Here is a 72,089-nt window from a genome sequence, read left to right as displayed (position 1 = left end):
GGCCAACTGCTCATTGCCTGGTGGTGCCCTCCTGGGCAGCGGGGATGGTGCTCCTTCAATGCCCACCTGGGCTGTGGGTGGTGGGGCCCTCCTGGCCAGCTGGGCTGGGTCCTCCCTGGGCAGCGGCTATGGGGGTGATGGGCTCTCCCGGGGCAGCTGTGCCGGTTCCTCCCGGGGCAGCGGCTATGGGGGTTGTGGGCTCCTCCTGGGCAGCAGGCCTGCTGCCTGACCTCTCCGACTTGCTGCCCTTGCCCTCCTTAGTCGTGGGCCTGTGGCCCTTTCCTCCCATTGGAGCTGTGGCTGGTGACTGTCTCTGGGTGGTGTCCGGGGGGGATGTAGAAGGCGGGCTCCTGCTGCGCCCCTTCCGCCTTCTGCTCCTCTTCCCAGGGGGTGGGCTGGCTGTCCCCTTGCTGCTGGGCGAAGATCCAGACATGCTGGCTGGCGGGCTCCAATACCCCTGCACCCTTGTCAAGGGGGCTGCAGGGCTGGTGGTGGCTGAGGTGCTCTTCTTACCCCGACGAGAAGGAGGGGGGGGCTCAGGGTCAGGAAAGAAGTTAGTAGTGGCGAGGAAGAGTTTCTTGGGACAATGGAGAGTGGTAGGTACAGTGGGAATGGGAGTGGAGGGAGAGGATGTGGTTGTAGGTGAGTCACGTTTGCTGTCTTTGGTGCAGGTGCAGGAGGGATAGGCTGTCGTGAGGTGGATGGCTGTTGGGTGGGTGGGTGGCTGCGTTTGTGTGGTGTGGAAGAGGGGGTGACAGACACAGTGGGAGAGGACACAGGGGACGTGTAAATGGCAGTGGGGGTGGTGACTGCACGTGTGCGGACTGGAGTGGAGGGTGTGCTGGTGATGGAAACACTGGCTGATGGTGAGGTGAATGGAGGTGTGAGTGTAGACGTCACAGGGAGGGAGGAGGGAGACGAGGAGGTGGGGGTCACAGAGGTGGTAGTGACTGTTGGCATGTCTGCATCGGAATGTTGCGTGTGTGAATGTCTGCGTGATCTGTGGTGCTTATATTTGGATGAGCTTCTCTTGGGTGTTGAGGTGTGTGCAGGCTGGTCTGATGGTGTGGGTGGGACAGGCAGAGGAACAGGAGACTGGGAGGAGGGAGTTAGTAGAGGGAGGCAGGAGACAGGGACAATGGCTGCCGTCAGTGCTGAGGCCAGAGCCTGGAACGATCGCTGATGGGCAGCCTGACCCGAATGAATGCCCTCCAGGTACGCATTGCTGCGATGAACCTCCCTCTCCACCCCCTGGATGGCATTCAAAAGGGTAGTCTGCCCAACAATGAGCGTTCGGAGGAGGTCAATGACCTCCTCACTGAGGGCAGCGGGGGTAACAGGGGCAGGGCCTGAGGTGCCTGGGGCGAAGGAGATGCCCGGCTTCCTGGCAGAGCGGGCACGGGGCGAACGCTGAGGGGCTGCTGGGAGGGCGGAGATGGTGCGCTGGGTGGCGGCTGTACCTGTAATGGCGGGGGGCACGGATGGTGCCACCCCCGCAAGGGAGCCCCCTTCCGAGGACGTGTCCGTGTCGCTGCAGGGTCCAGTCGTCCCCGTCGTGGAGCTCCCCTCGCCCTCCGTCTCACTGGTCCAGTCTGACTCTGTGGCATGGCCCTCCTGGGCCATGTGAGATGCAGCTCCCTCCTGCCCCGATGCCACTTCTCCTCCGCCTGATGATGCTGATGCACACAAGCACAGAAAGACAAACAAAAAGGGGGGGGGAGAGAGAAATAAAGGGATATTGAGTACATGGATCTCCGGTACAGTTAGCGGACATGACAGACACAGATGCCCCCTGCACTAAGTTGCGCACTTGGGGTCCGCTACGCATTCCGTGGAACATGACCTACACGCCTAGAGTTGACAACTGCACCCATGGATGACACGGCCCAGGGATGGCTGTACTGACAAACTACTGAGGGTGGTGGCTGGGGACACAGGGGCTTACGGGGGTGCCCAGCCTACAGATATCGCCCTGGCCTAGGGGGACCCACAGCCCTCCTCCCCCACCCAGACACCTCCACTGCGCGACAACAGAGTAGATAATGCTTGTACTCACCCCCTTGTGTCTGCTGTGCTGCCCTTACGCGCCCATCCAAATCAGGGTAGGCCATCGCCAGGATCCGGAACATCAGGGGGCTCAGTTGACGGCAGGCACCCCGCCTACGTTGGGAGGCCATCCCCAGCAGAGACTCGGCGGTCTTCTTGGTCCCGCAGCGAATGTCCTCCCACCTCTTGCGGCAGTGGGTGCCCCGTCGATGGTGGACCCCCAGGGTCCGGACTTCCTTGGCGATGGCACGCCAAATCCCGATCTTCTCATGGGCGCGGACCTATGTGACACGTACAGGGAGGGAGAAATACCACGTTCAAGTTTGTCGGCATTTTCCTTGCCAGTGGCCCAACGCCCCCCATCCCCGCCAGGCCCCCCGCCATGCCCCCCGCCAGGCCCAACATGCCCCCCATCCCCGCCAGGCCCCCCGCCATGCCCCCGCCAGGCCCAACATGCCCCCCATCCCCGCCATGCCCCCCGCCAGGCCCAACATGCCCCCCATCCCCGCCAGGCCCCCCGCCAGGCCCAACATGCCCCCAATCCCCGCCAGGCCCCCCGCCATGCCCCCCGCCAGGCCCAACATGCCCCCCATCCCCGCCATGCCCCCCGCCATGCCCCCGCCAGGCCCAACATGCCCCCCATCCCCGCCAGACCCCCCGCCAGGCCCAACATGCCCCCCATCCCCGCCAGGCCCCCCGCCATGCCCCCGCCAGGCCCAACATGCCCCCCATCCCCGCCATGCCCCCCGCCATGCCCCCCGCCAGGCCCAACATGCCCCCCATCCCCGCCAGGCCCCCCGCCATGCCCCCCGCCAGGCCCAACATGCCCCCCATCCCCGCCAGGCCCCCCGCCATGCCCCCCGCCAGGCCCAACATGCCCCCCATCCCCGCCATGCCCCCCGCCAGGCCCAACATGCCCCCCATCCCCGCCAGGCCCCCCGCCAGGCCCAACATGCCCCCCATCCCCGCCATGCCCCCCGCCATGCCCCCGCCAGGCCCAACATGCCCCCCATCCCCGCCAGGCCCCCCGCCATGCCCCCCACCCGGCCCAACATGCCCCCCATCCCCGCCAGGCCCCCCGCCAGGCCCCCAAGCCAGCCAGTGGCCACAAATCCAGATTGAATTAAACTCACTTGTTGGTCTGGAGGACCGTAGAGTAGCGCATACTGGGGGAGGACCCCATCCACAAGTTTCTCCAACTCCTCTCCAGTGAAGGCAGGGGCCCTTTCCCCAGGCGCAGCAGCCATTGTCCCTTCCAGACCGAGGTCACAGCAACACTTGCAGTATAGGTCCTCTCCTGTGAAAGTTCAAGTCGCAAGTGGATAAGTAGATAGAAAATGGCGGTCACGTCCGCGGCGGTGAGTACCGCGGCGGTGCGTCCCGCCACCGCCGGCGCCCTTCGCCATTGGCTCCTGAAACCCATAGGCTTCAATGTTAACCAATGCGGCTTCGCGCCGCGGTCTTCGCCCGCCGCCCGCCGCGGTGTGCCACGCCAGCGCATTGACCTCACATCCCATTGTCACACTTCACAGGTCAGGCAGCCGCCATTTCCAGGGCCCACATGGCTCAATTTCAACTGCGTCACACAGGCCTAGGCCTTGCATAGCCACTCAGACACGCCATTCACTGCATAGAGAATCGTTTACTGTGCTAGCTGTGAGTACGTACCTGTGGGTTGCTTGACTGTGTGCTCCATGTTGTCCTTCCTAGGCACCGTCCGCTGGGTTGGGCGAGGAGACGGATGAATCCTCCCGTGTACCGACCGCTGGTGGACCTGTCGACAATGGAAGAACGCCACATTATCCTGACCTACCGTCTTAAAAGTGCCACTATCCATGAACTGTGTGCCCAGCTGGAGCCCGACCTGATGTCCCCCATCCGCCAACCCACAGGGATTCCCCCTCTGGTGCAGGTCATGTCAGTACTCCATTTCTTGGCAAGTGGGTCATTTCAGACAACAGTGGGAATTGCTTCTGGGATGTCTCAGCCCATGTTTTCGAAGGTGTTATCCAGAGTGTTGTCTGAAATCCGTGAGGAGCTACATCATTTTCCCTGAGGTGGGCGAATTGGCTACAGTGAAGGGTGATTTCTACGCCCTTGGACATATTCTCAACGTAATTGGTGCCATTGATGGGACCCATGTGGCTTTGGTTCCCCCAAGAGACAGGGAGCAGGTGTACAGGAACAGAAAAAGTTACCATTCAATGAACATCCAGGTGGTGTGTTTGGCTGACCAGTACATCTCGCATGTAAATGCCAAATTCCCAGGGTCAGTGCATGACGCCTACATCCTCAGGAATAGCAGCATCCCTTACGTGATGGAACAGCTACAGAGACACCGTGTATGGCTAGTGGGGGACTCTGGGTACCCCAACCTGTCGTGGCTACTGACCCCAGTAAGGAATCCCCGGACCAGGGCAGAGGAACGGTACAATGAGGCCCATGGGCGTACTCGGAGGGTGATCGAACGCACCTTTGGCCTCCTAAAGGCCAGGTTTAGGTGCCTGCATATGACAGGTGGATCCCTAATGTACTCACCTAAGAAGGTGTGTCACATCATCGTGGCCTGCTGCATGCTTCACAACCTGGCTTTGCGCCGCCAGGTGCCTTTCCTGCAGGAGGATGGTCGAGACGGTGGTGTTGTGGCAGCGGTGGAACCTGAGGAGAGTGACGAGGAGGAAGACGACGGGGCTGAAACAGACAACAGGGACAGAATCATTGAACAGTACTTCCAATAGGACACAGGTAACATTTCAAAGATAATTTAGTAAATGTTAACTACTCTCCTGCATCTCTGCTGCCTGTCTATTTGCCCCAGTGTATGATGACTGAGTTTTGGCTTTTCCCTCCCTATTTCAGATCTGGGGTCCCCACTACGAGTCCTGTGCTTCGTTTCCCCATGGACTACAGCTTTGTGGCAGCTGTTTGTTGACTTCACCATGTACAAGGACATATTTGCACTGTCATGTCAATTACAATCTATTGAAATCACAGCCAGACTCCAGATATTTTGGTGCAAAATAGGTGTTTATTTAAGTGCTCAAAATGGGATGGGTGGTTTCAAGTGGGTGGGGGCTATGGTGAAGGAATGTCCATGGCAGAGTCCAGAGTAACAGTCACACAGGTGCATTGTCCAGAGGCCTGTGGAGAGATGGAGCATGGGCAGTTCAAGGATGGACAGGGTGACAATGTGGGCCAGTGGGATGACATCAGGTGGTATCCATTGCTGGCGGGGGTCTTGACATCCTACTCTGTCTTCTTGCGAGATCTCAGGGCCCTCTTGCGGGGTGGTTCTTCTCCTGCAGGAGGTGGGGGTCTGGTGGGCTGCTGCTGTGCGGGGGCCTCCTGTCCACTAGCGCCGGCGGAGGTGGTTGGCTGTTCTTGGTCCAGGCTAGTGGCAGGGGCCCTTGGGTGTTGTTGAGTGTCCGCCCTGGTGTTGACGAGGTCCTGCAGCAGCCCTACCATGGTAACCAGGGTGGTGTTGATGGCTCTGATGTCCTCCCTGTACCCCCGATAGTGTTCCTCCTGCAGTACCTGGATCTCCTGGAACCGGGCCAGTACCGTCGCCATCGTCTCCTGGGAGCGGTTGTATGCTCCCATGATGGTGGTGAGGACCTCGTGGAGAGTGGGTTCCCTGGGCCCGTCCCCCCCCTGTCGCACAGCTGCCCTCCGAGTTGCCCTGTATCCCTGGGCCTCTGCCCCCTGGCCGGTGTGCCCACTACCACTGCCCCCAGGTCCCTGTTGTTGTTGGGGTGGTGGGTTATCCTGGGTGCCCTGTAGTGGTAGACACACCGCAGATTGACGCGCCCTGGAGACAGAGGCATGGGCCCGCTGGGTGGGAGCTGTGCTGGTGTTCCCAGAGGGGTTTGGGTCTGTAGTGGCCTGGGCCTGTGTGAGGGGAACCGACTGTCCAGAGGTCCCCGATGGTCCGGGCTGGTCATCGGTGTCCAGGTCGACAGAGCTGCTGTCATCGCTGACGGCCTCTTGGGTGGGGGGTGTGGAGAATTCTGGCCCCTCCGCCGCGGTGTGTTGACGGTCGGGTCCTGCAGGGGTATAGAGGTATGGTTATAGTTTCAATGTGTGGCATATGGGTGTATCTATGGGTTCTCGTGTCCCCAAGTGCTGGCATTCGTGTGTGGGGGCTTTGGTGAGGGTGGCTTGTGGGGGGGATGTGTATATGCATTGGGCATGCTTTGGTGATGGGTGTCCATGCTTAGTGGACGCATGCAGGCCTAGGTTTTGGGATGTGTGGGTTGTGATGGTGAGACATTGGCGGGGAATAGGTGTGCTGGGGGTGGGGGTGAGGATGGTGGTGGGGGTGAGGATGGTGGTGGGGGTGAGGGTGGGGGTGAGGATGGGGGTGGGGGTGAGGGTGGGGTTCGAGGATGGGGGTGAGGGTTGGGGTATGATTTGGCATGCAGGTGGGGGGGAAGCAGTATTGAAGCTTCAACTTACCAGTATCCATTCCTCCGCCGACTCCTGCGAGGCCGTCAGGATGCAGGATGTTCAAGACTTCCTCCTCCCATGATGTGAATTGTGGGGGTTGAGGTGGGGGTCCTCCGCCAGTCTTCTGCACGGCGATGTTGTGCCTGGATACCATGGAACGCACCTTCCCCCGTAGGTCGTTCCATCGCTTCCTGATGTCTTCCCGATTTCTGGGGTGCTGTCCCACTGCGTTGACCCTGTCGACAATCCTCTGCCATAGCTCCGTCCTCCGGGCAATGCTGGTGTATTGTATCTGTGTGCCGAACAGCTGGGGCTCTACCCGAACGATTTCCTCCACCATGACCCTGAGTTCTTCGTCTGTGAAGCGGGGTTGTCTTTGGGGTGCCATGGGGTGGTGTGTATGATGTGTGGGGTGGAGTATGTGTAGTTAAGTGTGTTGAGTGTGGTGGTGTGTGTTGTTTTGTGTGTGGATAGTGTGTGGGTGATGGTGTTGAGTGGCTGTGGCTGTTAGTTTGTGGATGCTGGTGTCTCGCTCTGGCCTTCTTTCTGAATTTTTTTGCGTAGGGGTTTGTGGGTGATGTGGGTGGGTGTTTTATATTGTATTGTGTGTGTGGGAGTGGTGTGTGTATGTGTATCAGGTGTGTGGGATTCAAATCGTCCAATGTGGCTGAGTTTTGTTCGTTGGTGTGTATTCTGACCGCGGCGGTGTGTCCCGCCAATGGAATACCGCGTTTGAATGACCGCCGCGTGGATTCGTGGGTCGTAATGGCATGGGCGTATTTCTGTTGGCGTGGCGGTGGAGGTTTGGTCACCTCCACCTTTCCGCCGACCGCTGGTCTGGCGGTCGGTTGTGGCTGTCGGATTTTCGGAGGTTTGCCTTCTGCGGGTCAGAATGACCGTGGCAGGTTTCCGCGGCCGCGGCGGTGTTATGGCGGTCTTCTGACCGGCGGTAAGTGCATTTTACCGCCGGGGTCAGAATGACCACCAAAGTGTAAAGCATTCAAATATCACAAAACAGTAATTAAATAAAACACAGGAAACAGTTTAAAAATCCAAAACCAATTTATAAAAATAGCTTATATTTTTATCTTTAAAATGACACAAAAACGATTAAAATCGGTTCAGGGGAACCAGAGATATGAATTTTTAAAGTATTATTATTTTCTAGCGCTTAGAAACAAAAAGCGCCAATCGGGTCATCTGGTTGCACCAGGACCGGGGCAAAGTCAAACTTTCAGGCCGACCGCGATGGAGCCCTGCTCGGCTACAAGTCGCGGGAGGCCTCGGTTAAAAAGTTACCTTCTGACTTAGTCTCTTTTTTGATGTTTTTCTTCCCGGGGACGAACCTGCCAGTTGGATCCGACCTCCTGGAGCCCTTGTCCGGATACGCAAAGTCGGTTTCCTCGGTGGTGATTTTTACCTTCGGACTTAGTCGTTTTTTCGAGATGAAAATCCTTCGACCAGGGTAAACCTGGATCTTGATCCGACGTCCGTGGAGCCCTTCTCGGATACGATGGCTGGAAGGTCCCGGTCAACTTTTTACGTTCGGACTTAGTCTCTTTTTTGGATGTTTTTCTTTACCGGGACGAACCACGAAGTCAGGCCGGGTCGCGGTTGAGGCAAGCCGGCTAGAATTTCCGCGTCGGGTCGGTCACTTTATGGAGCTTTTTTTCAAAAATTCTCCAATCTTTTCCAAACTTCTGGGGCTTCACCCAGATGTTCTTTTAAGGTTCTTTTGGGGTCCACAGCTCACCCCAAGGGTCCAGAAGTTCTGTGATGGTCCTTGGGAAGTGCGGACTTCAACTCCCAGAATACACCTGGCGCAAACTCCTTTTTGGCCACTGGACAGTGGTCAGCTGGTCACTTTTTCAGGAGTTGGTGCAGGGGACTCTGGATAGCAATTTTTCACCTGTAGCAAACAGGGAGTCCCTCCTTGAACCAGTGGAAGCCAGGCAAAGTCCTTCTTGTGGTGAAGCCCAAGTGTGCAGCTGGTGCAGTCTTTCTGAGTGCAGGGTCCAGGTGCAGGCCAGGGGTCCAGCAGGGCAGTCCTTCTTCTCCTTGTAGTTCTTTCTTCTTGAAATTTGGTGGGGATCTGAGGCGTGGGTGCAGGTCTGCCAGTTTTATCCTTGCTCCTGGGTGAAAAGCAGGGGGGCCCTGGTTCTCCAATCAGGGACAGGGTCGTCCCCCTGTGATGACCACTTCCTGGGAAGTGTGGCAAAAATCCATCCCAGAAGGCAACAGTCTCTAAAAATCCAAAATGGATTAATCTGATTTTTGGAGGAGAGATCTGGCTGAGCCCACCCACTGGTGTGGCTAAAAATCATAAACACACCCCTCTCCTGCCCTCTCCTAATCTAATCAAGGGGGCACCTAGCTGTCTGGGGTTGCAGGATGTGGGGGTGTTGCTGGGTGCTCCAGATGTCCTTCTCTGCCTTTGAAGACCAGTTTGGCAGCCCTCCCCCTTCCTGCCTCACCATCTGCTGAGGGGAGATTCTCTCCCCCAAGCACATTCCTTTGTGTGAAGCCAGGCCACTTCACACCTCATTAAAGTAGCCTGGCAGAAGCTGCTGCAGGCTGGCCAATCAGAGCACAGCAGCAAAAACAATGCAGAGCTGAAATTGGCAACTTTTTAGGTAAAGTCTAAACTTTTTACCTGCACTAGTTATATTAAATCCAACAACTGGAAGTTGTGGGATTTATTATAACAATCAATTTGATACCAAATTCTTGGTATGTAACATTTAAGGAGACTTTAAAATTTAAAATAAAGTCTGCCCATTCTAGCCTATGAAGGCCATTTACTTCAATGAGGGAAAAACGAATTTGGCTGTTTTTACCTCACCAGGGCTTATAAATCTATTTTTATAAAGTCCCTGCTTATAGTTACATGGCACCCAGCCCTAGGGGCACATAGGGCACACCTTAGGGGTGACTTATATGTAAAAATAAGGTAGTTTAAGACTTTGGAAGTACCTTTAATTCCAAAGTCGAATTTGCATATAACTTTAATTTAAAAGCAGCCAGCAAGGCAGGCTTGCTTTTAAAATGACACTGGGCACTTCAGCAATGCACCTAGGTGTGCACCACCTATGCTGTGGTCCCTAAACCTACATGCCCTACCATATACTAGGGACTTATAGGTAGGTTAACTTAGCCAATTATAATTAGCCTAATTTGCATATCCATTTTACACAGAGCACTGGCCCTGGGACTGGTAAGCAGTACCCAGGGCACAGCCAAGAGTCAGTAACCAACAGTACCTATCCAGAAAGAGTGGGGGTGATCAGGCAAAAAAAAAGGACGTTCCTACACTGCCCCCCCCCCAGATGAAAGGTGATGGGTACTAACCTACACCCTGGTAGTCCTCATCAGCTAAGTGGAAAAACCTGGAAAGGCCATCTGCATTGGCATGAGCAGTCCCAGGTCTGTGCTCCACTGTGAAGTCCATCCCCTGTAGGGAAATGGACCACCTTAACAGTTTTGGGTTCTCCCCCCTCATCTGCATCAACCATCTGAGAGGTCTGTGGTCAGTTTGTACACGGAAGTGAGTGCCAAACAAGTAAGGCCTCAACTTCTTCAGGGACCAAACCACAGCAAAGGCCTCCCTCTCAATGGCACTCCATTTTTTCTCTCTGGGGAGTAGTCGCCTGCTGATGAAGGCAACTGGGTGATCATGGCCCTCTTCATTAACTTGTGCTAACACTGCCCCAATCCCTTCCTCTGAAGCATCTGTTTGCACTACAAATTCCTTGCTATAGTCAGGGGCCAGTAACACTGGTGCTGAACACATAGCCTCTTTTAGGGTGTCAAAAGCTTTTTGACACTCTGGGGTCCAAATGACCTTCTTGGGTTGTTTCTTGGAGGTAAGCTCAGTTAGAGGGGCCACTATGGTCCCAAAATTTTGAACAAACCTCCTGTAATACCCAGTCAGGCCAAGAAAGGCCCTGACCTGAGTCTGGGTTTTTGGAGCCTCCCAATCCAGGATAGTCTGGATCTTGGGCTGGAGAGGTTGTACATGGCCTCCACCAACAAGGTGGCCCAGGTACACAACAGAACTTTGCCCTATCTGGCACTTGCTTGCCTTGATAGTCAGGCCTGCTTGAAGCAGGGCCTGAATCACTTCCTTCAGGTGGACCAGGTGGTCCCTCCAGGTGGAACTAAATACAGCTATATCATCCAGATAAGCTGCACTAAAAGATTCCAACCCAGATAGGACTCTATTCACCAACCGTTGGAAGGTGGCAGGAGCATTTTTCATCCCGAAGGGCATCACCTTGAACTGAAAGTGGCCCTCTGGTGTGGAAAATGCTGACCTCTCCTTAGCCCTTGGACTTAAGGCAATCTGCCAATATCCTGAGGTCAGATCAAATGTGCTCAGGAATTTGGCAGCCCCCAACCTGTCAATGAGCTCATCAGCTCTAGGTATGGGGTGAGCATCAATCCTAGTGACTGCATTTAGACCTCTGTAGTCCACACAGAATCTTAATTCTTTCTTCCCACCTTGGGGATTAGCTTTGGGCACCAGTACCACTGGACTGGACCAAGGACTATCAGAGGGCTCAATTACCTTCAGGTCCAACATCTTAGCCACTTCAGCTTTGATGTTGGCCTTGACCTGGTCAGACAGCCTGTACAGCTTGTTCTTGACAGGCAAGCTGTCACCAGTGTCAACATCATGGACACACCAATTGGTGAGTCCAGGGGTCAGGGAGAACAGACTAGCAAACTGTCCCAAGACTTGCTTACAGTCTTGTTGTTGCTGATCTGTCAATTTGGGAGAGAGTACCACTCCCTCCACTGACCCATCTTTTGCCTTTGAGGACAGGAGGTCTGGCAGAGGTTCACCCTCCTCCTCCTTCCCTTCATCAGTGACCATCAGCATGGTCATGTCTGCCCTGTCCTGGTGGGGTTTCATCCTGTTTACATGTAGGATCCTGTGAGGATTCCTGGGGGTGCCAAGGTCCACCAAGTAGGTGACCTCACCTTTTTTCTCTAGGATTGGATAGGGCCCAGTCCATTTGGCCTGTAGTGCCCTAGGAGCCATGGGCTCCAAAACCCACACCAGCTGTCCTGGGTGATACTCAGGCATGGTAGCCTTTTGATCATGCCAGAGCTTCATGAGCTCCTGACTGGCCTCCAGGTTTCTGCTTGCCTTCTTCATATACTCAGCCATGCGAGACCCCAGGCCTAGTACATAATCCAGCACATTCTCCTTGGATTCCTTGAGAGGCTTTTCCCAAGACTCTCTCACCAAGCACAATGGGCCTCTTACAGGGTGCCCAAACAGTAACTCAAAGGGGCTGAATCCAACCCCCTTCTGTGGCACCTCCCTGTAGGCAAACAGCAGGCATGGGAGGAGGACATTCCATCTCCTCCTGAGTTTGTCAGACAAACCCATGATCATGCCCTTCAGGGTCTTATTGAATCTTTCCACCAGACCATTGGTCTGTGGATGGTAGGGTGTGCTGAACTTATAAGTAACACCACACTCCTCCCACATGGCTTTGAGATAGGCTGACATAAAGTTTGTGCCCCTATCTGAGACCACCTCCTTTGGGAATCCCACTCTGGTGAACACACCAAGTAGGGCCCTAGCCACTGTGGGTGCAGTGACTGTCCGGAGGGGTATTGCCTCAGGGTACCTGGTGGCATGGTCCACTACCACCACAATGTACCTGTTACCTGAAGCAGTTGGTGGGTCTAGGGGACCAACAATGTCAATCCCCACCCTCTCAAAGGGAGTCCCAACCACTGGCAGTGGAATCAAGGGAGCCTTTGGTTTGCCCCCTGTCTTGCCACTGGCTTGACAGGTGACACAGGAGCTGCAAAACTCCCTGACTTTTTCTGACATTTCAGGCCAAAAAAAATGGTTGACCAGCCTGCTCCAGGTCTTGGTCCGTCCCAAATGACCAGCTAAGGGGATATCATGGCTTAAGGTAAGGAGGAATTCTCTATACTTTTGGGGGACCACTACTCTCCTAGTAGCCCCTTCTTTAAGGGTCCTAGCCTCAGTGTAGAGAACTCCATCCTCCCAGTAAACCTTGTGGGTACCACTGGTATCCCCTTGTTCATGCCTGGCAGCAGTCTGCCTCAGGCCCTCAAGAGTGGGACACTCTCTTTGTCCCTGGCACAAATCTTCTCTGGTGGGCCCACCTTCCCCTTGTAGTTCTGCCAAGTCAGGCAGAGTTTGCAGAGAAGGTGTCCCTCCCTCAGAGTTCAGATCCTCCCCCTCAGGGTTGGATTCTTCCTGACCCTCTGTACTTGTTGGGGCTGGTAAGCCAGACCCAGTGCCCTTTCTCTTCTTCTTGGAGGCTTGGCCCATTGTTCCAGGGTCCAAGTGTCCAGCATTTCCCTGTTGTGCTGCCTGTGACCTGGTCACAGCACACACCCATTCAGGGAGGTCCAGCATCTGTGCATGGACCCTTCTCTCCACTTCTGACCATTCAGATGCTTCAAGATCATTTCCCAGCAGACACTCTACTGGGAGGGCAGGAGCTACAGCTACTTTTTTAGGGCCAGTCACACCTCCCCATTCCAGACTCACCATAGCCATGGGATGGAGTTTGGTTCTGGTATCTGCATAAGTCACCTGGTGGAAGACACCAGGTAAGACCTGCGCTGGAGAAACCAGCTTTTCTGCGACCATTGTCACACTGGCTCCTGTATCTCTCAGAGCTTCCACTTCAGTCCCATTGACTTTAGGCCTCTGCCTATACCTCTCCATGATGGGAGGTAAGGTGGCCATAGTTGCAATGTCCACCCCACCCACGGATACTAAGGTGACTTCAGTGTACCCTGATTCCACCCCTGGGCCAACTTCCACCCCCAACCCTACACTAGCAATCCCCTGGGATTGCCCACCAGTGGGGGGCTTCTTGGTGCAGATAGCATCTCCTCTTTTATGTCCTGGCTGATAACAGTCAAAACACTTGCCGGCCTTAGCAAGCTCCTGAAACTTTCCTGCTTTAGCAGGATCATAATTCTTTCCCTGATATCCTTTCCCTTTAAAAGTGAATTGGCTCGGGGCTCCCCCTCCCTGAGAAGTTTTTGGGGACTCTTGTGAGGACTCTTTGGGTTTTTTGTCATATTTCCCCTGGTTCTTCCCCTGAGAAAAACCATGTCCTCCCTTTTTCTGATCACCCCCTGGGGGTCTCTGGTTAACCCTAGTTCTTAACCAGTCATCTGCTGCCTCCCCCAGCTCTCTGGGGTTGGTCAACCTAGAGTCTACTAGATACTGGCGGAGCCTCTCTTGGACACAATTAGTTAGAAGGTGCTCCCTCATAATCAAATTGTACAGCCCCTCAAAGGTACTTACCCTGTTGCCCTGTATCCAGCCCGCCAGTGTTTTTACTGAAATGTCCACAAAGTCCACCCAGGACTGGGTGCTTGTCTTTTGGGTGTCCCTAAACTTAAGCCTATACAGCTCTGGGGTTAGACCAAACTTTTTAGTCAAGCAACTCTTCATACTGGGGTATGAGTCTGCATCCTCCCCACTCATGGTTAGGAGCCTATCCCTCCCAGAGTTGGGAACTAACTCCCAAAGGAGTGAACCCCAGTACTGAGGCTTGACTTTCCTCATCTGGAGGGCCCTCTCAAAGGCCCCCAGCCACTTATCTATGTCATCTCCCTCTACATAAGCAGGAACCACCCCTTTGGGTAATCTGGGGGCAAAACCCCCACCCAGGGACACCTCAGTTTCTTTCTCGCTGCTTCCATCTTTTTTTTCTTTGCTTGCCCACTTTTTCTTTTCTAGGGCAAGCTTATCTGCTTCCAAAGCTATGTAGGCTAGCTGGGCTTCCAGCTCTCTTTCCCTGATGGATGGGTTCTCTCCTCCTGAAAGGACCCCCTTCCTACCACTAGCTTTGGGTCTGCCCCTAGTGACTGTATCCACTGAGGACCGTTCCTCCTCTTCCTCACTTGGGGTCTGATGCCTTCCCTCCCCTGAGTGGTTAGAGTTAGCATCTTCCTCTTTTTCTTCCTCCTCTGGAGCTTCCTCTGTCTCTACCTCTTGGGCCTCAGCCCATGCTGTCAGGGATTTAATCAGGATTTGCTTCCTGAGATCAGGGGTTGCAGGCAACCCTCTCTCAATACACAACCCCCTAAGCTGGACTACTGTCAGTGTGGGTAGGCTAGCCAGATCAAGCTACATGGTTCCCTAGTTTTGTGTCAACAAAAACTTTTTGCAAAAATTGGTAACAAGAATTTAGAAAAATTACAAAAATTCAATAATTGAAATTAATCCAAATTAATTTTTAAAAAAAATTTAAATTAAAAATTAAAAACAATTTTTGCACTAGGACAATTTAAAGGATTTTTAATTTGTTTTATCTAAAACTGTAACGTGATATTGAACACAAGTACAGGATCCCGTCGCTGCTTCCAATTATGTTGGAAAATGGGTTATTGGTAGGGCAGGTAGGTACCTACACCTAGCAACAAGCCACAAACCTCCACATAAGTACAGTTAGGTCTCAGTAAATTAATCCCAGCTCTACCCTTGGTAGCTTGGCATCGAGCGTCAAGGCTTAACTTAGGAGACAAAGTGTAAAGCATTCAAATATCACAAAACAGTAATTAAATAAAACACAGGAAACAGTTTAAAAATCCAAAACCAATTTATAAAAATAGCTTATATTTTTATCTTTAAAATGACACAAAAACGATTAAAATCGGTTCAGGGGAACCGGAGATATAAATTTTTAAAGTATTATTATTTTCTAGCGCTTAGAAACAAAAAGCACCAATCGGGTCATCTGGTTGCACCAGGACCGGGGCAAAGTCAAACTTTCAGGCCGACCGCGATGGAGCCCTGTTCGGCTACAAGTCGCGGGAGGCCTCGGTTAAAAAGTTACCTTCTGACTTAGTCTCTTTTTTGATGTTTTTCTTCCCCGGGACGAACCTGCCAGTTGGATCCGACCTCCTGGAGCCCTTGTCCGGATACGCGAAGTCGGTTTCCTCGGTGGTGATTTTTACCTTCGGACTTAGTCGTTTTTTCGAGATGAAAATCCTTCGACCGGGGTAAACCTGGATCTTGATCCGACGTCCGTGGAGCCCTTCTCGGATACGATGGCTGGAAGGTCCCGGTCAACTTTTTACGTTCGGACTTAGTCTCTTTTTTGGATGTTTTTCTTTACCGGGACGAACCACGAAGTCAGGCCGGGTCGCGGTTGAGGCAAGCCGGCTAGAATTTCCGCGTCGGGTCGGTCACTTTATGGAGCTTTTTTTCAAAAATTCTCCAATCTTTTCCAAACTTCTGGGGCTTCACCCAGATGTTCTTTTAAGGTTCTTTTGGGGTCCACAGCTCACCCCAAGGGTCCAGAAGTTCTGTGATGGTCCTTGGGAAGTGCGGACTTCAACTCCCAGAATACACCTGGCGCAAACTCCTTTTTGGCCACTGGACAGTGGTCAGCTGGTCACTTTTTCAGGAGTTGGTGCAGGGGACTCTGGATAGCAATTTTTCACCTGTAGCAAACAGGGAGTCCCTCCTTGAACCAGTGGAAGCCAGGCAAAGTCCTTCTTGTGGTGAAGCCCAAGTGTGCAGCTGGTGCAGTCTTTCTGAGTGCAGGGTCCAGGTGCAGGCCAGGGGTCCAGCAGGGAAGTCCTTCTTCTCCTTGTAGTTCTTTCTTCTTGAAATTTGGTGGGGATCTGAGGCGTGGGTGCAGGTCTGCCAGTTTTATCCTTGCTCCTGGGTGAAAAGCAGGGGGGCCCTGGTTCTCCAATCAGGGACAGGGTCGTCCCCCTGTGATGACCACTTCCTGGGAAGTGTGGCAAAAATCCATCCCAGAAGGCAACAGTCTCTAAAAATCCAAAATGGATGAATCTGATTTTTGGAGGAGAGATCTGGCTGAGCCCACCCACTGGTGTGGCTAAAAATCATAAACACACCCCTCTCCTGCCCTCTCCTAATCTAATCAAGGGGGCACCTAGCTGTCTGGGGTTGCAGGATGTGGGGGTGTTGCTGGGTGCTCCAGATGTCCTTCTCTGCCTTTGAAGACCAGTTTGGCAGCCCTCCCCCTTCCTGCCTCACCATCTGCTGAGGGGAGATTCTCTCCCCCAAGCACATTCCTTTGTGTGAAGCCAGGCCACTTCACACCTCATTAAAGTAGCCTGGCAGAAGCTGCTGCAGGCTGGCCAATCAGAGCACAGCAGCAAAAACAATGCAGAGCTGAAATTGGCAACTTTTTAGGTAAAGTCTAAACTTTTTACCTGCACTAGTTATATTAAATCCAACAACTGGAAGTTGTGGGATTTATTATAACAATCAATTTGATACCAAATTCTTGGTATGTAACATTTAAGGAGACTTTAAAATTTAAAATAAAGTCTGCCCATTCTAGCCTATGAAGGACATTTACTTCAATGAGGGAAAAACGAATTTGGCTGTTTTTACCTCACCAGGGCTTATAAATCTATTTTTATAAAGTCCCTGCTTATAGTTACATGGCACCCAGCCCTAGGGGCACATAGGGCACACCATAGGGGTGACTTATATGTAAAAATAAGGTAGTTTAAGACTTTGGAAGTACCTTTAATTCCAAAGTCGAATTTGCATATAACTTTAATTTAAAAGCAGCCAGCAAGGCAGGCTTGCTTTTAAAATGACACTGGGCACTTCAGCAATGCACCTAGGTGTGCACCACCTATGCTGTGGTCCCTAAACCTACATGCCCTACCATATACTAGGGACTTATAGGTAGGTTAACTTAGCCAATTATAATTAGCCTAATTTGCATATCCATTTTACACAGAGCACTGGCCCTGGGACTGGTAAGCAGTACCCAGGGCACAGCCAAGAGTCAGTAACCACCAGTACCTATCCAGAAAGAGTGGGGGTGATCAGGCAAAAAAAAAAGGACTTTCCTACAGAGACAGAGTCTAACCCTCAGTGGGTGACACCTGTTGTTCCAAATCCTGGCTTTGCTCCGACTAACTAGCAGTGCCTCATCTCTCCTGGAAGGTAGGGATGATTGGGCAGCCAAGCGCATGACATATCGTACTTCTCAGGGAAGTCGTGGTCACTCAGGTCACATCCGGTTCTCTCATTCCCAATTCAGTCTCATATATAAATGACAATAAGAGCAGTATAAGTTTTAAAGATTGGTTTAATAAAACGACTGCATTTTAGATAGCAAAGCGTGAGCTGCAATAACCAGAACGACACAACGCAACAATATTAAAATGGTGACGATGAGAGTGAAGCATAAGACTAATGCTGTCATATTGCCACTAAAATCGATGAACTATTTCCTATCTAAATCATATTTTGAGCACGGCATGTTAAGCTCTAATCCTGCCTTTCAGGTTTCCCTGGGAGGACATCGACCCTCTTACCTGAGCAAAGGCCTGTAATCTGCGTCTGCACCTGTAGGGAAACAATCAGCATACAGTTGTGGTCCCCTGGCTGGAATCTCCCTATTGACGTGTAATGGGACTAGAAAGTGTTTTTATAATTAACACGGCTGATGTTCTAAGAAAATGTCCCTACGTAAGGATGTGTATTTTTTACAAATGTTGGAGACTAAACTTCTACCACATTTACCGGCAATGTGCCAGACTGTAGCCTTGACTGAAGTGAGCAAGAATGTGTTGTTTGAGAACACAGTGCTGGACTAAGCAAAACAGTAAGATAGAAGAAATTAAAACAAGATGTAAAACTGGTTATTGTAAAAATATCAATGCAAAGATGAATAAAATATATCTAGGTCAAGGTGCACAGTGGCCTAGTGTATTAAACTAACGTGCATGGAGCTATAACAAAAATGGCTACCCAACACTCTCACCTTGTCGGTAAAAAGTGGTTCAAGCCAAAACTAAAATTTCTCAACCTAAGATATACCTAAATTCCTACTCAATTTTGACAAGTTAAAAGGACACACAAGCACACTACTTGGCAATTTGAGCTTGTGGCTTAGAACCGAATTCAATGAAAATGTCAATATAGAAGAGTTCCAAATCATGCACGAGTCATGGAAAGCAGGAGATCTTCCACTTCGGCAAATGACAAAACCGGAAAGTCCGTGCCAAAAAAGATCGAGGAGCAGGTGTGTACCATAGCCCCAGTATCAACTAAGGCGGCATCCCGTGCAGTGCGCATGTCTGGTGATGAACCCTCAGCAAGAACATCAGATCAGCATCTATTGCTGGGGGGGCGCTGCTGTGAAAGACAAACTTCCAGTCCATGTTCTGGCGATATATAGCGAGGGTCTGGCCTACTCGTCCTAAAACCCCCAGAGGAGTTAATAAAACGTTGGTGACACCCGTTGGTATCTATGGGCCACAATAAGCACCCGCCTGGACGTGTCAGTGAAGCATTAAACGTACCATTCTGGACAACTTATTAAGCTCATCTTTAGTTGCATTCGTTTATTTTTGCCAGTTGTCAAATTTTGCAGTGGCAGGTATACTGGGCATGTTTAATTCTCTGATTGCTGCTAAGCCTATACTACTTGTATGTTGCACTGTTTCATTTAAAAAAATCATTTGAACAGGGATGAGACATGCTCTAAACAATGTTTCCTTTCTCTTGATCTGCCAATTTTTCGTTACCCGGACACTTTTCAAATCAATTGATTTGGAACAATATTCATAACCTTCTATTGATAACCGGGGAACAAAAGATTCTGAATATATGAATTTCGTATTGATCAATAACATGTGTATATCCTTAGTAGAAGGTTCTTTAAAATAATATGACTCAGCATTCTTTTGATTATGCCTAGAAAAATATGTAAACATTTCAGTATAAGTTTTAGAACTCCCTTGCGGTGGAGTTGGACAATGTTCCCATTGAGTGCAATTAAATATAGTTTTGGGCCTACTTGCTCTACTGTATGTATGAAGTGGTGCCCATAATAATTATAGCATAACATATCACCATAATTTTCTTTGAATTGGTAAACATCTTCGTTTTCAAAGACAGTATAATATTACAATTCTGTCATCATAGAATCAACTGTTTTCACATCCCAATCATCAGATACAATGCCAGGTATTACTATATCATTCATTGATAATTTGAACATATACGGTATTTGAATAATTTCCGTGGGACCATATATATCAAACATTACTTTGTCCCAAACAATCCCATCAGGAATTGGCACTGTGGAAATGTTCACAAAGGATAAGTCTCTTTGGACCTTATGTGATGGAAAATGTGGTTTTAAAACCTGCTCCACCTGTTCAACTGCTGATCTTTCGTGAATAAAATAACCATGTATTAATAAGAAAAAGGTAATAACAAAACCATTCCAAAGGAGAAAGGCTAGGACAGTCAGAGAAAGCCCTACATAGTTCCAGGGAAAAATGAAATATGTTTCTTTAAGCCAATGTGTTAGCTTACGTGCACTTGACAAATCAGCTGTTGAAGAGGCAAATGAGTCTGAGAAATCATCGTGGAAGTCGGCAAAAAAACCAGAGGCAGTTCGTGCAAATGACGTAACCGTTGTCAGTGGTGGAGTTGGTGTTTCATGTGGTGGCACGCTATAGACAGCACCATCCGTTTGGCTTGTAGTCGAGTTTACTTGTTCAAACATTTCTAAGTCAGTTGATGTTAGTGGAACTAATGCAGGATCATCTTCCACCCTCCCCAAGCTCGGAGAGGTATCAGTGTTGGTATAAACAGCTTGTAGTGGAACTTCTTCTCCAGTAGTGAAAGGGATTCGGGAACTACTGGAAGTTCCTCTTGGTCGGCTGTGCAGGATCGGCCACATGGTGTAACTTGACATTGTCAATTGAAACAAAACGATTTTCTTTGGCACCTGCCAACGGTGGTAGAATAACAGTTCTGGTACCGTGTATCCCTAGTATAGGGACTGGTGCTCGATAAGAAGGGCCAAATTCCTTTTTCACTGCCACTTTTTCAGATACAAGATCTCCAACTCTGGGAATCCAGCCGGTAGATGTTACTGGCACATCCTTAATTCCTGTGGAGGCGGCACTGTCGGAAGAATTATTGTCACAAAACTGTTGCAATTCCTGTAAGACAGTGACACGTTCATTTATGTCAAAAGGTGTTTCTGCTGCCTCCATGCCAGGACCATCAAGATCTGGAACAAACATTCGGGTTCCGAACAGGCACTCATATGAAGTACGACCCCCCAGGGACCTTCTAGGCAGGTTATTTAGTGCTCTCTGGACTCCATACAGGTGATTAATCCAACAACGACCCGTCCCTAAGACTCTGGCTGTTAAGGATTGATTTAAATCGCTGTTTAATCGCTCCACAACACTATTTCCCTCAGGATGAAATGGAGACGAGTACTGCAGTTGGACCCCCAATGAAGCCATGGTGTCCATGAATTCCCTTGAGGCGAAAGCAGGGCCCTGGTCCGAACGGAACGCCGCAACTGCATATGTACCGATAAAGAGTCGCAAATCTTTAATAACAGTCCGGGCGTCAGTCGAGCGGTGTGTCCACACCCATACAAATCTGGAGCATGAATCAACAGTGACTAATATGTATTTGTATGCACTATCAGGTGATAGAGGACCGCAGTGGTCTAAGTACACACACTGTAACGGTTTGTTTGAAATTAAAAGAGGTGTCTGTGGTGGGTGCTTGGCCATGGAAACTTTAATTTGTTGACATATGTCACAACAACGGAAATACTGCTTAGTCTCTTTATAGAGACCTGGTCACCAATAACGGGCCTGTAAGATTGAAATCGTAGCCGCCACACCAGCATGTGCAGATGCCACCCCCTCATGCGCTGCTTTGATCAATTGTGGTCTTACATCTTTGTTAGGGACATCTCGTACGCCTACGCCAGGTATCTTAACTTCAGCGTTCAGCATACTTCCAGTATGATATTGATATTTGTTAGAAAATCCTTTAGGATGGAGCGTACCATCAGCCGTAGCTTTTACGGCAGCCCAAATGTCCGCGTCTGGTTTGGAACTCGAGCGAGTCACTGCAGCTACAGTGGTTATTGCCACTGCTGACTTTGCGGCTTCAGCAGCCAATGTATTTCCAGCAACGTGTATTCCAACGCGCTGGTGTCCAAATGTATGTACAACATGGACATTCGGTAGCGTCTCTTTCAGATCCGCTACTTTCCCCCACAATAGTCTGTGTTTAATGGTGTTGCCTTTTGAGTCTCTGAACCCATTCCGGCACCAATAATGCAGGTATTCATTAAGGACTGGACACAATATTATGAATCACAAACAATCAGCGTAGGCTGTGCCTGATCCATGCGTTCCAGTGCCATCAGCAAAGCTTTTAGCTCAGCCAATTGTGCTGTACAGTCCCCTAGGGTCTGTGTAAAGGTATATAGAGGAGAACATGTATCCCCTTCCATATAGCCACTTACGACTGCGCAAGCAGCATAATATTGATGTTTAGTTCCAATTGCAGGTTGTGCAGAGCCATTGGTGTACATGACTTCATGATACTGATCAACAGGCAAGGTATTTGCTGAACTGGATATTCTACTTCATATTGTAGGAATTCCTGAGTTTGTAGCTTTGGGTCAAAAATGTAGTCTACATCAGTGGCTGTTAGAGGCGTAGCCCATTGTATCCAACGTGGATGTAGTGCTTTCGCGTTTGGAACGCTGGCCTCTAGGGCTAGGATTGGAGAAACAACAATAATGTGTTTCCCTTGGGAGAGAGGTCGTTCTTTAATAACAGCCATCTGCACAGCAGTGCAAATTTTCTCTGTGGGAGCAAAGCGTTGTTCAGCTGCTGATTACAAATGTGATTTGCATGCAATCTGTACTGTCTCACCTTCATTGAATGTCACATAGGTGAAACCGATGGCCCCAGCTATTACCCTGATGACCAAATGTGTTTTGCTGTCCCCTATGTGTAAATGTTGTGCTGCTAGCATGTCTGTCTGCAATTCTCTAAGAATGCGTTTATGTTCAGTTGTCCAGATTTTGCTTGAAAAATCGGGTCGTATTAAGTCATATAAAGGTTTTATGCGTGTAGCATATTCTGGAATGTAGGTTCTGCCAAAATTTAAGAAACCCAATAATTATTGGAGATTTTTAATCGTATTCAGTGGTTGTAACTAAGTGCATTTTTCAAAAAATGGTGGCGCTAGGCTCTTCCCTTCACTTGACAGCTCATATCCTAGAAACAGGACGCTGAGCAAGGCAATTTTTGTTTTTTTGAAGTTATATTTGTAGCCAAATTCGGCAAACCCTACAACAATGCGGGCTACTCGTCTTAAATGTTGTAGTAACTCATCATCCGTGAGATATTTATCATCTACATAGGACAATGCTTCAGGGTCAATCTTGTGTAAAATGTCAGTGACACGAGCTGCAAACAGTCCTGGGCTGTACTTATACCCCTGAGGCAAACGGCAGAATTTTTCCTGAGAGCCTAGTGCGCTAAAGCTTGTTAAGTCCCTGCTTTCAGGTGCTATATTCTGGCAGAAAAACCCATTTGAAATGTCTAATGTTGTTTTGTATTTTTTACGCACTATGTTGCTCATTAGTGCAGTGCTATGTGAATTTTGTATAGCATAGGTGCGTGTATGACTATTTAAATGTCTATAGTCTAAGACTATTCTATATGAATGGTCCGGTTTAGCTACAGGGAATAAAGGGTTATTCATCAGCGAGACACAGGGTTCAATTACACCCTAGTACTCTAATATCGTGAGTATTTCTCTCACTGGTAGTTTTGCTTCATGTTTTATGGGATACTGCGGTTGTGGCTGAGGTTCACTTTTACTGGGAATTACATGGTAGGGGGAGTGTTTATCACACCCGACATGATTTCTGTATAATGCAGGTGCTTGTGCTAGAGCCCATTCAATGGAATAGGATTCAGCGAGTTCCTCTGGAACAAGGGGCAAGAGGGAAGGCTTAATGACATCTTCTCCATATGGGCAGGTATGGACAAAGTTCGGCCAACAAGACATCATACACTTTTACTATGCGATCCCAAAAGATTGCATTTATTGTGCGTTCAATGTCTCCTTCTAATTGCAGCGTTACTTTGTATACCCTAGCAGGCTTGGAGACACGCATGTCCGCTGTTTCTACTTGTGTAAAGTCATCAGTTGCTTTCACCTCCAGATGCTCTAGAAGATTCCAGCGAACTATTCTGACCTCTGCAGCGCTGTCTAGTAATGCTAGAGCCCAATTCTTGTTCTTCAAGAGGACCCTTTTCCTGTGTGGCATGTCGAACTGCGACTGCTGCCACCTTTTTCTTTTTAAATTGTTGTATTTGTTGGGCAGGTTTCTCTTCCTTTTCAACATAAACCTCCGAGGAGCGTTGTGATTCCTGTCTTGGTTTCACGTGCTCTGTTCCTTGCTTTGATCGTCCACCTCTCTCATTTCTCTTTTCGGATGAGTCCTAAAAGGAATGAGATTGGCATGTATCAGTATATTGATATCTATCAGGCGTTTTGATATTATCTCTATTTAGAGATTATACCTATTCTGTGGGGTCTCCGTACGTGGAGATTCTCCCCTTTCTTTTTTAGGCATTTGTTGCTTTTTATCCCAGCGTTTCTTATTACCCTCAGGTTGCTGTTTGGAGTTATCTTTATTTGATTTACCCTGGAATTGAGTTTTTTGTGGTCTGGCCCCTAGGCTATCTCGACCGATACCTGAATATGTTTCCGGTATTATTTTAGGCAGCTCTCATTCTCGGTCTTGTTGCAGAACGTCATGGAGAAGTATGCGCACTGCAAGTGCGACTGCTTCCCCTTTAAGGTTACTTAAAATGATTGAGGACACTGTGTCAAAATTGCCCATCAGTTCCATCCCCAAATCTAGGGCCGTGGCAGCCCCACATTCATCTTGAATTTGTTTCAGCACTTCCGGTAAATTGACAAGTGTTGGTGTACCATGTGCGGTTGTGTAGAGTGAGGCAAATACCGTACACCAGGTATTACAGTTTTCTACTGTAGGGACCATCCCAAATGGCAAGCACATCGTTAGTATTGTATGTTTATCCAGAGGTTCCGTATGGGGAAATACTGCCTCCAGCGTATTCATTTTTTGTGCTAACCAAAATGGAGTTTCTTCTCGTTTGGTGGGTACTTTACCCATATTCGAATGTACAGTCGCAGGATTTATACCTGGTGTTACTGCATGTGGGTGCGCTGGAGCAGAACATGCAGAACGTGCTGGGTTTGTATTCAATGTTTGCATCACAAATTGTTCTAATCGTCTGTGTATTGCTATTAACTCAATGTATAAGCGACGAACCTCAGCTACCGCTAAATTCCCAACCGCAGGATGTGGTGTATAGGTGGCCAATAAAGGCCAGGTAGGACCGTCATTGCTTAGTGGACCTAACCTTACTGGTAATATTGTAATGGGTAGGGCGCCATCAAGCCAATTTTTATGTTCTTGATAAGATAGAGGAATCTCTAAATATGCGTATGCTCTGTATTGTCCAGACGTGTTCGCAGGTGTATATTGGTGAAATGTATTTGTGTTCCCATCAACTGCTGGAAATGTGAACCAAGAGTAAAAAAGTTCTGTTCTATAAGCTGCGTGGGCATGCACCACAAACGTGACTGGACCTCCCTGGGCCGTTAGGCCATTTGCTAATAAGTGTGCTGTGACAGGTTGTCTGATGTTAACAGCTATTTGTACATGTTGGGGATTCGCCATGATAGTAACACTATGAGTTTAGAGAAGACACACCAAAATGGGGTTTCCTTTTAAAGTTCAAGCTTGAACAACCGCCAGTTGTAATAGGATTACCTACATAGCTGTGGTGGAAATCCTCAGCACCACAGACGTTTCTGCATACGGTATTGAGGTGTCATTATATAAAATGAGACAGAGATACTCCGGAGGACCCAAAAATTAGGTGCCATGTCCCGTAGGTTCTCATTATTCTAATGAGACTACTGGATTTTGAGTAGCAAGATCATCCACAATGTCAGAGACTGAGTCTGACCACAGAAGGTGACACCTGTCGCTCCAAATCCAGGCTTTTCTCCGGCTAACTAGCAGTGCCTCATCTCTCCCGTAAGGTAGGGATGATTGGGTAGCCGAGCGCATGACATATCGTACTTCTCAGGGAAATCGTGGTTACTCAAGTCACATCCGGTTCTCTCATTCACAATTCGGTCTCATATATAAATGCCAATAAGAGCAGTATAAGTTTTAAAGATTGGTTTAATGAAAAGACTGCATTTTAGATAGCAAAGCGTGAGCTGCAATAACCAGAACGACACAACACAACAATATTAAAATGGTAACGATGAGAGAGAAGCATAAGAATAATGCTATCATATTGCCATCAGAATCGATGAACGATTTCCTATCTAAATCATATTTTGAGCACAGCATGTTAAGCTCTAATCCTGCCTTTCAGGTTCCCCAGGGAGGACATCAACCCTCATACCTGAGCAAAGTATATCTAGGTCAAGGTGCACAGCGGCCTAGTGTATTAAACTAACATGCATGGAGCTATTACTAAAATTGCTACACAACAGTTTAAATTATTGAAGCCTTTAACTGTACCTAACAGGTTGGTGACTAGAAAGGGACTACCATCCACCCCAGTTAATTATTCACTTATTTACGAAAGATGCCAATTTGTCAAGCAATGTTCTCTTTTTTTTCTCTGTGTGCAGCAATGCAAGTCTCTGAGAGCAACAGCCAAGGATATGTGCAATCACAAACTGACCATATATGCAAGTGCTGTGCACAGCTACAAGAATCAACGGCAGTATCCACTAGCAACAAAAATTTGTTTAAAATGAACGTGTGAAAAGGTGCATTTCTGGTATGTAGCTCCATGTGAAAGATTTACAAGGCAGTTTTGCAGTTGTAGCTAAAATCTCTACAAAATCCCATGAATTCTTTGCTCAAATTGCACATTCAACCCATGTTAGAAAAGAACAAGTCTCAAAAGGTTGTAGCATTAGAAGATTTCACTAAATATTCTCAATTAGTACACTGCTCAGTGGGTGTTGGAAAAATAGCTGCCTATACAAGATCTGGTATACATAGCAAGTTGTACAGTTAGATAACACATTTACAATTTGATGCACAGCCTACTGACTCATGTCATGATATCCCTGTTGTGAAGCAGTGTGTGAAATGTGCACATACTGGCCAAACTAATACTGTGAGATGAGCTCAGGTAAGTCATGTGCTGTCACAAGATGGGGTACCTGTTTGCTTCTCTCACTGGTTGTTCCTGGAGCTGAATCCTCGTTCAGCACTTGGGGCCTGATTTATACTTTTTTGGTGTCACGTTTGAGTCATTTTTTGACACAAAAGTGGCTCAAACTTACAAAATTAAATTATATGTTGTAAGTTTGCACCATAAGTATAAATCAGGCCCTTGATGCTTTAAATGATGCCTAGACATCAGCAAGCTGGGATTCCATATTATTCTGGGCAGCATTGCACAAAGTGAAATTCACCATGTCTTAACTGGTGGTAGACGAGCAACATTTACATGTTCTGCTACCACATACTTATATCATTTGTATCGTTGAACAACATCATTTAGTTTTTCACAATCACCTATCTTCTTCCACTTTTAAACAAGCCTTTGTATTTTCTCAATTCCAAAGTGTGATTGTGCTACTGTACATGGAATTAAAAGCTTATCACTTCTTCAGTTCATTTTTATGGAACCTTTTCATGTACTTTCTCACAAACATTGAATCAATAAACAAAAAAGGGCCTCTTTGAATCTCTTCCTTGTAGAAAGCTAGCAGTTCTCTTAATGTGCTGATCTAAAAGACAGTGTTGCCTGAGTATTGTTCCTTAGTTTTTCCACTATTACTCTCTGCCAATGCTGTGCAGCATCAACAGTGGATAAAGACTTTTTTTAATAGCTGGATTATGTTCTATACCTTCCACATGCTCCAAGTACTTAAGAGTAACTTCATAATTATACATTACTGTATTGACCGCAAAATATCTTGAAAGCCACTGCACTACCTTCAGCAGCCAGTAGGAGACCACTTCATATAGAGTGATTCATGTGATTTCGCCAGCCAGGATTTTCTTGTAGGAGATTTAAAGAACAAAAGGGCATATTTACAACCCCCTTGCACCACTGGAGTGTCACTTTTGGCGATGCTCCGGTGGCAACGTCCCATGCACCATATTCACAAGGGGGCATTAAGCCACTTGTAAATATGGGCCACCCTGACACAGTTGTCTGCAGCAAAGGGCCGTGCAATGGATGTTGCTTTGGGTGTACCCACATACCACCCATTGCTTTTAGACACTGCCCAGATTTACAAAGAACCATAAATCTGTGGCAGCACCAAAAACTAAAGCCACCCCACGGGTAGCATTAGAGTGGTGCAACAAGGAGAAATACTCTGATTTCTCCTCTTTTTTTGCTCTTTCTATGTGTGCTGCATTCTGGAACAAATCTCTATTAGGAAGGTGTCCCATCCTGCACAAAAACAATCACCCATGCAACACAAGGCACCCTTGCACCATGGCACTAGAATGCCTGCATTGGCGCTAAGCAGCTAACTTAGCGCCGGCACAGGGGAGAACACAGGAATGTGTCATATTCTTGTAAATATAGTGCATCCCTGCGTTCTGGAAATGAGGAAGCTCGGCGCAGCAAGATTGCCTGCGGCACCCCGCTGCACCATTTCCTTGTAAATATGCCCCAAAGTATAGACAGTCCTCAGTACTATCTCAGTTTCTTTCAGCATTCATACCCTCTTTCAGTTATCATCAATTCTGAAATCATTGTGAGGGCAAAGTAACGCTGCTCATGCCCAGCATCATGGATGCACCATCTGCCATAATCATGATGATTTTCAAAAGTTCCGGGTCAGTGGCAATGTAGAAATCTTTCACAGCCATGATAATGGTCTCAGTATGACAAACACTCTGCTTCACTATTGCCCCAAGCACTATTTTGTGTTCATTGATATTACAGATCTCTACGTGAAGTACAGGCTGAACATTTTGGCATTTGAAATAGTGGTGCTATTATCAGTTATCATAGTGTGATATCCAGCACTGAGAAGTTCTGTCATGGCTTCAGAGTATATCACACACTTCACATGCTTAGGTTAAGAGAACATTATGACAGCATTAAAATAAAAACTGCAAGGGGCACAATGCAATGTGATACAAATAGGAAAGCCAGGAATGGATGATGGTATCATATGTCATAGTGGTACTGGGTGGACTTTTGAACTACAAAATTTTGTTTAGTTCCTGGTTTTCCCCTTTTTTCTTGTACTCAATTTTATTTATGTCAATGGCAATGATACCATGCCTGACTCAATCTTTGTTATGTCAACTTTCTCTTAATGGCAAAAAATTGTTCCGCTGATGAAGTTGTAATTTTGCATCACAGAATGCCTTATAGTTGCTCCTATTAGGTTTGGTCTGCAGAGAAAAGCTACATCAGAAATTTGTGTCCTTTAGCATACCTATCAACCTCTGAAGAATCAAGGTGCTGTTAAGAGTTTGACACTCTACAGACTGCTCACCTGAGGCCTGTCACCTTTAAGGTAGGCAACGAGATATGCCTGCACTTGTGGTGAGGAACAACTAATGGCTGTCATTTTTGCTGCTCCATGCAAGTACATACACAGCTGTAGTGTCCTGGAAAGAACATAGAATGATGAAGCTGCCTCTTAGGCTTCAGCGGAGTTGGAGGGAAGTTTTGGTACTTTGTTGAAAATTCCGCATTAACAGGGTTAAGATGTACCATTAAACAAGAAGAGCTATAATTATCCACTAAAATATCATCATGCCATGATGCCAGTCAAGCAAACAGATCAAAGAAAACACACCTAATCAGAATAACAAAAATGCCTTTCCCTTGTTAGACAACCATCCATATAAAAGCAAACCATGGAAACCACATCATAAAGACTAGCAGAAGATACTCCATTCACTTGCTGTACTACTTTTGAGAAGTACTCTTTTTGAAGTAGTGTTAACAAACAGTCCTTCAAATAGTGAAGTTTCTCTATGGGGAGATCAACAAATAGTGAGCTGCAAAGACAGTAGACTAAATTGGACTAGGTGAAAATAGTTTTATTGCAGTCAGAAACCTCAACCTGACCACAAAAGTAGGCCTGGGTGAAATTCGCAGATCTCTGTGAAATCACAGCCAGTAGTTAGTACAACTTTAAATCTATTTTGCCCTTTTTGTGTTATTGTCCAAGGTTAAGACAGACACACTTACTACATTATCTAGAGTTCATAACCGGCAGCTAATAATACTCTGTTACAATTTGGTACCAAATGCGCTAATAGCGCAAGATGAAGCTATAGCAGCATTAGGTTCAGAGGGAGGGAATAAATTAACTTGTAAACATTGGGAAAGAAGAGAACTTCCCAGCAAATGTTTCTCATCATGTCTTGTTTTTGTACATGGCCATATGCAAACAATATGGTGTGGACAGGGTTGCAACTCCGGTATTTGCATTTCTGTCAGGCTTTCAATTTCCATACACATATTAAAAAAAATCTCTGCAACTGTTTTGTGATTTAATTTGAATTAGCACTGTAGCATCAATATTTTTGGCGTTAATCCTGCATAGCACCAAACTAGCATAAACATTTACAATGCTAGTTCCCTAACGTGCGCCATTGTGTGCCATATCATAAATATGGTGCAACACATGGTGGCGCTAGGGGGCACAATGAGGTGCAAGAAAAGTGGCGAATCATGTCACATAAGGCAGCCATTTTACACCTTACACACACTTCTTCTATTTTTTTTCCCAATATCACTTGTTTGTTTAGTTAGTCACTGTCACCCACTCTAATTTTCAGTCATGTCACAGCCTAAAAATCCAGGTTTTTCAGAGGATGAGTTGAGAGTCATGGTGGATGAAATCATAAGAGCAGAGCCACAATTGCTTGGAAAATGGAAATGTGTCAAAGGATAGATGACCCCTGGTAACAGGGGCAGGGCCTGAGGTGCCTGGGGCAAAGGAGATGCCCGGCTTCCTGGCAGAGCGGGCACGGGGCGAACGCTGAGGGGCTGCTGGGAGGGCGGAGATGGTGCGCTGGGTGGCGGCTGTACCTATAATGGCGGGGGGCACGGATGGTGCCACCCCCGCAAGGGAGCCCCCTTCCGAGGACGTGTCCGTGTCGCTGCAGGGTCCAGTCGTCCCCGTCGTGGAGCTCCCCTCGCCCTCCGTCTCACTGGTCCAGTCTGACTCTGTGGCATGGCCCTCCTGGGCCATGTGAGATGCAGCTCCCTCCTGCCCCGATGCCACTTCTCCTCCGCCTGATGATGCTGATGCACACAAGCACAGAAAGACAAACAAAAAGGGGGGGGAGAGAGAAATAAAGGGATATTGAGTACATGGATCTCCGGTACAGTTAGCGGACATGACAGACACAGATGCCCCCTGCACTAAGTTGCGCACTTGGGGTATGCTACGCATTCCGTGGAACATGCCCTACACGCCTAGAGTTGACAACTGCACCCATGGATGACACGGCCCAGGGATGGCTGTACTGACAAACTACTGAGGGTGGTGGCTGGGGACACAGGGGCTTACGGGGGTGCCCAGCCTACAGATATCGCCCTGGCCTAGGGGGACCCCCAGCCCTCCTCCCCCACCCAGACACCTCCACTGCGCGACAACAGAGTAGATAATGCTTGTACTCACCCCCTTGTGTCTGCTGTGCTGCCCTCACGCGCCCATCCAATTCAGGGTAGGCCACCGCCAGGATCCGGAACATCAGGGGGCTCAGTTGACGGCAGGCACCCCGCCTACGTTGGGAGGCCATCCCCAGCAGAGACTCGGCGGTCTTCTTGGTCCCGCGGCGGATGTCCTCCCACCTCTTGCGGCAGTGGGTGCCCCGTCGATGGTGGACCCCCAGGGCCCGGACTTCCTTGGCGATGGCACGCCAAATCCCGATCTTCTCATGGGCGCGGACCTATGTGACACGTACAGGGAGGGAGAAATACCACGTTCAAGTTTCTCAGCATTTTCCTTTCCAGTGGCCCAACGCCCCCCATCCCCGCCAGGCCCCCCGCCATGCCCCCCGCCATGCCCAACATGCCCCCCATCCCCACCAGGCCCCCCGCCAGGCCCAACATGCCCCCCATCCCCGCCAGGCCCCCCGCCATGCCCCCCGCCAGGCCCAACATGCCCCCCATCCCCGCCAGGCCCCCCGCCAGGCCCAACATGCCCCCCATCACTGCCAGGCCCCCCGCCAGGCCCAACATGCGCCCCATCCCCGCCAGGCCCCCCGCCATGCCCCCCGCCAGGCCCAACATGCCCCCCATCCCCGCCAGGCCCCCCGCCAGGCCCCCAAGCCAGCCAGTGGCCCCAAATCCATATTGAATTAAACTCACTTGTTGGTCTGGAGGACCGTAGAGTAGCGCATACTGGGGGAGTACCCCATCCACAAGTTTCTCCAACTCCTCTCCAGTGAAGGCAGGGGCCCTTTCCCCAGGCGCAGCAGCCATTGTCCCTTCCAGACCGAGGTCACAGCAACACTTGCAGTATAGGTCCTCTCCTGTGAAAGTTCAAGTCGCAAGTGGATAAGTAGATAGAAAATGGCGGTCACGTCCGCGGCGGTGCGTACCGCGGCGGTGCGTCCCGCCACCGCCGGTGCCCTTCGCCATTGGCTCCTGAAACCCATAGGCTTCAATGTTAACCAATGCGGCTTCGCGCCGCGGTCTTCGCCCGCCGCCCGCCGCGGTGTGCCACGCCAGCGCATTGACCTCACATCCCATTGTCACACTTCACAGGTCAGGCAGCCGCCATTTCCAGGGCCCACATGGCTCAATTTCAACTGCGTCACACAGGCCTAGGCCTTGCATAGCCACTCAGACACGCCATTCACTGCATAGAGAATCGTATACTGTGCTAGCTGTGAGTACGTACCTGTGGGTTGCTTGACTGTGTGCTCCATGTTGTCCTTCCTAGGCACCGTCCGCTGGGTTGGGCGAGGAGACGGATGAATCCTCCCGTGTACCGACCGCTGGTGGACCTGTCGACAATGGAAGAACGCCACATTATCCTGACCTACCGTCTTAACCGTGCCACTATCCATGAACTGTGTGCCCAGCTGGAGCCCGACCTGATGTCCCCCATCCGCCAACCCACAGGGATTCCCCCTCTGGTGCAGGTCATGTCAGTACTCCATTTCTTGGCAAGTGGGTCATTTCAGACAACCGTGGGAATTGCTTCTGGGATGTCTCAGCCCATGTTTTCGAAGGTGTTATCCAGAGTGTTGTCTGCCCTGATGAAATCCGTGAGGAACTACATCATTTTCCCTGAGGTGGGCAAATTGGCTACAGTGAAGGGTGATTTCTACGCCCTTGGACATATTCCCAACGTAATTGGTGCCATTGATGGGACCCATGTGGCTTTGGTTCCCCCAAGAGACAGGGAGCAGGTGTACAGGAACAGAAAAAATTACCATTCAATGAACATCCAGGTGGTGTGTTTGGCTGACCAGTACATCTCGCATGTAAATGCCAAATTCCCAGGGTCAGTGCATGACGCCTACATCCTCAGGAATAGCAGCATCCCTTACGTGATGGAACAGCTACAGAGACACCGTGTATGGCTAGTGGGGGACTCTGGGTACCCCAACCTGTCGTGGCTACTGACCCCAGTAAGGAATCCCCGGACCAGGGCAGAGGAACGGTACAATGAGGCCCATGGGCGTACTAGGAGGGTGATCGAACGCACCTTTGGCCTCCTAAAGGCCAGGTTTCGGTGCCTGCATATGACAGGTGGATCCCTAATGTACTCACCTAAGAAGGTGTGTCACATCATCGTGGCCTGCTGCATGCTTCACAACCTGGCTTTGCGCCGCCAGGTGCCTTTCCTGCAGGAGGATGGTCGAGACGGTGGTGTTGTGGCAGCGGTGGAACCTGAGGAGAGTGACGAGGAGGAAGACGACGGGGCTGAAACAGACAACAGGGACAGAATAATTGAACAGTACTTCCAATAGGACACAGGTAACATTTCAAAGATAATTTAGTAAATGTTAACTACTCTCCAGCATCTCTGCTGCCTGTCTATTTGCCCCAGTGTATGATGACTGAGTTTTGGCTTTTCCCTCCCTATTTCAGATCTGGGGTCCCCACTACGAGTCCTGTGCTTCGTTTCCCCATGGACTACAGCTTTGTGGCAGCTGTTTGTTGACTTCACCATGTACAAGGACATATTTGCACTGTCATGTCAATTACAATATATTGAAATCACAGCCAGACTCCAGATATTTTGGTGCAAAATAGGTGTTTATTTAAGTGCTCAAAATGGGATGGGTGGTTTCAAGTGGGTGGGGGCTATGGTGAAGGAATGTCCATGGCAGAGTCCAGAGTAACAGTCACACAGGTGCATTGTCCAGAGGCCTGTGGAGAGATGGAGCATGGGCAGTTCAAGGATGGACAGGGTGACTATGTGGGACAGTGGGATGACATCAGGTGGTATCCATTGCTGGCGGGGGTCTTGACATCCTACTCTGTCTTCTTGCGAGATCTCAGGGCCCTCTTGCGGGGTGGTTCTTCTCCTGCAGGAGGTGGGGGTCTGGTGGGCTGCTGCTGTGCGGGGGCCTCCTGTCCACTAGCGCCGGCGGAGGTGGTTGGCTGTTCTTGGTCCAGGCTAGTGGCAGGGGCCCTTGGGTGTTGTTCAGTGTCCGCCCTGTTGTTGACGAGGTCCTGCAGCAGCCCTACCATGGTAACCAGGGTGGTGTTGATGGCTCTGATGTCCTCCCTGTACCCCCGATAGTGTTCCTCCTGCAGCACCTGGATCTCCTGGAACCGGGCCAGTACCGTCGCCATCGTCTCCTGGGAGCGGTTGTATGCTCCCATGATGGTGGTGAGGACCTCGTGGAGAGTGGGTTCCCTGGGCCTCTCCTCCCCCCCCTGTCGCACAGCTGCCCTCCGAGTTCCCCTGTTTCCCTGGGCCTCTGCCCCCTGGCCGGTGTGCCCACTACCACTGCCCCCAGGTCCCTGTTGTTGTTGGGGTGGTGGGTTATCCTGGGTGCCCTGTAGTGGTAGACACACCGCAGATTGACGCGCCCTGGAGACAGAGGCATGGGCCCGCTGGGTGGGAGCTGTGCTGGTGTTCCCAGAGGGGTTTGGGTCTGTAGTGGCCTGGGCCTGTGTGAGGGGAACCGACTGTCCAGAGGTCCCCGATGGTCCGGGCTGGTCATCAGTGTCCAGGTCGACAGAGCTGCTGTCATCGCTGACGGCCTCTTGGGTGGGGGGTGGGGAGAATTCTGGCCCCTCCGCCGCGGTGTGTTGACGGTCGGGTCCTGCAGGGGTATAGAGGTATGGTTATAGTTTCAATGTGTGGCATATGGGTGTATCTGTGGGTTCTCGTGTCCCCAAGTGCTGGCATTCGTGTGTGGGGGCTTTGGTGAGGGTGGCTTGTGGGGGGGATGTGTATATGCATTGGGCATGCTTTGGTGATGGGTGTCCATGCTTAGTGGACGCATGCAGGCCTAGGTTTTGGGATGTGTGGGTTGTGATGGTGAGACATTGGCGGGGAATAGGTGTGCTGGGGGTGGGGGTGAGGATGGTGGTGGGGGTGAGGGTGGGGGTGACGATGGGGGTGGGGGTGAGGGTGGGGTTCGAGGATGGGGGTGAGGTTTGGGGTCTGATTTGGCATGCAGGTGGGGGGGAAGCAGTATTGAAGCTTCAACTTACCAGTATCCATTCCTCCGCCGACTCCTGCGAGGCCGTCAGGATGCAGGATGTTCAAGACTTCCTCCTCCCATGATGTGAATTGTGGGGGTTGAGGTGGGGGTCCTCCGCCAGTCTTCTGCACGGCGATGTTGTGCCTGGATACCATGGAACGCACCTTCCCCCGTAGGTCGTTCCATCGCTTCCTGATGTCTTCCCGATTTCTGGGGTGCTGTCCCACTGCGTTCACCCCGTCGACAATCCTCTGCCATAGCTCCGTCCTCCGGGCAATGCTGGTGTATTGTATCTGTGTGCCGAACAGCTGGGGCTCTACCCGAACGATTTCCTCCACCATGACCCTGAGTTCTTCGTCTGTGAAGCGGGGTTGTCTTTGGGGTGCCATGGGGTGGTGTGTATGATGTGTGGGGTGGAGTATGTGTATTTAAGTGAGTTGAGTGTGGTGGTGTGTGTTGTTTTGTGTGTGGATAGTGTGTGGGTGATGGTGTTGAGTGGCTGTGGCTGTTATTTTTTGGATGCTGGTGTCTCGCTCTTGCCTTCTTGACGAATTTTTTAGCGTAGGGGTTTGTGGGTGATGTGGGTGTGTGTTTTATATTGTATTGTGTGTGTGGGAGTGGTGTGTGTATGTGTATCAGGTGTGTGGGATTCAAATCGTCCAATGTGGCTGAGTTTTGTTCGTTTGTGTGTATTCTGACCGCGGCGGTGTGTCCCGCCAATGGAATACCTCGTTTGAATGACCGCCGCGTGGATTCGTGGGTCGTAATGGGATGGGCGTATTTCTGTTGGCGTGACGGTGGAGGTTTGGTCACCTCCACCTTTCCGCCGACCGCTAGACTGGCGGTCTGTTGTGGCGGTCGGATTTTCGGAGGTTTGCCTTCTGCGGGTCAGAATGACCGTGGCGTGTTTCCGCGACCGCGGCGGGATTATGGAGGATTTCTGACCGGCGGTAGGCGCCTTTTACCGCCGAGGTCAGAATGACCCCCATAGTGCCTTTGCACTGACACTTGTTAGCCATGTCACAACTGATGTTCACTCATCATGGAGTTCACATTTGGCTAGTGTTGAGATTTAGAAAGTGACATGACTACAACTACTATGAGGCCCTCTTTCTGTAATTCAAAACAAGAGGCCATTGTGCACTTGCACACAGACACTTGTTAGCCATGTCCCAACTGATGTTCACTGATCATGGAGTTCACCATTTGTCTAGTGTTGGGAGTTAGAAAGTGAAATTCTTATAACTACCATGAGGCCCTCTTTCTGTAAATCAAAACAAGAGGCCATTGTGTCTTTTTACAGACACGTGTTAGCCATGTCACAAATGATGTTCACTCATCATGGAGTTCACATTTGGCTAGTGTTGAGGTTTAGAAAGTGACGTGACTACAACTACCATAAGGCCCTCTTTCTGTCACTCAAAACAAGAGGCCATTGTGCACTTGCACACAGACACTTGTTAGCCATGTCCCAACTGATGTTCACTCATCATGGAGTTCACCATTTGTCTAGTGTTAGGAGTTAGAAAGTGAAATTCTTACAACTACCATGAGGCCCTCTTTCTGTAAATCAAAACAAGAGGCCATTGTGCTCTTGCACAGACACTTGTTAGCCATGTCACAACTGATGTTCCCTCATCATGGAGTTCACATTTGCCTAGTGTTGAGAGTTAGAAAGTGACATGACTACAACTTCGGTGAGACCCTCTTTCTGTAACTCAAAACAAGAGGCCATTGTGCTCTTGCACAAAGACAATTGATAGCCATGTTACAACTGATGTTCACTTCTCATGGACTGAGCAATCTACATATCATGCTTAAATCTGAGACGTGTATGCCTACCAGGTCTGATGTTGTCCTGTTAACACCAAATAACACTATTTATGGCATGAATGGCACCTTGCCAAGTGTGTACATCAAGTAGTAAGGTATTAAGCTGCTTCAGCTGATTGGAAATGGCAGGTAACCCATTGACTCTGCACTGCTCACATGATGCCTACTGCTACATATAGAACCAAGTTGCGTGTTCTTCTGTATCTTATATAACTAGGCCTTGGAATGGCCAAATACACATTACTTTTCCACTGTGTTGGCTTAACTGTTTGTTAGATGTCATGTTCATTCCTTGATACAAAATGCAAGTTATCAGCACATATAAATGAGCTGCTCAAACCTGATAGTTTTTGCAACCTCCTCAAATGCTTCGTCAACAACTTCAATCCCATAGAAATATATCACAATAGAAAACTCTACCTATTAACATTTTCCTTGATCTCTACTTTCTGTGATACTAAACATTTGGATGTTGATTCTACACTTTCACCAATAACAATGTACTCTATTTCTCAACAGGCCAAACTGGCACTACACCTGGGAAGACATTCTTCACAGAACAGTCTCCCTACCCAGCCCTGGATTAAGCCCTCAAGGATGACAACACTCCTGGACATGTGGATGTGGATGACAGACATGGCACATCTGGTCAGCCTGGTCAACCGGCAACAGTGAGTGTCACTGTGCCCACATGAACACCTTCCCCTAATTCCCCGCTAGAGAAGTGTAGTTTGTGCAGAATCGCTGAGAGAGTAAGAATACAGTAAAGGTAGGTAAATTACCCCACCACAGAGCCCAGAAAAGCAGGAGTAAAGTACTGCAAGTTTCCTTAGGACGCACTACACCTCGTATTTGGGATTTTGCAGCAGCCAACCAAGTCTGCAAAGAACAACTGCTGGATTATTGGACCTGAAGACCTGCAAAGGAAGGGGACCAAGTCCAGAAGTCGAAAGAAGTTCCAAGAAGGACAGGAGCCCCTGCCAACCCAGAAAGGGGTGCAACAGAAGAGTCCCTGGTTAGTCAAAGACTGCAGAAATGTACCGTAGGAAGATGCCAGTGGGTTCCTGCATGATGTAAAAGATGTCCCACGGTGTGAAGATTGTTGCAGATGAGATTTTGTGTGGGAAGGTGCCAACAAGCCTTGGCTATGACAAAAGTGTGTTTTTCATCAAAATGGTGCTGGATGGACCCTGGAGGGACCTCGGGCCTGAACTCTGTGTGTGTCGAGGAATATGAGGCTCCCAGCACTTTAGAGAGCCCTCAGGATGCCAGACAGCACCCCTAGAAGCTGCAGGATCTGGGTTCAAAGGAGGTGCAAAATGTGGTTGATACAGCACAACAAAAGAAGGTCCCACGCCGCCAGAGTACAAATCAGTGAGTTGAGCATCACAGGGTGGAGTGCTGGTGACCTGGACCGGGCTTAGCACAAATGAATTTTTCAAAGAGTGCACAGAGGCCTCAGGAGGTGAAGAAGGCACAGTACACAGGTGTACAATCGTTCTTGGAGATGGCAAGGTCTTACCTCCTCCAAATTGCATCAGCAAGACCTCAGGACAGTCTATATCGGTGATATATATCCTCTGTGTCCTTAGGAGCATGCTTGTCATTGTGAGAGGAGTCCCAGGGTACTGGTTGTTGTCTTGGAAGGTGCCTGCTTGCTCCGTCACTCCACAGGAGATTTCTTCAGTTCTTCTGGTGCAGGATGAAAACAGGGAGTCCCCAGAGCATGCACACTATGGAAACTGTTGCAGTTGCTGACTTGGAGCTGAGGTTGCTGAAGAAATGTGTCTCTTGTAGACACTTTGTTGCAGTTACAGCATTTCTTGGAGCAGGCTGCGGTTGATCCAAGGTCAGAAGAGTCCGAAGTTGTTGCAGAGGATACCTGAAGAACACTTTCAAGCAGAATCTGAAGAGAACCCACAGGAGAGACCCTAAATATCCTTGAGAGGGGGATTGGCTACCTTATCAAGTATGGACCTATCAGGAGGGGTCTCTGATGTCACCTGCTGGCACTGGCCACTCAGAGCCCTCCAGATTGACTCCAAACCTTGCAAAGCAAGATGGCTGAAGTCTGGGACACACTGGAGGAGCTCTGGGCACCACCCCTGAGGTGGTGATGGACAGGGGAGTGGTCACTCCCCTTTCCTTTGTCCAGTTTCACACCAGAGCAGGGGAGAAGGGGTCCCCGAACGGGTGTAGATTGGTTTATGCAAGGAGGGCACCATCTGTGCCCTTCAATGCATTCCCAGAGGCTGGGGGAGGCTACCCCTCCCCAGCCTGTAACACCTATTTCCAAAGGGAGAGGGTGTAACACCCTGATCTCAGATGAAATGCTTTGTTCTGCCTTCCTGGTACTGGGCTGCCCAGACCCCAGGAGGGCAGAACCCTGTCTGTGAGGTGGCAGCAGCGGTAGCTGCAGTGCAAGCCTCAGAGAGCTGGTTTGGCAGTACTGGGGGTCCATGGTGGAGCCCCCAGTATGCATGGAATTGGCTCCCCAATACCACATTTGGAATGGGGAGACAATTCCATGATCTTAGACATGTTACATGGCCATATTCGGAGTTACCATTGTGAAGCTACATATAAGTATTGACCTATTTGTAGTGCACGTGTGTAATGGGGTCCCCGCACTCCCAGAGTCCAGGGATATGGCCCTGAACTATGTGGGGGCACCTTTGCTAGTGCAAGGGTGCCCTCACACTTAGTAACTTTGCACCTAAGTTACTTAAGTGCAATGAAAATAGCTGTGAAATAGTGTGTGCACTTTTTCACGCAGGCTGCAATGGCAGTCCTGTGTAAGGGTTTGTCTGATCTCCCTATGGGTGGCAAAATAAATGCTGCAGCCCATATGGATCTCCTGGAACCCCAATGCCCTGGGTACCTACGTACCATATACTACGGACTTATAAGGGGGGTCCAGTATGCCAATTGAAATTGGTAAATGAAGTCACTGGCTTACAGTGACAAATTTAAAAGCAGAGAGTGCATAAGCACTGAGGTTCTGGTTAGCAGAGCCTCAGTGACACAGTTAGGCACTACACAGGCATCCACATTAGCCCATAAACACACTGACATATAGGTTTTTATGTATGAGCACTGGGGTCCTGGCTAGCAGGGTCCCAGTGACACAGTAAAAACACACTGACACACACACACAGAGGCCAAAAGTGGGGGTAACCATACTAGAAAGAGGCTACTTTCCTACAATGTATATACTATGTATAGACCACAAAATGTAACTATGGTCATCCAAAAACTATACTTGGGTCTCAGAGGCACATTGTAGCCTGTGGGAAGGGATTATGTTGACCATAGTCAAATATGTATATGTACATGTTCCTCTGGTGAGCCCTAGAGCTGACTGCACTGGGGAAGAACCTTTTCAACAAGTTTCTCTTGCTCCACTGGAAGGAAGGCAGGGGCTCTGATACTTTGGGTATTGCAGGTTATGAAAGTAGATGAACAACACAATGGCAAAAGCTGAGATCTGAGCATACAGGACATTAAAGTTATATGACAGTTTTTGTGGTGTGATTTACCAGACTCGCCCAGCTGTTCCTGTTAAGCTCTCAGGATCCTAATGGCCAAGACCTTCTCCTCACAAGGAAAGAGTTGTAATGGGTGCTCGGAGGACAACCACCAGTCTTCAGGGACTCTGGGTGTTGCAAGGAGGCCAAGGAACTCACCTTCCCTTTCAGGTTGTTCCACCTCTTCCCAATATCCTCCTTTGTGTGCAAGGTGGTGCCTACAGCAGTTATTCTGTCAACTATCCTTTGACACATTTCCATTTTCCAAGCAATTGTGGCTCTGCTCTTATGATTTCATCCACCATGACTCTCAACTCATCCTCTGAAAAACCTGGATTTTTAGGCTGTGACATGACTGAAAATTAGAGTGGGTGACAGTGACTAACTAAACAAACAAGTGATATTGGGAAAAAAAATAGAAGAAGTGTGTGTAAGGTGTAAAATGGCTGCCTTATGTGACATGATTCGCCACTTTTCTTGCACCTCATTGTGCCCCCTAGCGCCACCATGTGTTGCACCATATTTATGATATGGCACACAATGGCGCACGTTAGGGAACTAGCATTGTAAATGTTTATGCTAGTTTGGTGCTATGCAGGATTAACGCCAAAAATATTGATGCTACAGTGCTAATTCAAATTAAATCACAAAACAGTTGCAGAGATTTTTTTTAATATGTGTATGGAAATTGAAAGCCTGACAGAAATGCAAATACCGGAGTTGCAACCCTGTCCACACCATATTGTTTGCATATGGCCATGTACAAAAACAAGACATGATGAGAAACATTTGCTGGGAAGTTCTCTTCTTTCCCAATGTTTACAAGTTAATTTATTCCCTCCCTCTGAACCTAATGCTGCTATAGCTTCATCTTGCGCTATTAGCGCATTTGGTACCAAATTGTAACAGAGTATTATTAGCTGCCGGTTATGAACTCTAGATAATGTAGTAAGTGTGTCTGTCTTAACCTTGGACAATAACACAAAAAGGGCAAAATAGATTTAAAGTTGTACTAACTACTGGCTGTGATTTCACAGAGATCTGCGAATTTCACCCAGGCCTACTTTTGTGGTCAGGTTGAGGTTTCTGACTGCAATAAAACTATTTTCACCTAGTCCAATTTAGTCTACTGTCTTTGCAGCTCACTATTTGTTGATCTCCCCATAGAGAAACTTCACTATTTGAAGGACTGTTTGTTAACACTACTTCAAAAAGAGTACTTCTCAAAAGTAGTACAGCAAGTGAATGGAGTATCTTCTGCTAGTCTTTATGATGTGGTTTCCATGGTTTGCTTTTATATGGATGGTTGTCTAACAAGGGAAAGGCATTTTTGTTATTCTGATTAGGTGTGTTTTCTTTGATCTGTTTGCTTGACTGGCATCATGGCATGATGATATTTTAGTGGATAATTATAGCTCTTCTTGTTTAATGGTACATCTTAACCCTGTTAATGCGGAATTTTCAACAAAGTACCAAAACTTCCCTCCAACTCCGCTGAAGCCTAAGAGGCAGCTTCATCATTCTATGTTCTTTCCAGGACACTACAGCTGTGTATGTACTTGCATGGAGCAGCAAAAATGACAGCCATTAGTTGTTCCTCACCACAAGTGCAGGCATATCTCGTTGCCTACCTTAAAGGTGACAGGCCTCAGGTGAGCAGTCTGTAGAGTGTCAAACTCTTAACAGCACCTTGATTCTTCAGAGGTTGATAGGTATGCTAAAGGACACAAATTTCTGATGTAGCTTTTCTCTGCAGACCAAACCTAATAGGAGCAACTATAAGGCATTCTGTGATGCAAAATTACAACTTCATCAGCGGAACAATTTTTTGCCATTAAGAGAAAGTTGACATAACAAAGATTGAGTCAGGCATGGTATCATTGCCATTGACATAAATAAAATTGAGTACAAGAAAAAAGGGGAAAACCAGGAACTAAACAAAATTTTGTAGTTCAAAAGTCCACCCAGTACCACTATGACATATGATACCATCATCCATTCCTGGCTTTCCTATTTGTATCACATTGCATTGTGCCCCTTGCAGTTTTTATTTTAATGCTGTCATAATGTTCTCTTAACCTAAGCATGTGAAGTGTGTGATATACTCTGAAGCCATGACAGAACTTCTCAGTGCTGGATATCACACTATGATAACTGATAATAGCACCACTATTTCAAATGCCAAAATGTTCAGCCTGTACTTCACGTAGAGATCTGTAATATCAATGAACACAAAATAGTGCTTGGGGCAATAGTGAAGCAGAGTGTTTGTCATACTGAGACCATTATCATGGCTGTGAAAGATTTCTACATTGCCACTGACCCGGAACTTTTGAAAATCATCATGATTATGGCAGATGGTGCATCCATGATGCTGGGCATGAGCAGCGTTACTTTGCCCTCACAATGATTTCAGAATTGATGATAACTGAAAGAGGGTATGAATGCTGAAAGAAACTGAGATAGTACTGAGGACTGTCTATACTTTGGGGCATATTTACAAGGAAATGGTGCAGCGGGGTGCCGCAGGCAATCTTGCTGCGCCGAGCTTCCTCATTTCCAGAACGCAGGGATGCACTATATTTACAAGAATATGACACATTCCTGTGTTCTCCCCTGTGCCGGCGCTAAGTTAGCTGCTTAGCGGCAATGCAGGCATTCTAGTGCCATGGTGCAAGGGTGCCTTGTGTTGCATGGGTGATCCTGAGAGCTTAACAGGAATAGCTGGGCGAGTCTGGTAAATCACACCACAAAAACTGTCATATAACTTTAATGTCCTGTATGCTCAGATCTCAGCTTTTGCCATTGTGTTGTTCATCTACTTTCATAACCTGCAATACCCAAAGTATCAGAGTCAATGTGTTTGTCAATGTGTATTGTCGTACATAACATCAAAACATCAAAATTATCAATCTCCATTACATGTCATATGTTGGAATTAGGTCTGTAAGTGTTTTAATATCATATCAAGGACCCATAGTATGTGTCAACGTGTAAATGTATGGTCCAACCTAACTGCAGGGGGGCAACAGGTATGTCAGACTAAACATTTGTCAAGAGTTGGGAATCAGAGAGAGTGACATGACTACACCTGCCATAAGGCCCTCTTTCTGTAACTCAAATCAAGAGGCCATTGTGCACTTGTACACAGACACTTGTTAGCCATGTCCCAACTGATGTTTACTTGTCATGGAGTTCAACATTTGTCTAGTGTTGGGAGTTAGAAAGTGAAATTCATACAACTACTATAAGGCCCTCTTTCTGTAAATCAAAACAAGAGGCCTTTGTGCCTGTGCACAGACATTTGTTAGCCATGTCACAACTGATGTTCACTCATCATGGTGTTCACATTTGGCTAGTGTTTCGATTTAGAAAGTGTCATGACTACAACTACTATGAGGCCCTCTTTCTGTAATTCAAAACAAGAGGCCATAGGCCCTCATTCTGACCCTGGCGGTCGGTGATAAAGCGGCGGCCAAGCCGCCAACAGGCCGGCGGTCTAAAATATGCAATTCTGACCCTGGCGGGAACCGCCAACACAGCCCGCCAACTTAACACTCCGACCGCCACAGCGGTACAAACAAACAGCGCGGCGGTTCCCGCCAACAGCCCGGCGGCAGACAATGTACCGCCCACCCTATTACGACCCACCAATCTGCCACCTTTTCCGGGGCGGGAGCACCGCCGATAAGAACACGGCGGAAACAGACTACGAACGGGAAAACGCTCACCTCTACGCACTCCACGCGAGATTCCGGCAGTATGGAGCCAGAGTTGTAGGTCATCCCCGCACTCCTATTCCTGCTCATATACCAGGAGCACGCCCGGCGGCGCGGAAGACATCGGTGAGTACTGCACCTACGACACAGGGGAGGGAAAAGATTACCGGCACACACCCACCCACCCACACCCACTACAACACACACATCAATGCATTCCCACAGATCACTGTCACAACCCACAAACCACCCCCCTCCGAAATAATGCAAAGACCAAAAGAAGAGATCATAAACGGGCAGATATATTGAAATATGTACACCAGTAATCCCAATAAATAAATAAACTATGTACAAAATATATACAGCTACTAAATGTAGTCCAACCACTGTCCGTGGATCACAGGGGTCCTGTGCAAAGGGGCAAGGCCCAGTCCCACGACAAGAACTCCACGGAGAGAACACTGCAGGGGCATCAGAAAGAAAATAGGACAGGCACCTCAGGGGGAAGGGAAGGGGGGGCACCTCAGCCACTTGAGTACACGACGCCAGATCCACGAGGGGACTCCATGACCACTGGCCCATCCTGGGGAGAGCAAAGCCACAGTCCAAACAGTCCATACAGTGGGTGGCCTGCCCACTGGGCCATCCTGGGGAGAGCAAAGCCACAGTCCAAACAGTCCATACAGTGGGTGGCCTGCCCACTGGGCCATCCTGGGGAGAGCAAAGCCACAGTCCATACAGTCCATACAGTGGGTGGCCTGCCCAATGGGCCATCCTGGGGAGAGCAAAGCCACAGTCCATACAGTCCATACAGTGGGTGGCCTGCCCACTGGGCCATCCTGGGGAGAGCAAAGCCACAGTCCATACAGTCCATACAGTGGGTGGCCTGCCCACTGGGCCATCCTGGGGAGAGCAAAGCCACAGTCCATACAGTCCATACAGTGGGTGGCCTGCCCACTGGGCCATCCTGGGGAGAGCAAAGCCACAGTCCATACAGTCCATACAGTGGGTGGCCTGCCCACTGGGCCATCCTGGGGAGAGCAAAGCCACAGTCCATACAGTCCATACAGTGGGTGGCCTGCCCACTGGGCCATCCTGGGGAGAGCAAAGCCACAGTCCATACAGTCCATAACAGACCCCACTGCCACTGGAGGAGGCAAGTTGGCCAGAGGACATCCTGCAGCCCTGCCCGAGATAGATCCTGCCCTGCCACGTCTGCCAAAGGGCCAGCGGTTCTTGCCCTGAAGGGCCCAGTTCAGCGGTTCTTGAGACGGCGGGGCCCAGTTCAGCGCTCCTTGCCTTGTAGGGCCCAGTTCAGCGGTCCTTGCCCTGAAGGGCCCAGTTCAGCGGTTCTTGAGACGGCGGGGCCCAGTTCAGCGCTCCTTGCCTTGAAGGGCCCAGTTCAGCGGTTCTTGAGACGGCGGGGCCCAGTTCAGCGCTCCTTGCCTTGAAGGGCCCAGTTCAGCGGTTCTTGAGACGGCGGGGCCCAGTTCAGCGGTTCTTGCCCTGAAGGGCCCAGTTCAGCGGTTCTTGAGACGGCGGGGCCCAGTTCAGCGGTTCTTGAGACGGCGGGCCCAGTTCAGCGCTCCTTGCCTTGAAGGGCCCAGTTCAGCGGTTCTTGAGATGGCGGGGCCCAGCGGAGCGGTGCGTGAGACGGCGGGGCCCAGCGGAGCGGTGCTTGAGACGGCGGGGCCCAGTTCAGCGGTTCTTGCCCTGAAGGGCCCAGTTCAGCGGTTCTTGAGACGGCGGGGCCCAGTTCAGCGGTTCTTGAGACGGCGGGGCCCAGTTCAGCGCTCCTTGCCTTGAAGGGCCCAGTTCAGCGGTTCTTGAGACGGCGGGGCCCAGCGGAGCGGTGCGTGAGATGGCGGGGCCCAGCGGAGCGGAGCTTGAGACGGCGGGGCCCAGTTCAGCGCTCCTTGCCTTGAAGGGCCCAGTTCAGCGGTTCTTGCCCTGAAGGGCCCAGTTCAGCGGTTCTTGAGACGGCGGGACCCAGTTCAGCGCTCCTAGCCTTGAAGGGCCCAGTTCAGCGGTTCTTGAGACGGCGGGGCCCAGTTCAGCGGTTCTTGAGACGGCGGGGCCCAGTTCAGCGCTCCTTGCCTTGAAGGGCCCAGTTCAGCGGTTCTTGAGACGGCGGGGCCCAGCGGAGCGGTGCGTGAGACGGCGGGGCCCAGCGGAGCGGTGCTTGAGACGGCGGGGCCCAGTTCAGCGCTCCTTGCCTTGAAGGGCCCAGTTCAGCGGTTCTTGCCCTGAAGGGCCCAGTTCAGCGGTTCTTGAGACGGCGGGGCCCAGTTCAGCGCTCCTTGCCTTGAAGGGCCCAGTTCAGCGGTTCTTGAGACGGCGGGGCCCAGTTCAGCGGTTCTTGAGACGGCGGCCGGTCTATGGCCAACTGCTAATTGCCTGGTGGTGCCCTCCTGGGCAGCGGGGATGGTGCTCCTTCACTGCCCACCTGGGCTGTGGGTGGTGGGGCCCTCCTGGCCAGCTGGGCTGGGTCCTCCCTGGGCAGCGGCTATGGGGGTGGTGGGCTCTCCCGGGGCAGCTGTGCCGGTTCCTCCCGGGGCAGCGGCTATGGGGGTTGTGGGCTCCTCCTGGGCAGCAGGCCTGCTGCCTGACCTCTCCGACTTGCTGCCCTTGCCCTCCTTAGTCGTGGGCCTGTGGCCCTTTCCTCCCTTTGGAGCTGTGGCTGGTGACTGTCTCTGGGTGGTGTCTGGGGGGGATGTAGAAGGCGGGCTCCTGCGGCGACCCTTCCGCCTTCTGCTCCTCTTCCCAGGGGGTGGGCTGGCTGTCCCCTTGCTGCTGGGCGAAGATCCAGACATGCGGGCTGGCGGGCTCGAATACCCCTGCACCCTTGTCAAGGGGGCTGCAGGGCTGGTGGTGGCTGAGGTGCTCTTCTTACCCCGACGAGAAGGAGGGGGGGGCTCAGGGTCAGGAAAGAAGTTAGTAGTGGCGAGGAAGAGCTTCTTGGGACAATGGAGAGTGGTAGGTACAGTGGGAATGGGAGTGGAGGGAGAGGATGTGGTTGTAGGTGAGTCACGTTTGCTGTCTTTGGGTGCAGGTGCAGGAGGGATAGGCTGTCGTGAGGTGGATGGCTGTTGGGTGGGAGGGTGGCTGCGTTTGTGTGGTGTGGAAGAGGGGGTGACAGACACAGTGGGAGAGGACACAGGGGACGTGTAAATGGCAGTGGGGGTGGTGACTGCACGTGTGCGGACTGGAGTGGAGGGTGTGCTGGTGATGGAAACACTGGCTGATGGTGAGGTGAATGGAGGTGTGAGTGTAGACGTCACAGGGAGGGAGGAGGGAGACGAGGAGGTGGGGGTCACAGAGGTGGTAGTGACTGTTGGCATGTCTGCATCGGAATGTTGCGTGTGTGAATGTCTGCGTGATCTGTGGTGCTTATGTTTGGATGAGCTTCTCTTGGGTGTTGAGGTGTGTGCAGGCTGGTCTGATGGTGTGGGTGGGACAGGCAGAGGAACAGGAGACTGGGAGGAGGGAGTTAGTAGAGGCAGGCAGGAGACAGGGACAATGGCTGCCGTCAGTGCTGAGGCCAGAGCCTGGAACGATCGCTGATGGGCAGCCTGACCCAAATGAATGCCCTCCAGGTACGCATTGCTGCGATGAACCTCCCTCTCCACCCCCTGGATGGCATTCAAAAGGGTAGTCTGCCCAACAATGAGCGTTCGGAGGAGGTCAATGACCTCCTCACTGAGGGCAGCGGGGGTAACAGGGGCAGGGCCTGAGGTGCCTGGGGCGAAGGAGATGCCCGGCTTCCTGGCAGAGCGGGCACGGGGCGAACGCTGAGGGGCTGCTGGGAGGGCGGAGATGGTGCGCTGGGTGGCGGCTGTACCTGTAATGGCGGGGGGCACGGATGGTGCCACCCCCGCAAGGGAGCCCCCTTCCGAGGACGTGTCCGTGTCGCTGCAGGGTCCAGTCGTCCCTGTCGTGGAGCTCCCCTCGCCCTCCGTCTCACTGGTCCAGTCTGACTCTGTGGCATGGCCCTCCTGGGCCATGTGAGATGCAGCTCCCTCCTGCCCCGATGCCACTTCTCCTCCGCCTGATGATGCTGATGCACACAAGCACAGAAAGACAAACAAAAAGGGGGGGGGAGAGAGAAATAAAGGGATATTGAGTACATGGATCTCCGGTACAGTTAGCGGACATGACAGACACAGATGCCCCCTGCACTAAGTTGCGCACTTGGGGTACGCTACGCATTCCGTGGAACATGCCCTACACGCCTAGAGTTGACAACTGCACCCATGGATGACACGGCCCAGGGATGGCTGTACTGACAAACTACTGAGGGTGGTGGCTGGGGACACAGGGGCTTACGGGGGTGCCCAGCCTACAGATATCGCCCTGGCCTAGGGGGACCCCCAGCCCTCCTCCCCCACCCAGACACCTCCACTGCGCGACAACAGAGTAGATAATGCTTGTACTCACCCCCTTGTGTCTGCTGTGCTGCCCTCACGCGCCCATCCAATTCAGGGTAGGCCACCGCCAGGATCCGGAACATCAGGGGGCTCAGTTGACGGCAGGCACCCCGCCTACGTTGGGAGGCCATCCCCAGCAGAGACTCGGCGGTCTTCTTGGTCCCGCGGCGGATGTCCTCCCACCTCTTGCGGCAGTGGGTGCCCCGTCGATGGTGGACCCCCAGGGCCCGGACTTCCTTGGCGATGGCACGCCAAATCCCGATCTTCTCATGGGCGCGGACCTATGTGACACGTACAGGGAGGGAGAAATACCACGTTCAAGTTTCTCAGCATTTTCCTTTCCAGTGGCCCAACGCCCCCCATCCCCGCCAGGCCCCCCGCCATGCCCCCCGCCATGCCCAACATGCCCCCCATCCCCGCCAGGCCCAACATGCCCCCCATCCCCGCCAGGCCCCCCGCCAGGCCCCCCGCCATGCCCCCCGCCAGGCCCAACATGCCCCCCATCCCTGCCAGGCCCCCCGCCAGGCCCAACATGCCCCCCATCCCCGCCAGGCCCCCCGCCATGCCCCCCGCCAGGCCCAACATGCCCCCCATCCCCGCCAGGCCCCCCGCCATGCCCCCCGCCAGGCCCAACATGCCCCCCATCCCCGCCAGGCCCCCAAGCCAGCCAGTGGCCCCAAATCCATATTGAATTAAACTCACTTGTTGGTCTGGAGGACCTTAGAGTAGCGCATACTGGGGGAGGACCCCATCCACAAGTTTCTCCAACTCCTCTCCAGTGAAGGCAGGGGCCCTTTCCCCAGGCGCAGCAGCCATTGTCCCTTCCAGACCGAGGTCACAGCAACACTTGCAGTAAAGGTCCTCTCCTGTGAAAGTTCAAGTCGCAAGTGGATAAGTAGATAGAAAATGGCGGTCACGTCCGCGGCGGTGCGTACTGCGGCGGTGCGTCCCGCCACCGCCGGCGCCCTTCGCCATTGGCTCCTGAAACCCATAGGCTTCAATGTTAACCAATCCGGCTTCGCGCCGCGGTCTTCGCCCGCCGCCCGCCGCGGTGTGCCACGCCAGCGCATTGACCTCACATCCCATTGTCACACTTCACAGGTCAGGCAGCCGCCATTTCCAGGGCCCACATGGCTCAATTTCAACTGCGTCACACAGGCCTAGGCCTTGCATAGCCACTCAGACACGCCATTCACTGCATAGAGAATCGTATACTGTGCTAGCTGTGAGTACGTACCTGTGGGTTGCATGACTGTGTGCTCCATGTTGTCCTTCCTAGGCACCGTCCGCTGGGTTGGGCGAGGAGACGGATGAATCCTCCCGTGTACCGACCGCTGGTGGACCTGTCGACAATGGAAGAACGCCACATTATCCTGACCTACCGTCTTAACCGTGCCACTATCCATGAACTGTGTGCCCAGCTGGAGCCCGACCTGATGTCCCCCATCCGCCAACCCACAGGGATTCCCCCTCTGGTGCAGGTCATGTCAGTACTCCATTTCTTGGCAAGTGGGTCATTTCAGACAACCGTGGGAATTGCTTCTGGGATGTCTCAGCCCATGTTTTCGAAGGTGTTATCCAGAGTGTTGTCTGCCCTGATGAAATCCGTGAGGAACTACATCATTTTCCCTGAGGTGGGCGAATTGGCTACAGTGAAGGGAGATTTCTACGCCCTTGGACATATTCCCAACGTAATTGGTGCCATTGATGGGACCCATGTGGCTTTGGTTCCCCCAAGAGACAGGGAGCAGGTGTACAGGAACAGAAAAAATTACCATTCAATGAACATCCAGGTGGTGTGTTTGGCTGACCAGTACATCTCGCATGTAAATGCCAAATTCCCAGGGTCAGTGCATGACGCCTACATCCTCAGGAATAGCAGCATCCCTTACGTGATGGAACAGCTACAGAGACACCGTGTATGGCTAGTGGGGGACTCTGGGTACCCCAACCTGTCGTGGCTACTGACCCCAGTAAGGAATCCCCGGACCAGGGCAGAGGAACGGTACAATGAGGCCCATGGGCGTACTAGGAGGGTGATCGAACGCACCTTTGGCCTCCTAAAGGCCAGGTTTCGGTGCCTGCATATGACAGGTGGATCCCTAATGTACTCACCTAAGAAGGTGTGTCACATCATCGTGGCCTGCTGCATGCTTCACAACCTGGCTTTGCGCCGCCAGGTGCCTTTCCTGCAGGAGGATGGTCGAGACGGTGGTGTTGTGGCAGCGGTGGAACCTGAGGAGAGTGACGAGGAGGAAGACGACGGGGCTGAAACAGACAACAGGGACAGAATAATTGAACAGTACTTCCAATAGGACACAGGTAACATTTCAAAGATAATTTAGTAAATGTTAACTACTCTCCAGCATCTCTGCTGCCTGTCTATTTGCCCCAGTGTATGATGACTGAGTTTTGGCTTTTCCCTCCCTATTTCAGATCTGGGGTCCCCACTACGAGTCCTGTGCTTCGTTTCCCCATGGACTACAGCTTTGTGGCAGCTGTTTGTTGACTTCACCATGTACAAGGACATATTTGCACTGTCATGTCAATTACAATATATTGAAATCACAGCCAGACTCCAGATATTTTGGTGCAAAATAGGTGTTTATTTAAGTGCTCAAAATGGGATGGGTGGTTTCAAGTGGGTGGGGGCTATGGTGAAGGAATGTCCATGGCAGAGTCCAGAGTAACAGTCACACAGGTGCATTGTCCAGAGGCCTGTGGAGAGATGGAGCATGGGCAGTTCAAGGATGGACAGGGTGACTATGTGGGACAGTGGGATGACATCAGGTGGTATCCATTGCTGGCGGGGGTCTTGACATCCTACTCTGTCTTCTTGCGAGATCTCAGGGCCCTCTTGCGGGGTGGTTCTTCTCCTGCAGGAGGTGGGGGTCTGGTGGGCTGCTGCTGTGCGGGGGCCTCCTGTCCACTAGCGCCGGCGGAGGTGGTTGGCTGTTCTTGGTCCAGGCTAGTGGCAGGGGCCCTTGGGTGTTGTTCAGTGTCCGCCCTGTTGTTGACGAGGTCCTGCAGCAGCCCTACCATGGTAACCAGGGTGGTGTTGATGGCTCTGATGTCCTCCCTGTACCCCCGATAGTGTTCCTCCTGCAGCACCTGGATCTCCTGGAACCGGGCCAGTACCGTCGCCATCGTCTCCTGGGAGCGGTTGTATGCTCCCATGATGGTGGTGAGGACCTCGTGGAGAGTGGGTTCCCTGGGCCTCTCCTCCCCCCCCTGTCGCACAGCTGCCCTCCGAGTTCCCCTGTTTCCCTGGGCCTCTGCCCCCTGGCCGGTGTGCCCACTACCACTGCCCCCAGGTCCCTGTTGTTGTTGGGGTGGTGGGTTATCCTGGGTGCCCTGTAGTGGTAGACACACCGCAGATTGACGCGCCCTGGAGACAGAGGCATGGGCCCGCTGGGTGGGAGCTGTGCTGGTGTTCCCAGAGGGGTTTGGGTCTGTAGTGGCCTGGGCCTGTGTGAGGGGAACCGACTGTCCAGAGGTCCCCGATGGTCCGGGCTGGTCATCGGTGTCCAGGTCGACAGAGCTGCTGTCATCGCTGACGGCCTCTTGGGTGGGGGGTGTGGAGAATTCTGGCCCCTCCGCCGCGGTGTGTTGACGGTCGGGTCCTGCAGGGGTATAGAGGTATGGTTATAGTTTCAATGTGTGGCATATGGGTGTATCTGTGGGTTCTCGTGTCCCCAAGTGCTGGCATTCGTGTGTGGGGGCTTTGGTGAGGGTGGCTTGTGGGGGGGATGTGTATATGCATTGGGCATGCTTTGGTGATGGGTGTCCATGCTTAGTGGACGCATGCAGGCCTAGGTTTTGGGATGTGTGGGTTGTGATGGTGAGACATTGGCGGGGAATAGGTGTGCTGGGGGTGGGGGTGAGGATGGTGGTGGGGGTGAGGATGGTGGTGGGGGTGAGGGTGGGGGTGACGATGGGGGTGGGGGTGAGGGTGGGGTTCGAGGATGGGGGTGAGGTTTGGGGTCTGATTTGGCATGCAGGTGGGGGGGAAGCAGTATTGAAGCTTCAACTTACCAGTATCCATTCCTCCGCCGACTCCTGCGAGGCCGTCAGGATGCAGGATGTTCAAGACTTCCTCCTCCCATGATGTGAATTGTGGGGGTTGAGGTGGGGGTCCTCCGCCAGTCTTCTGCACGGCGATGTTGTGCCTGGATACCATGGAACGCACCTTCCCCCGTAGATCGTTCCATCGCTTCCTGATGTCTTCCCGATTTCTGGGGTGCTGTCCCACTGCGTTCACCCTGTCGACAATCCTCTGCCATAGCTCCGTCCTCCGGGCAATGCTGGTGTATTGTATCTGTGTGCCGAACAGCTGGGGCTCTACCAGAACGATTTCCTCCACCATGACCCTGAGTTCTTCGTCTGTGAAGCGGGGTTGTCTTTGGGGTGCCATGGGGTGGTGTGTATGATGTGTGGGGTGGAGTATGTGTATTTAAGTGAGTTGAGTGTGGTGGTGTGTGTTGTTTTGTGTGTGGATAGTGTGTGGGTGATGGTGTTGAGTGGCTGTGGCTGTTATTTTTTGGATGCTGGTGTCTCGCTCTTGCCTTCTTGACGAATTTTTTAGCGTAGGGGTTTGTGGGTGATGTGGGTGTGTGTTTTATATTGTATTGTGTGTGTGGGAGTGGTGTGTGTATGTGTATCAGGTGTGTGGGATTCAAATCGTCCAATGTGGCTGAGTTTTGTTCGTTTGTGTGTATTCTGACCGCGGCGGTGTGTCCCGCCAATGGAATACCGCGTTTGAATGACCGCCGCGTGGATTCGTGGGTCGTAATGGGATGGGCGTATTTCTGTTGGCGTGACGGTGGAGGTTTGGTCACCTCCACCTTTCCGCCGACCGCTGGTCTGGCGGTCTGTTGTGGCGGTCGGATTTTCGGAGGTTTGCCTTCTGCGGGTCAGAATGACCGTGGCGGGTTTCCGCGACCGCGGTGGGATTATGGAGGATTTCTGACCGGCGGTAGGCGCCTTTTACCGCTGAGGTCAGAATGACCCCCATAGTGCCTTTGCACTGACACTTGTTAGCCATGTCACAACTGATGTTCACTCATCATGGAGTTCACATTTGGCTAGTGTTGAGATTTAGAAAGTGACATGACTACAACTACTATGAGGCCCTCTTTCTGTAATTCAAAACAAGAGGCCATTGTGCACTTGCACACAGACACTTGTTAGCCATGTCCCAACTGATGTTCACTGATCATGGAGTTCACCATTTGTCTAGTGTTGGGAGTTAGAAAGTGAAATTCTTATAACTACCATGAGGCCCTCTTTCTGTAAATCAAAACAAGAGGCCATTGTGTCTTTTTACAGACACGTGTTAGCCATGTCACAAATGATGTTCACTCATCATGGAGTTCACATTTGGCTAGTGTTGAGGTTTAGAAAGTGACGTGACTACAACTACCATAAGGCCCTCTTTCTGTCACTCAAAACAAGAGGCCATTGTGCACTTGCACACAGACACTTGTTAGCCATGTCCCAACTGATGTTCACTCATCATGGAGTTCACCATTTGTCTAGTGTTAGGAGTTAGAAAGTGAAATTCTTACAACTACCATGAGGCCCTCTTTCTGTAAATCAAAACAAGAGGCCATTGTGCTCTTGCACAGACACTTGTTAGCCATGTCACAACTGATGTTCCCTCATCATGGAGTTCACATTTGCCTAGTGTTGAGAGTTAGAAAGTGACATGACTACAACTTCGGTGAGACCCTCTTTCTGTAACTCAAAACAAGAGGCCATTGTGCTCTTGCACAAAGACAATTGATAGCCATGTTACAACTGATGTTCACTTATCATGGACTGAGCAATCTACACATCATGCTTAAATCTGAGACGTGTATGCCTACCAGGTCTGATGTTGTCCTGTTAACACCAAATAACACTATTTATGGCATGAATGGCACCTTGCCAAGTGTGTACATCAAGTAGTAAGGTATTAAGCTGCTTCAGCTGATTGGAAATGGCAGGTAACCCATTGACTCTGCACTGCTCACATGATGCCTACTGCTACATATAGAACCAAGTTGCGTGTTCTTCTGTATCTTATATAACTAGGCCTTGGAATGGCCAAATACACATTACTTTTCCACTGTGTTGGCTTAACTGTTTGTTAGATGTCATGTTCATTCCTTGATACAAAATGCAAGTTATCAGCACATATAAATGAGCTGCTCAAACCTGATAGTTTTTGCAACCTCCTCAAATGCTTCGTCAACAACTTCAATCCCATAGAAATATATCACAATAGAAAACTCTACCTATTAACATTTTCCTTGATCTCTACTTTCTGTGATACTAAACATTTGGATGTTGATTCTACACTTTCACCAATAACAATGTACTCTATTTCTCAACAGGCCAAACTGGCACTACACCTGGGAAGACATTCTTCACAGAACAGTCTCCCTACCCAGCCCTGGATTAAGCCCTCAAGGATGACAACACTCCTGGACATGTGGATGTGGATGACAAACATGGCACATCTGGTCAGCCTGGTCAGACGGCAACAGTGAGTGTCACTGTGCCCACATGAACACCTTCCACCCTAGGTGCTACAACATCTCAGCTAGTAACATAACCCCCAGCCTGTGTAGCTAGCACAGTTAGCAGAATCCTGTGCCCCCTCAGTCCTGGATCTTGAAGTGAAAATCATCACCCCTGATACAAAGGGACCAGGACCCAGTTGGAGAGGGTACCCTCGTCCAAGGGAACAGGCGTGTAAGGGTAGGGTCTGTGGGAGAGATGCTGTGGCCCGGCAGAGTGAGTCCACTAGGGCCCATTATGATCAGGACACAATCAGCCAAGTTTTGGTGGTCTATCAGGAGTCTCATTGTGTGATGGGCCGGGTAGTAACCAAACTCCAGGATGGAGGCCCATAACTCCAACATGGGCACCCTAAAAGGGGTGATGATAGACATCTATACAACCCTGAGCAGGGCTTTTCCACCACCATCTACCCCGTCCTGTAGTGCAAGTACATCCAGGCCATCCACATCTTCGGCAGACACAGGAAGGGAGGCCCTGCCAGAGGAAGAAACACTGCCAAACACCTCTGCCTCTTCATCAGCTGAACACCCCCCCACTCTTGCAAGCAGGGACATCCATGTAAATATCTAGGAGGTAAGGATGGTAAGACATCCACCACTGCCAGCAAGAATCCTCACCTTAACATCCTCCTTTGAGTGTCACACATTCACTCGATGGACTAATTCTGGATACTTTTCCATTCCTGATGGTAGGAGTTATCTGGACTTTAAAATTCAGATGATTTGGCATTAACATAAATGGTTTCATTCTTTCACTCACCATCACTGAACCCTTCGCTTTTTATCTATCTTTGTTTATGCACCAAGTATGTCCTGACCCTTAACACTTTAACAAATTCACAAGTCATAGAATATTTGTCTGCTGTAGTAAATTTCAGATTTAGCAATATAGATAGGTAAGACCATGTGAACTTTACCATGACAAAATAAGCTACTTTTATAAGCATGGAGATGTTGCATGTGAACAATGTATAGCTCAGCATCACAACCATGCCACACCAACACATAAATACACGTGTCTTGCCTAAGCAGATTTTTATTACATTGTTCAAATCATAGGCTGTCAAACTGTTAGAGACATAGAAAATCTAACATGATTGAATCAGACTGTGTAAGTGATCAAATGCAGATACGGTCCTCCAGAACATGGAAGGAAGAGATATATCCAGTGTTGGATTGGCAGGGCAGGCAATTGTCCATTGCCCAAGGGACTTGAGGCAAAGGCCAACTGGTGGGTCAGGTGTTTTATCTGCTACAGACTTAAAGTGACATTTAGAGCTCATTATCACTAAGTACATAGAACGGCTGGCTCATTGTCAGGTACAGCAGGACAATGGGCACCAATTGAGCAGGCGTAGCATGTGGTAGGTCTCCTTCCATCATGAGTCTCTCAGCTTGACAGTGAGGCAACTGGGAGTTACTGTGCTCTTATTGAGCATCACAGCGAGCACTGATTTTATCTGAGAGTGGGGTGAAAGGGGGCTGTGCAGGGAGACATGTTGATTGATCTCTAGCAGCAGACAGACAAGCCCCAGCTTCCTGCTGCCACCTTGTTATTTTAAAAGTGGAAGGAGCCTCCTGTTCACCATAGAAAAAAAGAAATTATATTGCAAAGAACCAAGATGATAAAAAAAGAAAATTGTTTTTGAAAACACAAAACAATTCTTTTTTTTAAAAACGTTACTGTGAAAAACTGGGACAAAATGACAGAGGTAAAGGCGAATAGACATGGCAGGAGAGTAACAAAATGGATTGAGCAAGGAGCGTAATGTAGAAAGAGACAAAGGGAGAAGTGAGACAGTTAAGTGGAGAAGAATGAGTAAAATGTTGGAAGAGTAAAAGAAAATCAAGGGAGAGAATAGAAAGGTAGAAGAGAGAGGTTAAGGATGCTAGAGATGCAGACAGATGGAGGGAGGGAGGGGAAAGAGATTATGGAGAAGTGATGGAAGACAGTGGAGGGAAGGGCAGAAATTGTAGAAGATAAAGATAAAGCTAGAAAACAAAAATGGAGACGAGGAAGACAGGATAGAGTTAGTAGATGTGGCGTAATGGCCAGAGCTGCCGATTTTGGAACTTAAGAATCAGGTTTGAGCCTCTTTGTTGGCTCAACACCCTGTGATTCTGGGAACATCACGTAATCTCCCCGAGCCTAAAGAAAAACTATGTTTCCATGTGTATTGTAATTTGTGCCATATAAAGCACTCCAATACCTATGGGTAGAGCCTGCAGTGTATAAAACTGCAAAAACAAGTGAATTACAAAGGAAGTGATGGAGAGAAGGGCAAAAAAAGAAAGGATTGTTACTACCTCACATGCACTATTCTAATTCACTCCCTCAGTCCAGGGCTTAGTATAGAGGTTGCTGACATTCTTGAAGGCAGTAGTAAATGCAGAGTACAATACACTAGTGGAATTTCCTTCATCAAAGGGGTGGAATGGCTAAAGAACTTTGCCCCTGTGGATTCAGCTTTGGTTTAAATGCTTCCTCATGCATAGGAGGACTCTATTACTGTCTGCAGCAAAGCAATAAAGGAGACACTTAAGAATATAAGATGAAGTATAGTACAAAGGATTTCAAGGGGCAGGAGGAAGGAGATGAGGCTAACAAGAGAGAACAAGATAGGTGAAGAAGAGAAGGTTTGCAAGACAGGGAAATTAAATAAAACTTCAAGGAGAGATGCACAATGACAATTGGAATAACAGCAAGAGAGATAAAAAAATAAATTTAGAAGCAGTCAATAGGGTAGACAGGAAATGATAAAGGAGAAATTAAAGCGACTGAGTGAAGGACTTTGGCAGAATAAGAGACAACAAGGAGAGCAAAAGAAGTAAAAATATGAGAGAAAGAGGAGGAACTAGAGAGAGGTTGCAAAAACATGATGAGGAGACCAAGAGAGGAACAAAAAAGTGATAGCAAGAACAGAGAGTAGTGTATCCAGCTGGTAAGATGTGGTTATAGAGACAGACAGGCAGAAAGGCATTAGCAGTGAATTCATGTAGCTTTTCTAGATTCAAAACAAGTCTCTAAACACAATGCACAAGGCATCATGAACCAAGCAATATGTAATCGCCAAAGACATTGCTTGCAGAGAGGATCTTGAATGACAGCCAAAAGAGGAAGGCCCCGGGTCCTTGAGGGTGAATAGAAGCCTCCTGGCACTAAAGCTGCAGATGGGTCTCTGACTCATGACTTGGTATGATACAGTACATTCATTGATCTTTGGGTGGGGTGAATAACAAAATCAGGCACCCAAGATGGAAAAATGTAAAGGCCTGAAGATCAGGAGAGGAGACCTGTGGATTACCTGCAGTATAATAACCGTGTGTCTAGTGGTGTGTCTAGTCTTGGCCAGTGCTACTGATCCCACAAACTTAGAAAGCTTAATTTATCAGAGATTTCTCCTAAAATTACTCCCAGTATTAAGCAACGTTTCATGAAAGGTCATTATACACAAATGTGGGCCACTTTTTCTTTTGGTGCCCAGCCTAATTTTGTTTCCAAGCTGACCCTGGATATATCAGACACTTTCCTGTAGAATAGGAAAACATGAATATGGTTGATGTCATCAGCTGGAGCCTTCACAAAAGGAATTCTACATCACATAACGCAAGATTCAGACAGATGGCAGTACAAAAGTTCCTAATCATAGGGTCATTACAGTCCAGTGCTTTTGCTTCTGGAGGTATGATACAAACAAATGTCAGGGATATGCAACAGGTACCTTGACCTACAATGATGGAACACACCAACAGCTACATGCAGTTCATACAAAAAGAGTGTTTAGCTAATGTGAAATAAAACTAACATGGATTTGGCCTACAACTACATATGTTCTGACCACACCACGACACACATAATACATCATGGCCACCACATGACAAGGAACATGTCCAATGGAGTCTCCTTCTCCATTCTATAACTGAGCAAGTTGTCTTGGCACAGGTCTTGTACATCCAAAGTCTGTTACTTACATTCCCAGGAACAATCCATGTCCACTTTATATGTCCCAACAGCATCATATTTCTGTCAATGTCACAACTGTGAAATCCCCACATGAAGATGTCATGGTGAAGGTACCCAAACAAACACAAAGAGTATAGTTATAAAACCATATATATGGCACAATTCACATAGCAAATGTCTGGAGAACGCAGTCCATGACAAAAATCTGACCTAAAGCAACATATACTAAATGTGAATGTGTCAAAAACATCATCACCAAATACCCTTTGCCAGATTTTCCCTGGGCTTCAGCATCCTAACACTTAAAAAAAATATATACTCCTCACATCATCACAAAAAGAGTTCATTTTACAGTCAAAGTCATGACATCTCATGACATACTTACCCTCATGAGAAGAAGCTGTTGATGAGGTCTTGTTGCAAGTCAGTTTCTTCCTCCTCACCACTATCATCATCATTTGGCATTTCAGGATCCTCACCTGGTGGCGCCTCAGGCTCTCTCTCCTCTGCAACGTAAGGTATGTTCCTTTGCAGGGCGATGTTATGGAGCACACAGAGAGCCACGGTGATTTGATACACCTTCCTGGGTGAGTAGAGGAGGGCTCCCCCAGTCTTGTCCAGACAGCAAAATTTGGCCTTCAGTAGCCCAAAAGCCCACTTAGCTGTCCATCCTGTTCTTCCATTGGCCTCTTTGAAGCAGAGTTCCCCTGGCGTAGTTGGATTCCTCAGTGGTGTTAATAATCAAGGAAATTTTGGGATTTGCTGAGTCTGAGGGGGTCATTCCAAGCTTGGCGGGCAGCAGGAGCCGCCCGCCAAGCGGGAACCGCCAGAAGACCGTACCGCGGTCAAAAGACCGCAGCGGTCATTCTGGGTTTCCCACTGGGCTGGCGGGCGACCGCCAAAAGGCCGCTCGCCAGCCCAGTGGGAAACACCCTTCTACGAGGAAGCCGGCTCCGAATGGAGCCGGCGGAGTGGAAGGTGTGCGACGGGTGCAGTAGCACCCGTCGCGAATTTCAGTGTCTGCTAAGCAGACACTGAAATTCAAAGTGGGGCCCTCTTACGGGGGCCCCTGCAGTGCCCATGCCACTGGCATGGGCACTGCAGGGGCCCCCAGGGGCCCCACGACACCCCTCACCGCCATCCTGTTCCTGGCAGTCGAAACCGCCAGGAACAGGATGACGGTGAGGGGGTCGGAATCCCCCATGGCGGCGCAGCAAGCTGCGCCGCCATGGGGGATTCCTCAGGGCAGCGGAAAACCGGCAGGAGACCGCCGGTTTTCCGTGTCTGACCGCGGCCAAACCACTGCGGTCAGAATGCCCTTAGGAGCACCGCCAGCCTGTTGGCGGTGCTCCCGCCGACCCCGGCCCTGGCGGTCAAGGACCGCCAGGGTCGGAATGAGGCCCCGAGTCTCCTATTTTGTAATGAGACATAAGAGCTACAATGACTCACACACTTCCTGATTATAACACCTGATATTGTACACACAACGTTAGGACAGATGTTACTTACCAACAAGCCAGGCCCTCTCCGGTTGTAGTTGTGACATTAGCTGGGGTATGGTGCTGTTCCACATTACAAAGGAATCATAGGCTGAACCTGGTAACTGGACAAAGACTTTTCAAATGTACAAATTTGACAAGCAGACAAGCTGCACTTTGATAGAATGGAAGTGCGTTATAGACTTGTTCACTGGAATGTCGTGGCACTAATGCCATTTAGGTTCCATCAATAGCTGCCACCATATGTGAAGGTGACCAAATCCATAGAAGTCAACCTTCACATTGGCTAAATCCTCATGTCTGTGGAACCTGATATAGCTGTCAATGCGTTTCTTCATTGTTGATAGCACATCTTTTAAAACACCACTGAACATCGGTTATGACATATCACCAGATATAGTCACTGTATATTGAAAGGATCCTGTGGCCAGAAAGTGTAATACTGCCACGAGTCTCACAATGAGTGGTATACATTTTGAATTAGTGTTTTGAGGCATGACATCTGGCTCCAACTGACAACAAAGGTCTTGTATAGTTTGCCTATTCAGATGAAACTGCTTTGTCACATCAATTTCTTCCATGGTCTGAAGGTCTGGAAATGAACAGTAAACTGGAGGTTGTCATCTCCTCCCTCTCCCAGGGTACCTAGGTATGGACTCAAACAAATAGGTGCATCAGACACAGTGTCCAGAGCAACATATATGATGAGTAAGACAAAAGTAATGTGACAAAACGTTACTGGCTGAAAAACTATTACTATTACACACAGTTCAAATTTCAATTGTCTATACCCCAAGATCCAGCTATAATTCCCATTGCTGCCTACACATCTGTCTACAACATATATGTGCACATCATACTCCTATATGGTCCTCATGAGCACCTTGATATAGAAAAGCATGTTATATCCTCCCAAAATATCATCACTGGCAACGTAAGGTGCACCTCGGTGATATAACATTTATGACCTGTAATGCACTAAACTGATTAATGTGTACTAGAAGTTACACATCAGTGGAGTCTTACATATGTTTACATATTATGATACATTTGTAGTGGCAGTGACACATTTACCAGTCAGTAATACTGTAGTTTCAACTGCTAAAATGACATATGCCTGACCTCGTATATTGGACTTTTGGAAGCTGCTGCCCCAGACTGAAATCGACTACTCGGTGGGTGGTTTCATCCATGGCAGTCACAGCCATAGGCTAACGTTGTTGACTGCGATGGTCACAGACCAATGTCTGTGCCCATCTATGCTGATGACCACATACATGGCATACATGAACACCATGGTTTGAAAAATAACTGTCTTGCCTTCTGACACTGTTGCAATCAGCACCTCTGCTGCCACTTTAGCTCCTATGTACTGCCTCTGGGAGCAATCATGCCAGGCCAAGCAGGTGAAAGAGCCCCTGCCTTCCTTCCAGTGGAGCAAGAGAAACTTGTTGAAAAGGTTCTTCCCCAGTGCAGTCAGCTCTAGGGCTCACCAGAGGAACATGTACATATACATATTTGACTATGGTCAACATAATCCCTTCCCACAGGCTACAATGTGCCTCTGAGACCCAAGTATAGTTTTTGGATGACCATAGTTACATTTTGTGGTCTATACATAGTATATACATTGTAGGAAAGTAGCCTCTTTCTAGTATGGTTACCCCCACTTTTGGCCTCTGTGTGTGTGTGTCAGTGTGTTTTTACTGTGTCACTGGGACCCTGCTAGCCAGGACCCCAGTGCTCATACATAAAAACCTATATGTCAGTGTGTTTATGGCCTAATGTGTATGCCTGTGTAGTGCCTAACTGTGTCACTGAGGCTCTGCTAACCAGAACCTCAGTGCTTATGCACTCGTTGCTTTTAAATTTGTCACTGTAAGCCAGTGACTTCATTTACCAATTTCAATTGGCATACTGGACCCCCCTTATAAGTCCGTAGTATATGGTACGTAGGTACCCAGGGCATTGGGGTTCCAGGAGATCCATATGGGCTGCAGCATTTATTTTGCCACCCATAGGGAGATCAGACAAACCCTTACACAGGACTGCCATTGCAGCCTGCGTGAAAAAGTGCACACACTATTTCACAGCTATTTTCACTGCACTTAAGTAACTTAGGTGCAAAGTTACTAAGTGTGAGGGCACCCTTGCACTAGCAAAGGTGCCCCCACATAGTTCAGGGCCATATCCCTGGACTTTGGGAGTGCGGGGACCCCATTACACACGTGCACTACAAATAGGTCAATACTTATATGTAGCTTCACAATGGTAACTCCGAATATGGCCATGTAACATGTCTAAGATCATGGAATTGTCTCCCCATTCCAAATGTGGTATTGGGGAGCCAATTCCATGCATACTGGGGGCTCCACCATGGACCCCCAGTACTGCCAAACCAGCTCTCTGAGGCTTGCACTGCAGCTACCGCTGCTGCCACCTCACAGACAGGGTTCTGCCCTCCTGGGGTCTGGGCAGCCCAGTACCAGGAAGGCAGAACAAAGCATTTCATCTGAGATCAGGGTGTTACACCCTCTCCCTTTGGAAATAGGTGTTACAGGCTGGGGAGGGGTAGCCTCCCCCAGCCTCTGGGAATGCATTGAAGGGCACAGATGGTGCCCTCCTTGCATAAACCAATCTACACCCGTTCGGGGACCCCTTCTCCCCTGCTCTGGTGTGAAACTGGACAAAGGAAAGGGGAGTGACCACTCCCCTGTCCATCACCACCTCAGGGGTGGTGCCCAGAGCTCCTCCAGTGTGTCCCAGACTTCAGCCATCTTGCTTTGCAAGGTTTGGAGTCAATCTGGAGGGCTCTGAGTGGCCAGTGCCAGCAGGTGACATCAGAGACCCCTCCTGATAGGTCCATACTTGATAAGGTAGCCAATCCTACTCTCAAGGATATTTAGGGTCTCTCCTGTGGGTTCTCTTCAGATTCTGCTTGAAAGTGTTCTTCAGGTATCCTCTGCAACAACTTCGGACTCTTCTGACCTTGGATCAACCGCAGCCTGCTCCAAGAAATGCTGTAACTGCAACAAAGTGTCTACAAGAGACACATTTCTTCAGCAACCTCAGCTCCAAGTCAGCAACTGCAACAGTTTCCATAGTGTGCATGCTCTGGGGACTCCCTGTTTTCATCCTGCACCAGAAGAACTGAAGAAATCTCCTGTGGAGTGACGGAGCAAGCAGGCACCTTCCAAGACAACAACCAGTACCCTGGGACTCCTCTCACAATGACAAGCATGCTCCTAAGGACACAGAGGATATATATCACCGATATAGACTGTCCTGAGGTCTTGCTGATGCAATTTGGAGGAGGTAAGACCTTGCCATCTCCAAGAACGATTGTACACCTGTGTACTGTGCCTTCTTCACCTCCTGAGGCCTCTGTGCACTCTTTGAAAAATTCATTTGTGCTAAGCCCGGTCCAGGTCACCAGCACTCCACCCTGTGATGCTCAACTCACTGATTTGTACTCTGGCGGCGTGGGACCTTCTTTTGTTGTGCTGTATCAACCACATTTTGCACCTCCTTTGAACCCAGATCCTGCAGCTTCTAGGGGTGCTGTCTGGCATCCTGAGGGCTCTCTAAAGTGCTGGGAGCCTCATATTCCTCGACACACACAGAGTTCAGGCCCGAGGTCCCTCCAGGGTCCATCCAGCACCATTTTGATGAAAAACACACTTTTGTCATAGCCAAGGCTTGTTGGCACCTTCCAACACAAAATCTCATCTGCAACAATCTTCACACCGTGGGACATCTTTTACATCATGCAGGAACCCACTGGCATCTTCCTACGGTACATTTCTGCAGTCTTTGACTAACCAGGGACTCTTCTGTTGCACCCCTTTCTGGGTTGGCAGGGGCTCCTGTCCTTCTTGGAACTTCTTTCGACTTCTGGACTTGGTCCCCTTCCTTTGCAGGTCTTCAGGTCCAATAATCCAGCAGTTGTTCTTTGCAGACTTGGTTGGCTGCTGCAAAATCCCAAATACGAGGTGTAGTGCGTCCTAAGGAAACTTGCAGTACTTTACTCCTGCTTTTCTGGGCTCTGTGGTGGGGTAATTTACCTACCTTTACTGTATTCTTACTCTCTCAGCGATTCTGCACACACTACACTTCTCTAGCGGGGAATTAGTGATTCACATTCCACTTTCTTAGTAAATGATTTGTGTTGCCCATAGACCCATTTTCTCCCATTGCATTCTACAGGATTTCCTACTGTTTGCATTGTTCTATGACTATTTACATGTCTAATTGTGGTGTCTAGTGTATATATTGTGTATAATACTTACCTCCACAAAGAGTATTGTCTCTAAGATATTTTTGGAACTATGTTACCCAAATACATATCTTTATTTTTGGTAGCACTGAGTATTGTCTTTACTTGTGTATGAGTACTGTGTAACTATACGTGGTATTGCAGGAGCTTTGCATGTCGCCTATTTCAGCCTAAGCTGCTCTGCTATAGCTAGCTTTATCAGCCTAAGCTGCTAGAACACTACTACATTTCACCAATAAGGGATAACTGGACCTGGTATAAGGTGCAAGTACCCAAAGTAACCACTACAAACCAGGCCAGCCTCCTACATACATGTCATGGATTGTGGAGCCCTGTACTTTGTGTATTCGAAATGACCATTGGGTTGTGTGATAAGCCCCAGATCCTCTGTCTGTTGCATTCATGTCAATGCAAGTAAACTTTTCAGGGTAATAATGATATATATGATGATCAGATGATGATGAATAGGAAAATTAATGTATTTGCAATACAGCATGAGCTGTGTATTTATACTGTTGGAAGCAATTGAGGAGGATGTTAGCAATGTGTAGACTTCCACATATCACTCAGCCCAGATCAGGCCTTCGCAAACTGTTGTCTGAGAGCTAGCTAAACATCACTGATACCTTCAGAGTGCCACAAAACCTTGAGCTCACATTTAGGATGGCCACACGATGTACTGTTATACATTGAAATTATGGAAATATGATGTTCGTGTTGGTTCAGTATGCTCAGCTTGCAGAGAGCAAGGCCTGTCAAAGGTTTTCCTATTAGGGGCCATAGCCCAGGCTGGGGCTGAGTTAGTGTGGCGATGCAACTGATGCAGAGGATAAACTCCCTTTAGACCTGCAGATCCTTGGATGTTAGCAAAATGACTCTTCACAACCAATAGTAGGCTGGAATGATTTTACTTTGACTACATTTGGAATGGTGACTGAAGTAATTCCTGACTTGCTACATCTTTCCATTGACCCACTTTGTCAATGTGTGACACTTACTACTGACAGACCTCTTGCTCCCACAGGTCTGTTGTCACTTTTCCCTAAGTCATGCTTGCACAAGTGACAAACATATAGTGCAGATAGTTGGTTAATTCTGGAGAGATCATTACATGTGAATTACTAACTTCGTTACATTGAACCAATCAGACCAAACATACCTTGGAATGTTGTATGCCATCTCTGTAAAAATGTCACATATGATACAAGTACACACCACACAAACTCAGTCAGATGTAACATGGGATCCCATTAAGTAGTCCACATGGCCACACATCCACAGAGAGGGAGCTCTCTCTGACACCCATGCCAGCCATTTCATTGTCAACTAAGCCTTAGGGTAATGTCTTTACTATGGTGGTAGCCTGATTGGACCATATGCAACAAGTCAATGTCACTGGAAGTAAATGTGTCTGTACAGTCATGCACAAGAAGTTTACCCTTCAGAAGGTCACAATGGTGTGTTGTGTTTCATAGTAGTTCATATCACAGTGCATGTTGGTTGGCTACATGATGTTAGTGGGTTTGGTTAGTCAGTGTAGGTCATTACCAGGGTTGTGGATAATCAGTAGATGACTACAAAATTGTGTATGTATATATCCCTGACCCTATCAGCATGTGCAATCCACATGTAGTATGTTAATAATTCAAAAATGCCTGTGCTAGGTGTCTTCAAAATGAGTGTGGACCAAACAGATATCCTAAATTACGCAATTATGATTTCTTCATTCATCTATTTCATCCATCCAGGTCAAAGTCAATTACAAGGAAGCCATTTGGAGAGCAATTGCACGCAAGGTGCGGACCCTGGTGATCTATCGCCGAGGCAGCATCCACTGTCAGAAAAGGTGGGAGGACCTGAGTCACTGGACCCAGAAGATCACAGAGGTCCAACTGGGGCAGTCCTCCCAACACGGACGGGGTGCACGCGGGACCCTGACCTCCTAATGGCCCACATACGTGTGGTGGCTTACCCGGAGCTTGATGGGAAGTTGAAGAAATCAAAGCAGCTACGGGGGGGGTGAGTCCTGGGCATATTCGTACATGTTAAGTTGCCACCTTTAAGTCTTACAAGTAGCCACCCACCCTGAATATTGGAGGTGGCCCATGTGCAACGCACAAAAAGGGACCACAATCCTAGTCAGGGTAAGTCACAACACAGTCTAAATTATGCCTCGCTCACCCTCTGGTAGCTTGGCACAGAGCAGGCAGGCTTAACTTAGAAGGCAACATGTAAAGTATGTGTGCAATACCTCATACAGTAACACAGTGAAAACACCCAAAAAAGTAATCCACACCAGTTTAGGAAAATAGATAATACTTATCAGAATAAAATAAGGCCAAAACTACAAAAATCCAATAAGCACAAGTCAAGATATCAATTTTTAAAGGTTCCAGTGAGTCTCAATCCATAAGAATCACTGGTTGTATCTTTCTAACACAGTACCTGAGATGCATCAAAAATAACAGAGTACATGGTCGCAGAGGAGGAGATGCATCGAAAACTAAGGTGATATGTCAGATTTTAAGGTGTAGCACAGACAATGGGCCATTTCTTTTCACGCTGCAAGGTGATGCATCGATTTACAGGAGTGCAGCCTTGGTTCTGAGGAGATGCGTTAAAACATAATGGGCAGTGTCGGATTTCCCGGCACAGCACATATGATGCATTGTTTTTTTCTCTGCTGCAAAGGGATGCGTCGCTTTCCAGGAGAGCAGCTTTGGTTCCTCACTGAGTTGAAAATCCTTGACACGCTGGTAAGAAGGAGGAGGCGCTGCATTGATCTGGTTGATGATGCAGTGATTTTTCATCCATGAGGCAGGCACAGTGTCAATTGCTATAGGTGTTGTATCGGCTTTTGGCTGCACAGGGATTTTCTTTTCTTTGATGAAGTCTTTGTGGCTCTGAGACTTCAGAACAGGAGGAAAGCTCAATCCAAGCCCTTGGAGATCACTTGTGGGGAAGGCAGCATCCTTCCAGCAGAGTCACGGGTCAGCTGGCAGCAGGGCAACAATGAGGGCAGCAGTCCTTTATAGCAAAGAGTCCAGATGAGTCCTTTGGGCAGCCAGGCACTCTCTCTGACAGAAACCAGATGTCGATCCAGAAGGGTCTGATTTGGTGGGGTCACAGACCCAGTAGACATACCCAAAAATGCATTTGAAGTGAGGAAAACTTCAAAGAGTGGTTTTGAAGTGCACACGTTCCCCTTTCAACCCAGCCTTGTCTGCTAGGATCCCTGTGGGGGGTTATCAGGCCTTTGTGTGAGGATAGGCCACCGGCCTTTGAAGTATAAGAGAGAACCCCTCCACTCTTCCTGCCCAGGGAGACCTATTCAGTATGCAGATGAATGCAGATGTGACTGAGTGTCCTGTGTTTGTGGCTGTCTGGGTGGAATGCACCAGGGGAGCTGTCAACCAGCACAGACCCAGACATGGATTGGAGACAAACTGTAAGGCACACATGGCAGTGAGTGGAGAAAAATGCCCACTTTCTAAAAGTGATCTTAAATCCAACTTCAACAGTAAGCAGGATTTGCTCTTACCATTCTGGCCATACTAAACATGACAGGGCTACTCCTTTTAGAGCAGAATCTACCACTTAAACGTATATAGAGGTGGTTCTAATGCTGGCCTATGAGAGGAAAAGGTCTCACAGTTGTGAGGAATACATTTGTGAGTTTTTCACCACCAGGACATCTAAAACACATAAGTACATGTCCTGCCTTTCAACTTTTACTGAAATAGCACGCTGCCCTATGGGTTACCTAGGGCCTACCTTGTGGGTGATGTATATGTATAAAAAGGGGAGTTGAAGGTTTGGCAAGTAGTTTCAAATGCCAAGTCGAAGAGGCAGGAAACTGCAATGGCAGGCCTGAGACATGGGCTACTTATGAGGGTGGCACAATCAGGGCTGCAGGCCCACTAGTAGAATTCAATCTACAGGTTCTGGGCACCCCTATTGCACTTTACTAGGGACCTACCCAATGCCAATTGGGTAGGAGCCAATGTTACAATGTTTAGGGGAGAGAGCACATGCACTTTAGCACTGGTCAGCAGTGGCAAAGTGTGCAGAGTCCTAAAACAAGCAAAAATAGGATCTGAAAAATGGAGGTAGGCAAGGAAAAAATTCGGAGGTGACTACCCTAAGACTGTCAGGTCTAACAACCAGGTACACAACAGAGTCCAGCCAACTGCCAATATGCTCTCTTGAGCAGACACATGGTTGAGCAAGGTGATCAATCAGCACATTTTGTTATAGGTGACATTTGTACCCAACTGTCCTCTTTGGTTCAGTGTGTCATGGGTGCTGGACCTCACTACAGTGCCTCATGTAATGGTGGCACTCATTCATGTGACATGACATGTAGTGCACCTTGGGTGCAGTCTCTGAGCAATAAATTCCCTTTGTAAGTGGGGGAATGTACAGTTACATGAGTTGATTAACTTCACTATTGTCAGCGGTATTTGTGCCTGAATGTTGACATGTATGCCCTTCACTTTAGTAGTATTGTTTACACTACTGTTTCCCAAGTGATCAACCTGTCTTCATGGAATGAAGTCTGATTCCATCACATATGTGTGAATGGGAAATAGTTACATGAGCTGGGTATATAGTTCTTGTCTTACCAAAGACAGGAGTGTCTAAACATTGGTTGGCTGATTCATTGTGCTGTGTATTTGTTGGCAAATCTTGCAGACACTTGAGCAGATTGTATCCGATGTACTTTTCTGTGTGACATTTTTTTATTGCAAAGCTACATTAGTGCTGCTTTCATAAGACTGTTTTGACAATGGACATATTAGTAAGTTATTATTAAGTTTATACAGTATGACAAAAGTTTTTCAAGTCACCTTCTTCCAGCTACTGTACATCTTGTTGCAACATAGCCATGTTAAATAACCACCATTTAATCATGATGTGCTATGAGGTATATGAACATTTGGTGATTGCAGGGCCTTGTGTTGAATCAGTAGTAATACATTTGGAATTGCCATACTATTTGATGATATGAGGTTACTGAGGTATGCTACAAGAGGCAAACCATTCAAGGTGACAAGGGGGGTCATTCTGACTTTGACGGGCAGCCGAGGCCGCCCGACAAAGTCCCGCCGGCAGAATACCGCTGTGCGGTCAAAAGACCGCCGCGGTAATTTTGAGTTTCCCGCTGGGCTGGCGGGCGACCGCCAGAAGGCCGCCCGCCAGCCCAGCGGGAAACCCCCTTCCATGAGGATGCCGGCTCCGAATGGAGCCGGCGGAGTGGAAGGGGTGCGACGGGTGCAGTTGCACCCGTCGCGATTTTCAGTGTCTGGTGGGCAGACACTGAAAATCTTGGTGGGGCCCTGTTAGGGGGCCCCTGCAGTGCCCATGCCATTGGCATGGGCACTGCAGGGGCCCCCAGGGGCCTCACGACACCCGTTACCGCCAGCCAGGTTCTGGCGGTCACAACCGCCAGAACCAGGCTGGCGGTAAGGGGGTCGGAATCCCCATGGTGGCGCTGCTTGCAGCGCCGCCATGGAGGATTCCCTTGGGCAGCGGGAAACTGGTGGGACACCGTCGGTTTCCCGTATCTGACCGCGGCTGTACCACCGCGGTCAGAATGCCCATGAGAGCACCGCCAGTCTGTTGGCGGTGCTCCCGCGGTCGTTGGCCCTGGCGGTAGATTACCGCCAGGGTCAGAATGACCCCCAAGGTTTTCTACTTAATACATGGGTATTGTGATTGCACAACATCACAAATGCAATTGGAGTTATCTGTGAATCTGACTTTACAGTGGACAACGTTTTACAGTTCGTGTATCATGCATGCATGTGTGATTGAAAATGGTGAAGTCACTTTGGTGGACTGTTGGAAATTGCCCTTTCGGCAGGGTGATCCCCAAATGTTTTGCTCTTCTCCTCCTATTTTTCTAACCCTCTTTTTGCTGGCTTTAGAACTCTGGGCACTTTACCACTGCTAATCATTGCTAAAGTGCATGTGCTACCTACCCTAAGACTTGGTATGATTGGCTTACACCCATTTGGCGCATTTTATCTACCTGTCAGTCCCTTCTAAACTGGTATACCATATACCCAGGGCCTGTAAATTAAATGCTACTAGAGCCCTGCAGCACAGATTGCACCATCCACAGTAGAAGCTTTTCAAACCTGTCTCAGTCCTGCTACTGCAGGACCTGCATGTGCAGTTTACTGCCACATTGACCTGGACGGTCAAACTACTTGTTAGGGCCTAAACTCCCTTTATATTACACCTATGGCACCCCTACGGTAGGCTCTAGATAGCCCTATGGGCAGGGTGCTGTGTATGTAAAAGGTGGGACATATATTTTTATTTTACTGTGCCAAGTAGTGACAAACAGCCTTTTTCATTTTTCACTACTGTGAAGGATGCTCCTTTCATAGGTTTGCACTGGTAAATCCTCTGTCAATGTCTAAGTGGTAATTTATGATCTGTGAGTAGTAGTGTGGGCATGTTTGATGTGTTTGGAATGGTAGTGAGAAATCCTGCTTACTGATGTAGGTGGACTTTACATTACTATTTTAGAAATGCCACTTTTAGAAAGTGGGCATTTCTCTGTGCGTATAACTCTGGTGCTTTGCAGACTGACTCCAATCCATGTCTAGGGCAGGGTGACAGCTCTACTTTGTGTGTACTCTCCAGACTGCCATCCATCAGTGAGGATTAGGTGTGACAGAGTTACATCTGCCTTCATCATACTGATGGTCTTCCTGGGTGTGAGAGAGGGAGTGGGAACACACTTTACATTTGAATAGGCTGCGTCCTGCACTTGCACCAAGGCCCGTTTACCCCCTACTCATGTGTGGAGCCAGAGCAAGGAAGAAGAGAAATTCTTGGAACTGGTCAAATCTGGCTGGAACGTTCTCACGAGGAACAGGAGTACAAGTAAAGGGCCACTTGCCTCATGGTTGGAGAGCACCTTTAGAACTGGGCCTGAACCTCTGTCAGAAGGACAGCTGCACTACACAAAAGACTCATTTGTTGCCCTGCTATATGCTGCTACTGGATGGCATAAAGGACTCACTGGAGAGTTTATCTGCATGTTGCCCTGGAACCAGCTGTATCCTGAAACTGGACTGCCAATGTGCTGTGGCACTATAAGGAGAGATTGTCTTGAGACTGCCGATCTGGATGTGCTCATCTGCATGCTTATTGCTGCTTGCTTGGTGCCCCTCTACAACGGATCTCCAGAGGTAGGTTGTCTTGCTTCCCTGCCCT

The sequence above is a fragment of the Pleurodeles waltl genome, chromosome 4_2, assembly GCF_031143425.1.
Source record: "Pleurodeles waltl isolate 20211129_DDA chromosome 4_2, aPleWal1.hap1.20221129, whole genome shotgun sequence".
NCBI classification, from domain to species: domain Eukaryota; kingdom Metazoa; phylum Chordata; class Amphibia; order Caudata; family Salamandridae; genus Pleurodeles; species Pleurodeles waltl.
This window is presented reverse-complemented; position numbering follows the sequence as displayed.